This window comes from Dipteris shenzhenensis, chromosome 18, assembly GCF_047967505.1.
Source record: "Dipteris shenzhenensis isolate YYH24624 ecotype China chromosome 18, Dip_SZ_1.0, whole genome shotgun sequence".
Taxonomy (NCBI): domain Eukaryota; kingdom Viridiplantae; phylum Streptophyta; class Polypodiopsida; order Gleicheniales; family Dipteridaceae; genus Dipteris; species Dipteris shenzhenensis.
Window position 1 is genome coordinate 34,286,970 of NC_141613.1, and position 72,089 is coordinate 34,359,058.

The 72,089-nt window shown below is 43.4% G+C and overlaps 1 protein-coding gene across 1 annotated transcript; it reads right to left on the reverse strand.

Moving 5' to 3' along the window:
• Window positions 1-17,502: 17,502 nt before the first annotated feature.
• LOC147891149 (F-box/kelch-repeat protein At1g67480-like) lies at window positions 17,503-41,714 on the reverse strand. Its single transcript, XM_087389891.1, has 4 exons — window positions 41,554-41,714; window positions 41,008-41,515; window positions 39,720-40,761; window positions 17,503-18,347 (listed from the first exon to the last, which is right to left on the reverse strand). Exons 3-4 carry the CDS (start codon window positions 40,277-40,279, stop codon window positions 17,720-17,722), a joined length of 1,188 nt encoding a protein of 395 aa, XP_087246017.1. The 5' UTR covers window positions 40,280-40,761; window positions 41,008-41,515; window positions 41,554-41,714; the 3' UTR covers window positions 17,503-17,719.
• Window positions 41,715-72,089: the final 30,375 nt, after the last annotated feature.

Here is a 72,089-nt window from a genome sequence, read left to right on the forward strand (position 1 = left end):
AAGGACCTCAAGAAGCAAGAATAGATCAGATTAAATGATTCTAAAATATACTTGAAGGACTCAGTGGGCAGGGAAGATAAATAAACCCACTAAGGAAACTTTTAGAATAATCATAAGAAAGAAATTATAGGAGGAGAGAGCAAATGGCTCCTACTCTGTAACTTCAGAAGAGAATGTTGCTTTTATTCAACAACATTTTCAAAATTTACTCTCTAGTACAATCACCTCAAATGAGGACATCCAGAGAGCTAGATAGCCATGTTAAATTATAAGGGAGAAAGCTATCAAATAGTTTGATCTGCCTTATTTGGAGAGACCCTTTACATTAGAAGAGTCAAAGGAAGCAGTGTCAGTTATGGCAGATGGTAAGACACCTAGGGAAGATGGGCTACCTATTGAGTTCTATAAGTCTTTCTGGGAACTAATTGGCCCTTATCTTTACTGCTATGGCAAGAAAGCTTGGTGAAAGGTGCTCTCCCCCTACACATCAATGGAGGCATTATCAAATTGATCCCTAAAGAGGGACCCAAGGATGAGCTTAAGAACTGGAGACCCTAAACAATGCTAAACTACAATTATAAGATTTTTGCAAAATCTCTAACTCTTAGGGTTCAAGGAAAGATGAAAGAGTGGATTCTCTCTGAACAAAAGGGGTTTATTAAAGGACGTCACCTTCTTGAAGCCATCATTAATATCTGGGAAGGGTGTGAGATGCTAAAGAAACTAAACAGGATATATGCTTTCTTAAAGTAGACTTTGACAAGGCTTATGATAGACCATAATGAGATTTCATAATTCAATCTTTACAGGACATGGGTTTGGATCCTTCTTTTGTGTCAAATGTCAAGCTTCCTCACTAATGCCACAGCCAAGGTCAATGTCAATGGAAAGATAAGTGATCCCTTTTTTTCTAAAAGGTTAGCTCTCTTTTGTTTGCTATAGCAGCAAATTCCCTTGGGTGGCTCCTTAGAAGTCAAATCCAAGAGGGAAGACTTAAAGGTATTGAACTTATGAATGGTAAATAGCTAGTCTGTCATCAGTTTGCTGATGACACCACATTGACCCCTAAAAATATTGATCAAGATGTCAGTTGTGTGAGACTTCTTCTTGATAGGATATTTCACTGCCTTCAACTCAGGTTTCCTAGCCATCGATTTGGCAATTTCTTTTGGCTATTCGGAAGATATGCTCCAGCACAAGCCCAATACTCTCTCTTTCTTCAATGGATTAGACTTTGGGCACTATGGTCAATTTGGAAGCAAAGAAATCAAGTCTTCTTAGGAAGCCCACTGCTTCATCCATATGAGTTCTTCAAAGCATCATTGAGACAATCTCTAAATGATGCTTGTTATAGTAAGATGATTTGGACGTCTCTTGTCTTGAGGTGTTTCTCCACTGTTTTTGATTTTTTAGAATAGTTTTTTTTGAGACTATTCACATTGTAAAAATATTTTCTTAATGTAAATATAATGGTTTCTCCAAATGTGTGTGTGTATGCGCGTGCGCGCGTGTGTGTGTGTGCGCACGTGCACACACGTACACATGCGCGCGTGTGTGTGTGCGTGCGCACATGCACAAGGGTTGGAAAGATCCACTTCCCACCATTGGCATTATGGTGGAAGTGGATGATATCTTTGATCCAATTAAGGAGTATGCAAAGCATGCCATTATAATTTTCTTCCCAAGATGGATGCCTACTGCAACAGATGTTGATCCACTCTTCAAGTGCAAGACCAAGATTGCAATGGTCAAAAAGAGTAGGGGGAGCAACCTTGATATGGAGGTGGAGGGTTCCATTGAGATTTGTGTGGCTAAGTGTGAGAGCAAGCGGGAGAAGCCCTCTTCTTGGAGCTCAAGTCTAGAGTTATGACGGAGATTCAAGAGACTCGAGAACTCAAGGATCTTCATTGGTGACAGTGAGGGAGTGTAGTTGTGTACTTTGGCTCCTCTGTGCATCCAACAAGTTTTAGTATCTTAGAACTTGGTGTATTCTTATTGGCAACTCCAAAGCTTGGCTCTTTTCTTGTTGGGATTCTTCTCCTTGTCTCACATAGTGTTGGGTACTCCCATGTATGTTATGTGGTGTTATACTAATATCATTCTTGTGTGTGGTGATGTTGTTCATTGATGTGTGTTCCATCGGATGACATTGATTTTGTGTTCACTTGCCATTGATTGTCTTCTCGCTCTTGACATACTGTTACCGAGATGAATCTTTCCCCCCCGTTTGTGTCTTTCGACACTAGTCACTACTACCAAGAGACTAACAAAGTGGACTACACTGGGATTCAAAGTAGAAGCCCCAAATTTTGAGGAGAGCATACCTGATTTTGAGGTAAGACTATAAATTTTATCATACACTTTGCGTCAGTCCTTAAGTTTTTTTGTGATGTTTCTGCAATCCATTATGTTTACCTGAGTTCAGTTTTTTTGTTGTTTTAACATGCAAGTGCAATTGCGTGAAAAGCCTGCTGTCTTTCAAATGAGGCAGCAACAATATTATTATGCCAAAAAAATGATGGAAAGAGTCCATTCCAACCAACCTCTTTGTATTTTACCATCGCCACCAACAATTGCCAGTACATAAGATGAGGGTACAACGTGACTTACAATTGCACAGCCTTGTGGTGGATGTGGCTTTGCTATTGACAGAAAAGAATTTGTTGTGGTGTGTGTGCTTGTGTGTGGCCATCCTTACCACTAGTTTTGTTTTGCGAATCTGTGTTTGAAAGACACACACTGTAGGGTAGAGGGTTGCATGGAAAAAGTCCCCACAGTAGCAAAATCGATGGTTTTAGGCTCATCAATTGGTATGCCTCACTCATTGTTTTGTTTGGCTTTTATGTATTGCATATTTGCTTTCTGGCCGGTTGCCCACTGCTTTCTATTTATGTAATGCTTTACATGTGCTTTTCGGTGGTTTGGCAATGCTTTGTGTGATTGCTTTACCATTGCGCTTTCTCTTTTAAAACAGCTTTCCTGTAAACAGTCATTGCTTTCATATTGCTTTGGCACTGCTTTGTGACTTCTTTGTGACTGCTTGCTTTTGTGAGTGCTTTTGCAGTGCTTTAGCACTGCTTGTGAGTGGTTTGGTAGTGCTTTGGCACTAGTTTTTGACTGCTTGGTCATTGCTTTGCATTTTTAGACTGCTTTACATGGAATATGCAAAGTACTCTACATGTGCTTTGTGGGTGTCACTACTTTAGCACTGCTTTGTATGTGTGCTTGTCAATGCTTAGCAGTGCTTTGTGACTGCTTTACTAGTGCTTTCTCTTTTAAACTACTTTCCATGAAAATAGTCATTGCTTTCAGTATGCTTTGGCACTACTTTGTGACTGCTTGCTTTTGTGAGTGCCTTTGCATTGCTTTTGCACTGCTTGTGACTGGTTTGGTAGTACTTTGGCACTGTTTTCTGACTGCTTGGTCACTGCTTTACATGGAATATGCAAAGTACTCTACATGTGCTTTGTGGGTCTCACTGCTTTAGCACTGCTTTGTATGTGTGCTTGTCAATGCTTAGCAGTGCTTTGTGATTGCTTTACCACCCACTGCTTTCTCTTTAAAACTGCTTTCCATGTAAACAGTCATTGCTTTCAGTATGCTTTGGTGCTACTTTGTGACTTCTTTGGGAGGGCTTGTTCTTGTGAGTGATTTTGCACTGCTTGTGAGTGGTTTGGTAGTGCTTTCTAACTGCTTGATTTTGTCAGTGCTTTTGTGACTGGTTTGGCATTGCTTAAGCACTGGGTTAGATTTTTGTTTGCTTTCCTTCTACTTTTGGACTTCTTTGCATATGCTTTGCATGGGCTGTGCAAGTGCATCATGTGCTTTGTGACAGTTTTCAGGGAGTGCTTTGTATACTTATTGGTAGTGCTTTGTTTCTGCATTGTCTATGCATGACTACATGATTACTAAATGTGTTCTTCCATTAGTTTGCATGTGTTTTTTCCACCAGGATAAAATCTCCATTTGAAATTTGGCATGTTCTGTGGATGCAATTTTTGTTGATAATTCACAGGTAGGATCATTAGACAAGCCTGGAGTACTTGGATGTGCACAGGCATTTACTGGTGGGCCTGCACCTTTCTTGGGCAGCATAGCCTATGAGAAGACTCCTGGCCTCAGCCCTGGGCCTGAGTCCCATTCTCCTTTTTGGAAAGTTGTTTTTGATAATGAACAGGTGAGGTCATCAGAAAAGGTTGGAAGAGAACCTGTTTGTAGATTTATTGATGATGAGATAATACCTTTGTCAGGCAGCCCAAGGTCTGTGCAGAATCCTAAAAAAGTGGTTGACTTAGAAGATGGAACACACACATAGATGGGTGATGTACTGCACAGGCAGGTTTGGATGATCTCATAAAAGCAGCCACAACTATAAGAGATGTTGCTCCCAACCAAGAGACCAGTCCAGATGGGTTGATTATGGGACAATGGATAAAGGTACTAACAAAGCGCAAGACCACGCAGAACAATGCAACTGAGGCTAGTCCATGTGACTGCACAGATGCTTACTAGTAGGGCAAAAAGGACTAAAACACCAAGTAATGCTAAGAAGTATCCTGAGAAGGATGCAAGTCCTACAGCTAACCTGAAAGCAAGTATGCACTGCCCACAGGCCCGCAAGAGATTGTAATTTTTAGATTTGGAATCTGGGTTTACCCCATGTAATGAAATGCCATCTTAATCAAGTCATTGGTATTGTGATGTCTCTTATTGTAGTCTAAATGTCTTCCAATTATTACACATGCTCTCCATCTGAACAGAGATCATAAACCTTAAAATAATTTGATTATCATGCATTAATCTTATAATGTCCTGCATTTGAGGTTTTTGATTGCTTACCTCATCACTCCCCTTGAAGAACTTAAAAGATGCGTAGGGAATTATATCTTATTAAAATTAAAGTTTAAAAATTGGGAGTTGTAGATATTTGCACCGGTGTGTAAACATGTGTTAACTTAATGAGAGCACGAGAGATGGAGAGAGGTGCCTTGATGAAGCTCGATCATGTTGTGGTTTGTATAGGTGATAAAAAATTAGCATTGGTCATGTACACAAACGGTCCTTTCAAACTCTAGATTAAGATGAGTGCAAAGATAGCATGTGGTTCACATCTAGGTTAGCACATGAGAGCACTAAAAAGATATGCTGCAAAGCTAGGGATCATTCACCGTACCAGCAATATTGCAATACCCCTCATGAACTCAGAGAGTGGGATTTTCTTGTCTCCCCCATGACTTGACTATTACATGATCCTAGAGAGCAAGAATAAAAAATGATGTGCACCTGTGATAGACATGAATCGTGTGTTGATTTATCATCACAACCGTGAGAAGCAACTATTATGGCCCCTATGGCATCATCACCCACGGCAAGTATGAGACTTCCACGGAGGGCCCAATCGTGACTTGACATTTCTGGTGCTAGAGGATGCAAAGACTTTTCTATGTTGGCCTACTCGATGGTTCGACGTATATATACGGAGCTCCCAACACAGACACAACCTGTTGCGGTGCTCTAAGTTGTGTTTTCTTGGCCTAGAGAATGTTATCCTAGGATTTTTGGATCAGGAATATTGTGACAATGAATATTTCACCATTTTTTATGGGAAACCAATCTTTTTCAAGCACTTGTGGTATTTCTGAGAGCAATACCATTTTTATGACGTGTCGAGCACCTTGCTTCTAGATGACAGCTTCTACAAGTGTACTGGAAATCCAAAAGGGACATTTTGTGTACTCCCAAAGTTAGATTCAATCCCTGTGCATTGGCAGCATAATTTTTTGGTTAAGCATGTAGGACCCTGGTTATGGCGATGGTTGAACTCATGGGATCGCCAACAGTTTGCATTTGAATAATACTTTGGTGCTTGGGAAGATATAGATGCCTGCTAGTTGCAGAAAAGTATGTTGTGCAACTTGGATGGGTCATAGCCCCAATTGTGGAGCTTATTGCTTCTGGGGCACGTGACATGTTTATCAGACCAAGGCGGAGGACGTAGTTTACAAGCTGTTATCTGTGAAATTGCTCAAGGACTGCAATACTACTTGTAACCTTGGTCATGTACCTTGTTGCTTCATGAGGTGTAATTTTTGGCTACTGGATCATGTACAATTGTTCAGCTAGATCATGAATATAATACCAAACCATGTAATTATTCTTTGTGACTTGCATCATGCCTTGCCTAGCTCTAGTTCTTTCTGACTGCTTGCAAATATTATCAGTAACTTGGATCATGTGCCCTATGGTTGGATCATGACCATTACAGTGGTTTCCCACATATTTGGTACTGCCAATCATACTTGGCTTGTTTTTTGGGGGGAGACAAATAAACACTCATAGAAAATGGCAGGCAAATAAACAATCATAGAAAACAAAAGCAAGTGTGGGAAATCAATTAATTAGAATGTAGCCTCATACTCTTCAAGTGATAGTAAGCACAAGTTTCTCTCTCCCTCAATGGCAGTGGAAACTTGATTGACCTTACAAGATGGGAATATAATATGACCTCAAGTTTATGATCAAGAAGCTTGTAGCGGTGGTCGTCTTGATGACCATAAAAGAGACCCTTCACAACAAAGGAGCTTGCAGCAATTATGTTGTCCCAAGCATCTTTCATAGCCTTTTGGCTCTTCTCCTTAGCTTTGGTACACTTCAAGATGTAGAATTCAGCACCCTCTTCATTGTCTACCTCTGCATTCACTGCGAAATTGTCCCCCACGCAAAGAGCATCGCTAAGCATTTCATGATGCCCTTTGAAGAGAAGCTCCTCTATGAGTTCCTCATCAGTATCCAAAACACGTGCATCATCAAGAACAATGATGTGATATTCCCAACTGGGCACATGCTTCTTACTGGTGCAATGTCCCCAAGACTCTTGAATACAAGCATTGCAATAGCACAATAACCTTTTCATTGCTATTTGACTAACAACCCCTTGCGCATCTCCTCATATACAACGCATGGATTGTGTCTGTGGCACAGGTTGACAGTCCCACTGTATAGATCTATCAATATCTCCTTCCTTAACCTTCCAAAACACTCATGCTACATTCCTCTCCTTAGATGCATAGCTAGCTTGAGCCCCATGAGACAAGTTGGTCCTCGAAAAATCCACGACTTTTCTTGCATTTTTTAAGGTGGCTCCATTTAGCTTTAGTTGTTCACATGTCAATGCTCTCTTCAGAATAGCCCCAGCCCCATCATGTGCTTGCCCTTTCCATGCCTAGATCCAAAGAAATTCAATGTCATCTTCAAACCCACCAGCTATTCAAATCTAAAAACGAAATAGAAAGATCTTCTAGCCTTGAGGTGAGAGGCGGCTCCATCCGACCAAACCCAATGCCTAGTCAGCTCCAACCCTTGATCTGACAACCACCTATGATGTAGCATAAAACAATGCTAGACAAAGAGGGTGTCGTGCACCTTGTCATCTAAAATGAAAAAATGAAATGTCTTCTTCACCTCAGATCCAATACAGACATATGTCATGTGGTCAAAAATTGTAAACTGGCTAGAGTGCCAGTGCATGGACTCTCATTTTGCTCCTTGAAAGAATAGTTCTCTGCGAAGTCCACTACTAAAATCACATCATCTTAGGGAAACCTCAACAGACACTCTTTGAACTGTTCAGCCTGCTACCTGCAAGTGTAATTGTGCTTGATGAATATTTTGAGGTGAGTCTTCATTAATAGTATAAGTTCATTGCAATACATCCCCTTGCCAACAAGGTCTTTCCTTTGCTTCTTTTTACCCTGCACCATGGTTCCTATCTCCACATTCTGGAAAACCTTCACCATCACCTTTTTGGAAACAAAATTATTCTCATGTAGGCAGCATGACATTTTGCGTGGGCCACATTTTATGCAGTCACTCAAAAGACACCCACGATGGTGGTAGCAAGCTTCAAGAGGTTTGGGGCATAACACAGAATTCCAAAGACTAGTGACACCCATGCTAGCATGTTAAACATCTTTGCAGCCACACTCCCCTTCACTATTTCCACATACCTTACAATCACAGTTGTAGCATGCTCCATGAATCCCAAAACTTTGAGTCCTCAGCTGGTTGACTGCATCCTTCAAAAAACATGTTTGCACATGATGAATGTAGTAGCATGTGTACTTGTCCATCCTTCGAATGAAATAGGGCTTCAAGCACTCAAACGAGTGTTGTTGAATCTTGATCTTTGGAAAATTTTCCTTGAATCGTTGGAAGAACTCAACCTATGCCAGTGCATAAAACAAAGGGAGCACAGTTGGATAGAAATCATGGATCACTCTATGGATAGAGATCATAGCACATATGTAAAGCACTCCATGTCATAGCACTGAAAAGCACATGTAAAGCACTCCTCAAATAGAAAGCAGTGGGCAAGCAGCCACAAATCAAGAAAAGGACAAGCAGTCATAAAGCACAGCCAAAGCAGTAACAAGCACATGTAAAGCACTGCCAAAGCACATGTAAATCTCTGCCAAAGCACATATAAAGCACTCTTCAAATAGAAAGCAGTGGACAAGTTGCCACAAATCATGCAAAGCACATTACAAGTGGAAAGCAGAGGAAAGGCACTCATAAAGCAGTCAAGAAAAGGACAAACAATCATAAAGCACTGCCAAAGCAGTAACAAGCCCATACAAAGCACTGCCAAAGCACATGTAAAGCTCTACCAAAGCACATGTAAAGCACTCTTCAAATTTCAAATAGAAAGCAGTGGAAAAGAAACCACAAATCAATGTTAACAAGCACATGCAAAGCACATGTAAAGCACATGCAAAGCACTGCACATGTAAAGCTCTACCAAAGCACATATAAAGCACTCTTCAAATAGAAAGCAGTGAACAAGCAGCCACAAATCAATGTTCTTTCAAAGCAATCACAAAGCACTTACAGAGAACTTGTAAATTTCATGCAAATCACATTACCATTAGAAAGCAGTGGAAAAGCACTCATAAAGCAGTCAAAGCAGTAACAAGCACATGCAAAGCGCATCAAAAGCACGTGCAAAGCACTGCCAAAGCACAGGTAAAGCTCTACCAAAGCACATGTAAGGCACTCTGCAAATAGAAAGTAGTGGATAAGTTGCCACAAAACATGTAAAGCACATTACAAGTAGAAAGCAGTGGAAAAGCACTCATAAAGCAGTCAAGAAAAGGACAAGTAGTCATAAAGCACTGCCAAGCAATAACAAGCACATGCAAAGCACTACCAAAGCACATGTAAAGCTCTGCCAAAGCACATGCAAAGCACTCTTCAAATAGAAACCAGTGGGTCACAAATCATGCAAAGCACATTACAAGTGGAAAGCAGTGGAAAAGCACTCAGAAAGTAGTCAAGAAAAGGACAAGCAATCATAAATCACCGCCAAAGCAGTAACAAGCACATGCAAAGCATTGCCAAAGCACATGTAAAGCTCTGCCAAAGCACATGCAAAGCACTCTTCAAATAGAAAGCAATGGCCAAGCAGCCACAAATCAATGTTAAGGCACTTTTAAAGCAGTCACAAAGCACTTACAGAGAACTTGTAAATTTCATGCAAAGCACATTACAAGTAGAAAGCAGTGGAAAAGCACTTGTAAAGCACTCAAGAAAAGGACAAGGAGTCATAAAGCACTGCAAAAGCAGTGCCAAAGCACTAACAAACACTCAAAAAATCAAGCTGTTAAAAAACAGCTTTTAAAAAGAAAGCAGTGCTAAAGCAGTCACTGAGCAATTCTTAGCAGAATCTAAGAAGTCAAAAGCACATGCAAATAAAATGCCAAACCACATACAGAGCTTTGCTAAAACACTACCAAACCAATCACAAAAGCAAGCACTGCCAAAGCACATGTAAAGCACTCTTCAAATAGAAAGCACTGGACAAGCAACCACAAATCAAGGTTAAGGCACTTTTAAAGCAGTCACAAAGCACTTACAAAGAACTTGTAAACTTCATGCAAAGAACATTACAAGTAGAAAGCAATGGAAAAGCACTCTTAAAGTAGTTAAGAAAAGGATAAGCAGTCATAAAGCACTGCCAAAGCAGTCACAAAGCATCGCTAAAGCAATCACAAAGCATTGCTAAAGAACTAACAACCAGTCAAAAAATCAAGCTGTGAAAAAATGTTTTTAGAAAGAAAGCTGTGGTAAGAGCATGAATCCAATACCATAGAAGCTTCCAAAGTGAAAATACAGCCCTGAAGCACTTGCAAGAGCACTTCTAAAGTGGCGGACGTTGCTAGGCACATGTGAAAGCACCTCTAACATTGATAAAGCACATGCAAAGCACGCTGTAAAGCACAAGCAAAAACTAGTCACAAACTATTCTCAAAGCAGTTACAAGAGAAGCTATGAGTGACACGGCCATGCAAAAGGACCAAGCAGCATTGACAAAGCAGTCCAACAGAAGATCCACTTGAATGTGTGATTCCTTAACTTGGAGTCTACATGGCTCCAAGTAGTCACATAGTAGTGAGAATGCAACCTCAAATCAATTCATCATGGTGGCAAAAACTAGTCTAGAAGCAGTTCATTATGACAGAAACTAGTCTAGAAGCAATTCATCATGGCAAAAACTAATCTAGAAAATCATGGCAAAAACCAATCTAAAAGCAGTTCATTATGACTCAAATGAGGAATCATGGGGAGGCGAATCCAAACCTGAGATTCGTCAAGAAGATGGATAGGGTGCTTCACATAGGTTTTTCTGCTTATCCTCTTTCTACAAACATCTTTCTTATTGGGGGACACCCGTGTTTCTTGAGTCCAAAAAGCAGACTCAATATCTTGAACCCTCCTGTGTAATGCTACTGCATCGTTGTTGTTGCCTTTGGCAGGAGGATAGCGACAACATTTTCTGTTCTTCGATGGGAAGCGAGATTTTATAGAGTAGAAGTTTCTGCTGTGGACACCCAAAAGCTTGGAAGCCTTTGAAATGCTGGAATCTTGGCATTCTTGCCCATCAAAATTCATCCACATCATCATAGTAGACCTTTTGAAGAAAACTTCATCATGGCTCTCTGGTTGTCTAACATGGCAACAATTGAACTCCTTCGGTGGCACTATGCAAATGCTTGATGTTGGGATGAAACAAGATTTGTGTGAAGATATCCTTTCTGGTTTCTGAGTCCATTCCTCTTGTTTGTCCTTCAAAGAAGGAAACAATCTCCTTTGCTATCTTTCGTCTCTTGTCCGTGTCAGATACAACATTTTCCTGATTTGCCATAGCTCGCTTCACCCTTGCTTTCTTTTCTTTGCAGCCTCGTACTCTCTGACAGCGTCTACCTCTTTTTCTTAACGGGTCAGTTGCGTCAATGTCTCTGTATTGACATCCTCAGGTCCTAGAGACAAATAAACTAGACGCATCTATAAAAAGTAGCATAAAGCATCGCCACCAATGTCATTTAAGAAATAGAAAAGCAAACGTGTTTCTTGGAGAGGCACGTACCATAATTTGACAAAAAATCTGAGTATGAACGTTGATGGTCCTGGAGACGCTGTAAATTCAGTAGGAGTGTTTGCAAATATTTTGTTGGTTTGAAGTGTTGCTACTCTACTCTGGTCTCACGTTGATTTGTTCCTTGCTGGTAGTGGAATTCGCAGACTTCACTCCACTCAAGATCTCACCTCTTCCGGCATCTGTTTAAAGTGCTGCTACTTTGAGGCAGTTTCCGAGAGAGAGAATGCAAAGAAAGAACCAGGAGCGCAAAGAGAGAGAGAGAGAGATTCCAGGTTGCATATTCAAAGCGGGAGGTTTTAGAGAGAGGTTTCAGAAAGAGAAGCGGGACTGGAAGTTACAATGTCTTTGTTAGTTACGCATCATGGATGTGGGACGTGGTTTTTAGTTTCAAATTTGACGAGTCTCACATTCAATTTGAAAGATGCTTTTACAAGCACTGAAAAAGCAGTTTCAGTCCAGCCGATCGTGCTACCACCCCCCCAAGCAAGCAAGAGTCGGCCTCCGCATGGTATTGGAGACAACAACGTTGCCCATAGCATGTGGGCAAAGTATTAAAAAAAAATCCGCCATATTCAAAGGCAAGTGGGGAAGCCTGAGAAAACGAAGTGCGTGCGTATAAGCTAAATAAGTCAATTTTGTTCTGCGCGACACATCACTTGGAGATACTCATATGTCTATACATTGCTTTTTTTCTCGTAACGAACTGCTATACGAAAGTATTATAAGCAGCAGTAATAAACGGCGATCGAATAAGGTTCATCGAATGTTCCTAGTTGCGCAAGCTAAATTAACGAGTATTGCGAGTTTTATACTGTGCTTTTGTCAACCGATGCTCTCGTCCTCGTTCACTCGAGGGCCTACATAGAACCACACCCTGCACTTCAGCGTGCCGCCAGTTTTGCTCTCACCTGATATTTTTTGCACTAGACAGAGACAATACATATGACCGTCAATCGCAAGTGAATCATGGCTTTTCACGGGCAAACAGGGAGTTGATGACTGGGCAGACGGGCACGCGAGAGGAATTGACGGAATACGCACCTTCAGTACACCCTTGAGAAGCGACTGTCTAGAAGGCTCTCTTTAGGGATTTCCGGGAGGTTTTTCCATTACCTGACCTCCTCAGCAAAGTACCATCCCTCTGTGCTCCTTTCATCTTAACAACATCAACTGGAACGGACATCGCATTCATGGGGCGGAGGTTTCGATCGTGCAGGAGGCTGAGCAAGAAACCATAAGAGCTACGCAAGTACATGGGTGGACATGTTAGTTGTCGGTGTGCGCTTCTCCATTTGCTAGGAAAATAATCAGCTGGAGTATCCGTACCTCCTTTTGTGGATACTCAGTTGTCTCCATCTTCACCACAACCATCTGGAGACGTCACCTCCCCGTTGCAACGATCCGTTGTAACTTTCGCTATCTTCTCCAAGGTTGCAGACAACCGTAGGCTCTATTGATTGACGGAGGACTACATAGCTACACCGAAAAGTAAAACAGGAAGGGAAGTCGGTCCATCCCAAGGACTTCAATAGTAGAGACGCAACTGCAGGAATTCAAGACGGTGGAAACGAAAACCCAAAGCCGATGGACTGAAGGACGAGCAGAACGATGTTCGAAGGAGGCAACAGGAGAACAGAACAGGAAATCGAATAAAAGCGAATGTGGACTTCACGCACCAAGCAAGGACAAAGACCTCTCCCAAAATTACCGCTGCTTGTGTCCATGGAATCGGCCGCGGCATCTAATTCAACCATTTTGGCTATGCAAAGCCATCAACGAATAGCTCACAACGTAAATGCCACACAATATGTGCTCCAGCAGCAGCTATGGCCCTTATACCTGAGTGAAGGGGGACTACAATTAGAAGCGGTGCCACAACAAGAGATGGTTTTGGAATCTATCCATATGCGAGTACCTCTCTACCACTAGTCGTGCCACACAGACTACTATTCAGTCGAAACGTGAGTTCTACATTTTATACCACCAATCCAAACATGGCAAATTTGAAGTGCTCAGTATTTCAAGTAAATCGCTAATTTTCATTTTTGGGGACTAAGACCTCCCCTTTGTGAGGGCAAGCCAAAAAAGTAAAAATAAGGCTGGAGTACAAAAGAAGAAAAGCAATGAAATAAAGGACAAAGCCAACCCCAAAGAACCAAGCAAGCAACAAAGCCAGCAGGGAGAGACACCAAGTGGTAGTAGCTACCGAATCAGTCGGTTGCCTTTGCTCAAGCTTGCATTTGGCTAATCTTTTCCATCTAAATTGTTGTAATCTTGCACCTCGACCAAGTCAAGCTAAGGCAGTGAAGGCAAAAATAAAGGCAAAGAGCTGGTTCTCATTTTGCATACTAGATGCCTTTCAAACATTGATATGTCCTCCCCAAAGGCAAGTCAAGAAGAGACGAATTAGCCCCACCGAAGGATGGAGGAGGGAGGATGAAGGGCAAATTTGACAATCTTCCTCGAAGGACGAATGGACAAAGGTCATCAAACCAATAACCAGAATCAAAGCCACAAAGAGGCCAAGCAAGCACAAAGGGTCCCTTGTATGCCAACAATAAGAAAGCTTCGAGGAATGCCTCAAACAAATAGCCATGAAGCATGGAAGCACTGATGAAGCACACCAGTGCATCTTCAAGACCAAAAGAAGGCCGACAACAACAATGCACACAAAAGGCAACTTCACGATTGATGGGAGAGTTGTTGACACTAAAGGACGAATGAGTGGCCAAAAACCCAAGGGACCGAAGGTTAAGCATGAAGCATGGAAGCACCGATGAAGCATACCAAGCCAACGACAAAGATGCGCACGAAAGGCAACTTCAAGACTACAAGTTCATGTGAGCACCGAAGAAGTCCATGAGGACATGGATAATACGAGGGGATTAAATGTTAATACCAAATGATAGCTCAAAGGCCAAAGGACAAATGACAAGACGAAGGACGAATTCGATAGACCGAATCGAAGGACAAATTTGACATACCAAAAATATACAAAAGTGCCAAACAATTATTGTTGCATCCTGTGAGAAAGAGCGTAAATGCTCACACGTGTGTCTGGGAGTTGGAGTTATGCTAGGTCTAGTTGAGGTGGGAAGATGGGAGTTGGAGGTTGAGTGAGTTAAGGTGGGGGGTGGTACCATGCAAAGCATGGGTAGTGGTAGGACAATGTATAAAAAGACCTCTCACTCTTCTCGCTTGGACAGAGTCGATTGATTCATGAAAGATTACGTCTCCATTTCCCTTAGTCTAGGTCGGTCCTTCTATTGTCTCTCCTCTCTTTCCCTCTCATATCGCAATGCCCATCCACAAACAACTTTAAGTAGAATTTGATCCCTAACAATGGTAGGCTATGGACTCCTAATTTACATCATACAAGTAACTTTTGTGAATAGCCTTATCTCGACCAAGCATGAGATTTTGACTTTTTAAAGGAATCCCCTTTCTTTAATAGATTGGGACTTGACAAAATGGCAATGTCCATAGATTTACAGACAACAAATTAGAATATTGTCACAAGAATATTCAAAACATGCAACACATAATCTAAAAAATGATATGCCTAACAACCTCACACATAACGAAGGCAAATAATGATTTCCTTGAGGTGCTTGTGGACAGAGAGGATCAAATAATCTTTAGTGCGTCAAACGTCTTCAAAATGTGAATGTGCATGTGGATGTGGATGTGGATGTGGATGTGGATACCTCTAAGGTGAAGAGTTACCTTGATCAAAAGTACAAACTGTGCAAAGTCCAATGCCAGTTGAATACAATAAACAAAATCCAAAGCGTATAAATTGTGCATTCTTGTAAGTGGATCGCCCAAATTGGCAACGCAGGCCATGTATTGAAACAATGATGTTTATGCTACAAATTTAAAAGATTTCCGTGAGTAAAATGTTGGGATATCTCAAGGTGTATGCCTCAGGCACACCTTATGTTTCTATGTGTGAGTGCTAGAGGCACAGTTAGGTGCCCACAAGCACAGTTAGGTGGTGGAAAAGCCACATAGGATGATTGAGTGAATCTAGGAGCAGATTGAGGAGATGATTGAGGAGCTTTGAGGTCATCAGTGATGTCAGTGACCTTGTATGAGGTGCCTACTTAAGGACCTCTTTCTTCTTCATTCTATAAGCAAGTATTCTGATTTTGTGTCAACTCTACTCTTTCCTTTCAGTGTTCCAACATGGTATCAGAGCCATTTGATCCCCCTTGAGCCCATTTCTGCCACATCATCATCTTCTTCTTCATCTTCTTCTTCTCCATTTTCCTCTTTTTCCCAAAATCTTTGAGAGCTTGGTTCTCCATCTACAAACAGCCATTGCCCAAACCCTCTGAGCTGGAAACTCCTCTAGTATGGGCGAACTTCCACCTGCAAGCAATTGAAGAAAAAACGTCTGTGGTGGCTGCCATTCTCCAAACAGCGAATTTCTTCTGTTGCTCAATACTCCCTGCATACTCCGCCATTGCCTGAGCCCTCTTAGGAGTAGATGGGCGACCTCAAGACGAAGATTTTGAGCCATTTTTCAAGTCATTTGGTTCAGTAACGAGGGAGAAATCGTCAAAACTCAGTTTCAGCCTGTAGCAACTCTCCCGGGCAAAAGTGCGCACCATTTCGTCCAACCTCTGTGCTGGACCTTCTCTGGTATATGAGCTTTCTTTTGCTTCAGAAAGCCCTCTTTTCCTTGCTTTGAAGAGTGAGCTACAAGCCCTCCAAGTTCAGCTTTTCAGTTTTGACAGTTTTGGACAAGTTTTTGAAGATGATGCTACATAAAATGCTACTCTAGCATTTCTGGTTTTTTGAAGCTTTCAATAACTTCAGTACAAGTGTGGATTCAGTTTTGTTTTGACTTGTTTGATTGAAAAATGTTTATTTCATCCACTTCTATGAAGCATGTAAGAAGAAGCATCATTGTTTGAAAACTAGTCACTACTATTTGCTACAACAAGTGGCTATACTTTGGAAGTATTTCAGTTCTTTTTGCCTTGTAAGAGAGAAGACACTACCCAATACTTGGGTTAGAGCCTCTCATGGCTTGCTTATGCCAAATATGTGAAAAGCCAAAACATAAAGCAATGTCTTGTTATGCTGTCTTGTTATGCTACAAAGGATGAAAATGCCAACCTGACTTCCTTATTGAAGATTGCCAAAACAATGGTTGCCAAAAAGGAAGCAAATACAGAGATCTACACTCTCATGGCATTTTTATTTGACTCCAAGTACAAGAAAAAGCAAGGTGTATGCCTCAGGCACACCTTATGTTTCTATGTGTGAGTGCTAGAGGCACAGTTAGGTGCCCACAAGCACAGTTAGGTGGTGGAAAAGCCACATAGGATGATTGAGTGAATCTAGGAGCAGATTGAGGAGATGATTGAGGAGCTTTGAGGTCATCAGTGATGTCAGTGACCTTGTATGAGGTGCCTACTTAAGGACCTCTTTCTTCTTCATTCTATAAGCAAGTATTCTGATTTTGTGTCAACTCTACTCTTTCCTTTCAGTGTTCCAACATAAAATGCTTTCGACATGTGCATTCCACAGCCTCAGCAACAAGCAATCTTATTCATTACAGATACATTCTTGAGACACGGTGATGTACTTGAGACATGGTGCTAAGTTTTGGGCAATTCACTGGCACTTTCCAACTATTCAAAAATAAAAACACACGTGATAAGGGAGAATTTATGCTACTTCAATCTCAGAGAGCCAGCAGCATAAAATCAAGCACAGTGATAATGGTCTTTATCATACATCAATCTAAAAGAATAGCCACAACTGAGATGCAAAGATGACCTCTGTTGCATCCAAATAGTGGAAATGATTAGAACATATCCACACAGTAAAAGTTCAAACTCTAATGCCTGCTTCAAGGGAATGTATATCCACTCTAACGCTCTGGTGAAATTGACTTGGCCCAAGCTTTTATTATAAAATGGGAACAGGTTCCCTAATATGAAATGTCAATACTCAATACTTGTACGAAATACCATCGTGAGCAGACTTAAGTAAACGAAAGCAACCAACCAAACCATATGAAACGGACAGCAACTGTGATTATCAGCAAACCATAAACAAAAACAAGCACCTCTTTTAGAATCTCATTGTCCAAGAATCCTGTAATAAAACACCAAAATGAAAAGTAATCCTTCACAATGTCAACATCCATATGTACTGAATGCTGAGAATGATGAGGCTGTGCTGCGCTGTAGATGAAAAGTATTAAAAACCAAGTCTGGCAGAACCATCTGGTCCAACCTTCAATGGCTGAACAATACGCCACCCTTCTTAAGCTGTTATAGTCGCACAAAACATGCAAGAGCCAAGAGGCCTGATGGCTGAAGTCTGCCACTCAGCACCTTTTGCCCCACTTGGATCATAAACAAGAGTTTTACAAACAGGATCTGCTCTTTTTGGAAAAAGTACTAGTTTTCCATTTAACCTGCCCAAGCAAAATCCCATGTTAAGACTTCCAGTAACAGGAACAGGTATATTTCTCCACCCATTCTCTGCTGGATTGTAAATGGCTAGCTTTCGCTCATTCTTCCACTCAATACAGTACAGTTTCTTATCCAGGACTGCATGAGCTAACACCATGACACGCCCGTTTTTCAACTCATCCCACTGTCCTGTTAAGGGATCATAAACAGCTATGCATCTCGAAGTACCAATAGTGAAGCTTGACCGTCCTCCCATTACATAAACCTTCCCTTCAATACCGCATGCAATGCATCCCCATCTTGCCCGCTTCATGCTTGGTAGATGGCTCCACTCATCCTTCTGCAGATCATAAACTTCTACAGTAGCTAGATTTTTTCCATCTTCCCCATGGCCTCCAACAACATATACATGTCCACCTAAAACTGCACATGCAAATTCATATCTTGCCATGTGCATACTTGCAACTTTGCTCCACCTATGTGATGCAGAAAACTTCACCTCTTAGTCACTGCTGCTAACAGCCCAAAATAAACAGCCTTCCATAAATCAAACTCACGTTAAAACAGAAACAATTTCCATTAGTGTTTCCCTTCAGAAGCTGCCAGGATGACCTAAACACCACCTTATCAGCATTTTATGGGCAAGAGAGGAAGAAGCGGACTAAGGAAGTGAAGAGGTGGAGCAAAGAAAAGCAAGGGGGAAACAAGGGCATGTTTGAGGGTGGAAAGAGATAAAGGAGAGAGCAAGTGAGAAGTGAAGCCTAATAGTAAACAGGGAGGGGAGAAGAGGGGTGCATCCCAAGCTTTTAGCAAAATACAGAGAGGTTTCTGCAAAATGACACCACCACAGACACAGGTCTGTTTTTCACTCAATAAACCAGGAAATGGCTGGGAAACGCACAGGGAATGTTTCCTGCCTCCTTCAAATGTTTAAAAGCATTGTTTCTTTCCAGATTTTTCATACGAGTGTTTTCTGGGGCAAGCTCTGACAAAGTTGTATTTTTGTGTCCCCTACTTTCATAGTGCCAAAGGTAGCTAGCCAAAATTTTCTGTGATGCATGACAATTGTGGTCATCCATCAGAAACCACTGATAAGCTCCATGTTATAGTTGATCTTATTCCACCCAAATCGTGTAGGTAGCTTTAGGTAAATCGACCTTCAAATGTTTAAAAGCATTGTTTCTTTCCAGATTTTTCATACGAGTGTTTTCTGGGGCAAGCTCTGACAAAGTTGTATTTTTGTGTCCCCTACCTTCAAGGTGCCAAAGGTAGCTGGCCAAAATTTTCTGTGATGCATGACAATTGTGGTCATCCATCAGAAACCACTGATAAGCTCCATGTTATAGTTGATCTTATTCCACCCAAATCGTGTAGGTAGCTTTAGGTAAATCGATTTAATTAAAAACAACACAATTTGTTTCCAACGACTTCATGGTCTTGATCAAACCTTATGAACGGAATTAGCCCAAGGATTGATCCAACCCTGGAAAGCATGCCAGCTCTCATCTAGAGTATAGTGGAAAACATCTTAAGTATATCCCATTGATACACCAACTCCCAATACTAGTATGGAATCTCTAATCCAAATAACATTAGATGGTTATAGACAATCAAAATCAAGTCTATGCCCTTAGTCACATGCAAGTCCTTTGGCTTGCCTTTACCAGCCACAAAAGGGTATATTTAATCTATATGGAATATGCAATGGAGGAGACTAAGGTAAGCTAGTGGGGTTAGCATCTAGCCTCTAGGTCATGTTAGCAAGAAGGGGCCAAGAAAGGGATGTGGGGAGACTATGTAAGCTTCACCCCACTCATTTGCAGGGATCATAATTTGGCATCCTCTCTCTCTCTCACCGGCCTTCGGAACTCGATAGGGCATTGAGCAGATAATAACCAGCAAATACTTAATTTCCAGCCATTTAGAAATTCCCACAGCAAAGCAAAACAATTTAGAACATAACACCTGAGAGCTAGATTGCCCTTCTCCTGCACCAGACACTGGATTGGCCCTAAGCTTAGCGCCCCTTTTGATATTTCTTTATCATTTATTCAGAAGGCATCCAAATACAAGAAAAGCCATCAGCCCAAGATCAGCCAACTGAATAATCGGTTCACAGGCACTTCCGTCTGCTATGCATCACCTTCAATCTCAGTAAGGCATTCCAGGCCAGTGCAACATCCCATGGCAGCCTTTCTTCTGATTCTGGCTGATAATTCTAACCTGCCAGCTCTGATACCCTTCAAGGGAGTCCTGGCAGGACAAAGATCAGCAAAACCCTAGCTGTCCCTAGCACATAGAAAGGCTAGCTGCAACAAGGCAATAGGATCTGAAGATTCTGAGGCAGTAGGAGAGCTTCTGTGAAGCAATCGGCTGATCTAAAGGCTTTAAGAACCCTGAAACAACAACAAGCAAAAAGGTGAATCTGTTTGGAGCAGTTCTCAAACACCCTGGTAGGTGAAATTAGCAGGAGCAGCCCTGGACAAGAGGAAAAACAGCAAATCGTCTTCTCTCTGGCACTCCTCTGATCCCTGGCAGTCCAATCCTAGTGGGTGACTGAACCTAGTAGCTGTTTAACACAATTGAAGCCTGCTGGAAGAAATTCGTCCAGTTTTGGAAGCCCTGGCCTCGCTCAGGTAGATGCGAAACAGAGAGATGCCTGTTTGGAAACCCTGAAACAAACCAGGTGATGGCGAAATTGGTAGGCAACTGGACTGAAAGCCTCTAACAGGTGAGAAATAGAAAAACAACCAGCCTGGAAACCTAAAATAGCTCTGGAAAGTGTGAAATAGAGAGATGCCTATCCTGGTGAGCTCCTAGAAAGATGCGAATCAGCAACTGGGCATCTGACAGGGTCCTGGCAGAATGCGAATACACAGAAGGGCTTCTGGAAGATGTGATTTTGCAAGCTGGGACCTGGCATGGCTCCTGGCTAGGAGCGAATCAGCAAGATAGGCTCCTGGAAGGTGTGTGGACAGCTGGAAAGCAGAAAAAATGAGATTCTGTACTGAGGAGGAGCTGAACCAGCCTTTGCTTAGCCCCAAATCCACTTAAGCCAAGAATAACTGCCTTTGCTTGCCCTGCGAGTCACTTGATTTTACCCCTCTCTCTAACCTTCAGATCCTTTGCCTTGGCCCATGGAATTAATTGCATTGAAGTGGCCTTTACAATTTTAATCAGTTTGAGGCCAAATCAGTCACCGTAAATTCCTAAAAATTAGGAATTCATGTCCCCGTGAGTCTCTCTCTCTCCCTCTCTCTCTCTCTCTCTCTCTCTCTCTCAACTACTCTACCCTTTCTTCTCAATTCTAGCTCATCCCTTCGTACATTGTAGTGCTTTCCTTAGCTCTTTCCCTAAAAGCCTGCCTCCTTTATTCTTACAAGCTGAATGAGCAGCAATGTATCAACACACAAAGGTGAACATGCAAGTGCACTCTGCTCTAGCATGTCACATCGACTACCTTTATTTGCATCTGCATGACCTACAGTGTGCTTGTAATGTTTAAATGTAGTGACACTCAAGTAAAGAGTAAAAGGGAGAACCTAGCCCACTTGCAGTATGTTACACTCTTGTAAGTCCCGTTGGGTATTTCAGAGTCTCATCTGTGTGTGAACACATGTGTGTTTGAGATTTTGAGTAGTGTGGATAGGATAAGAATGCCTTGTGTTGGTATCTTATGAAAGTCTGATTATATGGGTCAGGACGATAAAGCTGCTTGCCTACAAAAGCATATACTTGGTGAAGGTTTATCACTAATCCACATTACATTGAGTTGTGCAATCTTTGTGTACTTGATCACCCTCTCCTTCATGCTCTCTTGTGATGCTTACCTCGACTCTCACACAACCATGACTTCTATCATGGTATCAAAGCCACCGCCTTCCAACTCCTAGCCAATGCTCTCACTGTCATGTGCACGGATTAGTATCTGACGTGTACTGGGTACACAAGACTAGCTCAGGTAACTTGGGGAGGCTTAGAGCTAGGCAGGCTTGATTCTCAGGTTGAGTGGCAAGGGTACGAACCATTTATAGGTCTTCGCTATTTTTGGCGCTGGGGCCCAAGTCTATAAAAAGAGCCTAGAGGGTTCAGTTCTCAGTGTGCAGTTGGGAGCAAGTTTCGTTCCCAGGTGCTAGGTCTGTTCCTGGATTGAGTCGCGGACGCGCGCCTACATCTTAGCGTAGCCCAAGGCCCAGTGGCAGATCCCAGGCTTCACAGCGCCACCTGGTGGTATGGGACACCAGGCTGGTTTGGATCTGATTGGGAGTTCGTGCCAATAGCTCAGCTCGTGGCTCGGAGGGGACATCTCCTGATCCGAGATCACATCCCGTAGATGTCATGGTTGGGTGGTGAGCAGCCTGCTCAGTTCTCACGTGGGTTGTGTTTGTTTTGCAGATCAGAGGTTTCAGGAGTGCTGGGATGTGTCAGTTGGTATCAGAGCCAGCTCCTGAGGTAGGAATTTTTGATGCGAGTACTTTGGACGATTTCATCCTCCAGGTATGCCCTAAATTTCGAAATTTGCTGCTGCAAATGCTGGTGGATTCATAGGTTAACAGGGGTGGTCAGGATGTAGGGAAAAGGTAGGAGGAAGAAGGAGAGAGTTTTGAAATTCCTGAAGGGTGCTGAGAGAAAGGGAAACGTAGCTGGGAGAGAGCAGAGGTGCAGGAAGGAGAGGCGATAGAGTAGCTGAGTGGCGGGCGAGCAGATCGCGGCTGATCAGGGCTGCGGTGGAGGCTGTGTTGGTGCGATGGCTGGTACGATTTTCGGCCAGGGCAGGGAGAGGCGCAAGAAGCAGGAACAGGGTGCGGCCACCCTGCGAGAGGTGTTGCTTTTTTCGAAAAAGCACCACCCTCCAAAGCTGGGAGGGTGAGCCTTTTTTGGAAGCAGGGCTTCCTAATTAGGCTGCCCTGTTCCCTATATAGTTGGACAGGGTTCCAGCCCCAGCCATAGCCTTGCGAGGAGCCCTCTTTGCTCTACGAAGTGACTGCGCCATCGGGATTCGGGACAGCCTGCGCCAGGCTGCCGTACAGCCTGCGTCATCGGCCGTACAGCCTGCGTCATTGGCTGTACAGCCTGCGTCACCACCATACTGCCTGCGTCAGCCACCGTACGCTTACGTCAGCGACTGTACGGACTGTGTCAGCGTCCGTACAGATTGCATCAGCAACCGTACCGATCGCGTCAGCAGCCGTACAGCCACGTCAGCCATCTGTACAGCTGCGTCACCTGTACGGTCAGCAGGAGGGTACCATACGGTACGGTTTGCTGCAGGATTTCGTACACTGCAGCCTGCTACGAATTCAGCAAGACTCCGGGGTTTATTGCGCCTTCGGTTCGCCAGTTTTCAGCATCTCCTTCCGTCAGCCTCTCTTGGGACGGTTTTTCTCTACTCCACTCTTCTTCCAGTTTCGATTTCCTCAGTTATTTCTCTCAGTCTATATTCGTTTCAAATCAGATTTCAGATATGTCTGATTCAGCAAATCCCGAGTTCACCATGGGAGAGCAGGATTTGGATTACACTCCTGTGGGAGAGGAAGATCAGGGTCTTTATGATGACCTGATTACGAAAAAGGCCTTCAGTGAATTCACCACTGCTCTGGATGGAAAATTCGAGCAGGTTAATGCGAATCAAACGGGGTTGACACAGCAACTCCAAGGGATTCAGGCGACTCTCACTCTTCTGGCTAGCACCGTGTAGGCACTCACGCATGTGGATGCCATGGCCTCAGTGCTAGGCCCGAACATAACTCCAAATCCTTTTCCGGGAGATCAAAAGTCTCGAACGAAGGAGGTAGTTGACACTTGGTTACACAAGTGGCAGGTACACTTTCAGTTCCACCCGTACCCAAATGAGAAGAAAATCCAGCTTGCAGCCGGTTTCATGTCAGGTAAAGCGTTGCTATGGTGGAAGGAACTCCAGCCTAAGCCAGATACATGGATAGATTTCGAAGGGGTCTTCAGGAAGGAATTCCTGAAGAAGGAGGACGATTATGATATCGTTGGCAAGCTTAAAGCCCTCGATATGTCAAAGCTTAACTTGTCATTTGAAGTTTATCTTCAAAGGTTTCGAGATCTGCAGACCAGGGCCACAAAGATGGATCCAGTGACCTTGTTAGGTTTCTTTGTGGATGGTTTGCCAGATTCGTACAAGTTGCAAATAAAGAACAACAAATGCACAACGTTGCAAGTTATGATGATACCATGGCCGGTGCAAAAGCAACTACAGTTTCCGACACGAGTGGAAAGAACAAACGCAAGTTCTTTCAGCCTACAACTGGTACCGGGGAGACGAAGTCTACGGACAACGCCTCCAAGAAAAACTTGACTCAAGCAAAGAATGGTCGAGCCCATTTCCTTCACACATTGAAGCTTAAGAAAGAAGGACGTTGCTTCTATTGCGAGGAGCGGGGCCACACCAAGAATGAGTGTCCAAAGCGCAAGAATCAAAAGTTGGTGCTTGAACCGAAGCTCCAGGCGGGTACAGGTACCAAAGCCAAGGGAGCGAACCAAGTCTCGATGACAGGTATTTCTGTAAATGTCATTACCTGCCCACTTTCTTGTAATTGCACTTTCAATACTTCGTTGTTTGGTTCCCATGATCTTTTCCGAGTTTATGGAGAAGTTATGGACCAACAGGTTCACATTCTCTTTGATCCGGGCAGCTCTCACAACTTTGTTAATTACAAATTTGTGCAGAAGATGGGGCTGTCCACAGTACCTAGCGATCACACTTATGAGGTGCAGCTTCCAGCTGGGAAGCAGTTTTGGGATCGCAAGGTTGAAGCGCTTCCTATCCGGATTCAAGCTTACACAGGCGCTCTTACATGTTATGTTATGCACCTGGAGCATGTAGACTTGTTGATCGGAATAGAGTGGTTTAAAACCCACAATATTCAGATTGGATGGACGGAGCATACACTTTCTTTTGTAGATAACGACACCCAATTTTGTATTCAGTGTGATAAAATTCCCTCTTCTCAAGGACCTATTGTGTCTGCGATGCAGCTTCGGAATATATTAAACACTTCTCATTATGATGTCTATCAGTGTGTTTTGATTCCGCTTTCTTTATTTGTTGTCTCTGTAATAAACAAAAATTATTTAAGCGTGTTTGAACACCGTGAATTGAGAATGTTGTTAGATAGTTTTACGGATGTATTCCCTGCTCAACTGCCGGAAGGTTTACCTCCAGAACGGGCAGTAGATCATCGCATAGACTTAGTCCCAGGGGCTCAACCTATCAGTGTACCACCTTATAGGATGAGCCAGGTAGAGGAGGATGAGTTAGCTTCACAGCTTCAGGATTACCTCAATATGGGCTATATACACCCAAGTAAATCACCTTGGGGTGCACCTGTCCTCCTAAGAAAGAAGAAAGATTCTACTTGGAGAATGTGTATAGATTATAAACGATTAAATAAAGTGACAATTAAGAATCGATATCCTCTACCTCGTTCCGATGATTTGATAGACCGTTTGGCCGGAGCGAAGTATTTCACTAAGATCGATTTGCGTACAGGTTATCACCAAATCCGTATCTATGCTAAACACATAGATAGAACCGCATTCCGAACTAGATATGGTCATTACGAGTTTCTTGTATTACCTTTTGGTTTGACCAATGCTCCTGCTACTTTTCAACAGATGATGAACGATTTGTTCAGGGATTTTCTGGGCAAATTTGTTGTAGTGTTCTTAGATGACATCTTGGTATATAGTCGAACGCTTGAGGATCACATAGGACACCTCCGGATTGTTTTAGTTATTCTGAGACAGCATAAGCTCTATGCCAAGATGAGTAAATGTGACTTCTTTATGAAGGAGATCATTTACTTAGGACACAAGATTTCTTCTGAAGGTATTAGCATTGATCTGGATCGTACTCAGAAGGTTTTAGAATGGCCTATCCCTCAGACTGTGAAACAACTTCGTTCTTTCCTAGGATTTAACTGATAGTCATTTCAGTTCTTATTGGCAGAGAGTCCAGGATGGGAGCTCCATGGTTGACCAGGACTCAGGGATTGTGCCACCTACAGTACAGGCGGCGGGAGGTCAGTGGATGATTAGGAACGGCTTGCTGTTCCGGAATGAAAAGATTTGTGTGCCAGATGTTCTGGACCTTAAATCCAAGATACTCTGGGAGTGTCATGATGCTCCTAGTGCTGGACATCCGGGTATATATAGGACTCTGTCTCTTGTGAAGCATATCTTTTATTGGCCTAAGATGCGTACATTTATTGAGAACTATGTAGTAAGGTTGCCGGGTTTGTTAGGTTACTAAGACAGAACGTCTTAGAAGCGCGGGCTTATTACAGCCATTACAGATTCCAGGTAATAAATGGGAAAGTATTTCCATGGATTTTATTACTGGTTTGCCTCGAACGCGCAAGGGTCTTGACTCCATTTGGGTCATAGTCGACCGTTTGACAAAAATGGCTAGATTCTTACCTACTAGAACAACTATTTCAGCTATTCAGCTGGCTCACGAGTTTGTGGACCACTTGTTTAAGCTGTATGGTTTGCCATCTGACATAGTCAGTGACAGGGACTCAAAGTTTACAAGTAACTTTTGGACACTTGTTTTAGAAAGTTAGAAACTACTCTAAGTATGAGTTCCTCGGATCATGCACAATCCGATGGCAATACAGAGAAGGTTAACCAGTTGGTTGAAGACATGCTTCGGGCATATGTATCTAAGAGACAGTCTTCATGGGAAGATTATCTACCTATGATAGAATTTGCTTACACAGTGCAAAGCATTCTAGTACTGGTTACAATCCTTTTATGCTTATGTACGGGTTTCAACCTAAGTCACCAGTTATGGTTCGATTTAAAGGAAATCAAAATGATGCTGCTAAGAACTTCTTGCTAGACATGCAGGAAATGTTGCAGTTTGCCAAGGAGTCTATTAGAAGTGCCCAAGACCGGGACAGATTTTATGTTAATAGACATCGTTCACCTAGAGAGTTCTCTGAAGGAACAATGGTATATTTACGAATTCCTAAGGAATCCAAGAGCCTAAGTACTGGTTTGATTCTGAAATTATCCCCCAGATACTGTGGCCCATTCAAGGTCATTAAAAGAATTGGACCAGTTGCATATCGACTAGAATTGCCTCCTGATGTTAAAGTCCATCCAGTCTTTCATGTCAGTAGACTGAAAGAAGTTTTGGGTGCGGATGATCAACTTGTTTCTCCTCACGAGATAATAGAAGTTACTGATTTGACTTTTATTCCACACGAACCTGAGTGTATTCTTGAATTTCGTGACAGACAGATTCGCAATCGATCTATCACGGAATACAAGATCAAGTGGAAGGATCATGTTGAGGAGGATGCAACATGGGAGACATTACAAAACCTCCAAAGAACATTTTCGGGTTTTTTAGCGAACTCAGGAGTGAGTTCTTAGAGGAGGGGGAGTATGTCATATGCACGGATTAGTATCTGACGTGTACTGGGTACACAAGACTAGCTTAGGTAACCTGGGGAGGCCTAGAGCTAGGCAGGCTTGATTCTCGGGTTGAGTGGCAAGGGTACGAACCATTTATAGGTCTTCGCTATTTTTGGCGCTGGGGCCCAAGTCTATAAAAGGGGCCCAGGGGGTTCAGTTCTCAGTGTGCAGTTGGGAGCAAGTTTCGTTCCCAAGTGCTAGGTCTGTTCCTGGATTGAGTCGCGGACGCGCGCCTGCATCTTAGCGTAGCCCAAGGCCCAGTGGCAGATCCCAGGCTTCACAGCGCCACCTGGTGGTATGGGACACCAGGCTGGTTTGGCTCTGATTGGGAGTTCGTGCTAGTAGCTCAGCTCGTGGCTCGGAGGGGACAGCTCCTGATTCGGGATCACATCCCGTAGATGTCATGGTTGGGTGGTGAGCAGCCTGCTCAGTTCTCACGTGGGTTGTGTTTGTTTTGCAGATCAAAGGTTTCAGGAGTGCTGGGATGTGTCACTCACCCTCGTCATGGCCTTGACCTTGGCACCACTCTCCTCATCACTAGCTTTCTCTTCGGCGTGTCATGCCCCTGTCTGTCGTCCATAGCTATCTCATCACTTTTTCTTCTATCTCAGTACCTTGTTCTCTTAGTAGTGCCACTAGAGTAGATTTTCCATGAACAACATCAATAGGAGGCAAGAGCTTGTCTGTGTGGTCCCAAACTCGAGTTTCCCAAACGTCGTAGCTGAATGTAACAAATTCATGAAAAGGTAGCAGTCTTATCATAAATCGAATTCTTTAGTCTCTAAAGCTTCCTCAAAATTTACATATCTCCAAACATTTGGAAGTAGCTCAGTACAAAACAGAAAGTGAAATCACAACGGTTTCCTCCTCTCTACCTCTTCTAACCCCAACCAATCTACGTTGCCCACCAAATGGGCACGATATCCATCTCAAGACCAACTGTGCCTTTCATGTGGACAACTGTTGAAGCTATGCGAGACAACAAGGTTGGCATTTCTAACACCTTTATAATAATCTCCAAGTCTTTAACCAACTGAATCATCCCAAAGAGGGACTGCTACTTAGTACCTGCATAGTACTATCTTGTATGCAACTAGTCCAAAGCTCTACTTGAGGAGGATGGGAAGGTCTGAAGCAGATCCTTGTGACAATTGCTTTCACGGGGATGTAAATTTGATGTTCAGCTAACCCCATGGCTACTTCCGTGGTTATTTTGGCCGCGAGGGATTGGCCTAGAGGAAGTGTCTACTTCCTAGAATTCCCCACTGGCCGTGGAGACTGGCCTAGAGGAAGCATCGACTTCCTAGAAGTCCCTAGTTCAATTTCTAGAGCACCCACTAGGCCCAAGTGCCGGGGTCTAAAAGTTGGGCCCAAGGAAAACCAATGTTCCATTAGTTGGAGAGGGTTGGATTGGTAAACCAATGTTCCATTGGTTTGGAAGGGTTAGACTTTAATTAGGAGCCACGTGGCAATTCCTCATGCAAGTCTATCTTTCCTTTACTCTTCTCCCAAGCAAAAGAAATGTACGGAATTGACGTTTACTCCTTGCTTCATTCTCACACATCCTGATGTCTTTTTGTCTTTTTGCCTTCACCTTTGTCTCTAAGGTCCATTGCTAAGGCTTCCGTATGGCTGTACAGAAGCATTTATTGCTAAGGTGCGGACTTGTACGGCTGTTGCACTCTATCCAAGGCAGACTATACGAAATTCTCCTTGATGTACAGACTATGGCTGCTGCTGTTCGGGTTGTTTTGGAGCTGGCACGCACTTCAAGACAAGTTTTCAAAGCTGCTCAGGACTATTCTAGGGTTCCCTCCTTTGCAGAACAGCTTCTCTCTACTGTTTTCTGGCTTCTACACTCGTTAGCCTTGCTCTTCCTTCTCTATTCAGCTCTCAGAATCTGCATCCTCACTTTCTCTCCCTTTTCCCCTTGATTGGAAGCCATTCTACACCCCTAGGGGCTTGGACAGAGGATAGGTGCAAGACAAAACTCGCCCCTCTGCCATGGACAGCGGGTATGGATATTCTGACTTCCTTTTGGAGTTCATTTGTCCTTTTGGAAGTTTATTATTGCTCTTAGTTGTTGTGGAAGCCATTATTGCTCTTAGTTGTTGTGGAAGCCCCCCTCTTGGCCATTCAAGCTGTGAATTGACACCCAGTTTCAGAGGGTGTAACCAGATTGGAGCCAAAGGGCAGTGTGTGGAATTCTTCCTATATTAAGGTCATTTGCTCTATGTAAGAACTATATTGATGCTTTGTCGCCCTGAGAGGCCGGCTAGTGGATTGTGGAATTGCCAGACACTTAGAGGGACAGTTTGGATGCACTTCAAGCCTTGAGGCTGTTTGATCATCTGTTTTGGACTTGTGGAATGCATTGCCACTCTTGGTTGGACACAATTGTGAGAAAATGCCTTAGCCTTGCCTGACAACTGGGTGGTAGTGGGTGCACTGGAATTGGATGCATTTTGAAGCCGTGTTGGCTTGTGCAATGGACTACTAGTGTAGCAGAGTGCAAGGGTGAGCCCTTGGTGTAAGAACACTATTTTCCATTGCCTAAGAATAAATACCGAAAGAGGCACCAAGGTATTTGGGACCATTGTGGTGTCTCGTGTTTGGTTCCATCGAGCAGGGGCACTCTAGCCTCCATCCAGTTTTCTTTTTCAAAGTTGTTTCTAAGTGGTTTTGTGCTTATTGAAGTGGCTGAAAGATTTGCAATGAGGCTGTGAATGACGTGAATGCTAAGTTAGTTACAGTTTACTATTTGCATCCTTGGGGCTGCTCCAACATTTGCATACATCATATTCTATCCCATGGGCTGTAGATTAGGCTGAAACCCAACTATTCGACTAGCAAGCATACCCAAAAATTGGGCTTGTGGGCTGACCATGGCTTGAAACACTGAACCACCACCAAAATGACCTGGTTGCACCGGGTGTGCCATAACTCCTTGTTGTCCGAAACCATGGACTGAAAATTATTACCTTGAGTTGGCCCCGGAATAACATTAGGCTGCTGCAAACCATAGAAGTTTTGAAAGGGCTGATCTGAAAGCTGACATAGCTGGTTGCACTGGGTGTGCCAGAACTCCTTGTTGTCCGAAACCATGGACTGAAAATTATTACCTTGAGTTGGCCCGGAATAACATTAGGCAGCTGCTCAAAGCTGACATGCAGTCTCTTGTTAGCTTCAACATCTTTATCCCCATCATCGGGCTTCCTTTTCTTCAGCTGCATATCAGAATTCAGCATTTTCTGGAAGCAAGGATCCTGTGTGAACTGCATGAAAGCACTCGTGAAACTCTGCATCTGTGCCCGGAAAAAACCCACATCCTCCTCATCAGTCCGATCATCTTGATGGTGAGCAACAATGTGGGACTCCCCTCTTGCACCCTGATCATCTCATGAGTCTAAGACATCCGCTCTTCCTCTTCCTCTTCCTCTTCCTCTTCAGTAAGACTCAAAGATCTCTCCATGTGAGACATAGTTACTGAATAGTATGCTGTCTTCTTCCCCTAGTCTGATGGACTTGCACCAAGCCAACCACAGGCTCCCCTCTTGAAGAAGTTAGGTGGATCCCGGCAATGGAACCATTGAAACCAGCTTTAACAATGTAAAGGGTGGTAGGATTCACTTAATTACAGCATACACAGCAAATTGGCAAATAATTATGCACCACAGATTAAATCACAAGGAAGCTAGAGCGCTTCTACTCAAATACAAGGACACCGATTGGCCCCAAACGTTGGCGCCCCTTGCGGTATTTATTTAACATTCATTTGAAGCCAAGCGGCTGATTACAAAGGTCTCTGGGAAGCTGCACCACAGGCAAACCAACGCCCGCAGACTCCCCATCCAGCCCACCTTGTAATTCCCTACTCAACTCCAAATGGTGAATTGGCATCCAATTACTAGACAACCCTAAGTCCTCAGGCAACCAAAGCATGCAACAGAAACCCCAAAAGCATCCACTGTCCGTGCCACCCCTGCATACACAGCAAATCGGCAAATAATTATGCACCACAGATTAAATCACAAGGAAGCTAGAGCGCTTCTACTTAAATACAAGGACACCAATTGGCCCCAAACATTGGCGCCCCTTGCGGTATTTATTTAACATTCATTTGAAGCCAAGCGGCTGATTACAAAGATCTCTGGGAAGCTGCACCACAGGCAAACCAACGCCCGCAGACTCCCCATCCAGCCCACCCTGTAATTCCCTACTCAACTCCAAATGGTGAATTGGCATCCAATTACTAGACAACCCTATGTCCTCAAGCAACCAAAGCATGCAACGGAAACCCCAAAAGCATCCACTGTCCGTGCCACACCTGCAATTGCACAACCAGACACGACTAAACAACTACAAGACAAGCCCTCAACAGCCAAACTCTGGTGCAATCAATCAACAAAGCATTTCCAAACAGGTTGCCTCAACCTATAGTCTCTCTGGCCACTGCCCAACAGCATAAATCAACCTTTCTTTGGGAGGAAAGAAACCCAAATGCAATAACTAGCCGGCAACCAATCTGGGAACGGCAAAAGCAGGCAAAAAGCAAGCCTTCTTCTACTCAATATCCACACAAGATAGGTCACCAAGACTCGAAAACCTGATTCTTCTTTGGCACAGTCCCAAAAGCAACTTAGAAGAGAACACCCACACCTAGAAAGTTACCAAATTCAGCAGCAACACCCAAAAGCTCCCCAAAATCAAATCACAAGTTCCCTGAGCCTGGACAGCCTAGAAAGCAAATCGCAATCTCCAATAGGACCCTAGACAGGTTGCAATCACCTGGAACAAGTCGCAGCCACCTGGAACAGCCTGGAAGACCTAGAGATTAAATCGGAATCTGAAGAAGACACCCTGGTAGAAATCACAATCTGCGACAGGCTCTTGGATCAGGTGCGATTTCTTCTAGCAGGCTCTGAATGCACTGGAACTGGCCCTGGCTGATGCCGATTTTCCCTAGCAAGCTCTGGATGCTCCTAGCAGATGGCGATTTGGCTTTGGTAGCACCTGGCAGGCTCTGGCAGCTTGCAACTAATGATCTGGCTCCTCTGGAACTAATTTTGGCCTTCTATCCCCAAACACAGGGCTCTCTGCTCTTTTTGGAATCCTGTGCTCAAATTAGCAATTTTTAATTGCATCACTCTTTTGACTCCCCTAGTTGCACACTTTGGCCCTAGGAATTAATTGCCTAGTAACTGGGCGCACATTCACAATTCCCACGGGCCGACTAGGGAATTTTAATTAATCGAGTCCTGTCCCATGGCCGGACCCTCGTGCCCCAGAGACTCAAGGCAGTCACGCACAAATTACGGGAGTCGCAAATCAAAAGTCCCATAATTTCACGTCCTCGTGACAGACCCCCCTCATGAAAGAGGGCAAACATCCTCGATTGCTTGCAAACCAAACAAAAAGAAATAATAGCAATGAAAAAATCAAAAGCAAGTGAAATAACCAAAGCTGAAATAGAAAAATAACCAAATCTGAAAGATAGCCAACAATGCTGCCAACAGATCACCCAAGTCTGAAATGGAAGCTACCCAACAACCAACAAAACCTGAAAGGACAACGTACCAATGCCGCCAACAGGTCAACCAACAATGAATATGTATATGTAGAGCCATGGTAAGAAATAGAAAATACATTGCACATAAGATGCATCATAACCAAGTGGCTAGCAGACCAATCATAGAGGCCCTCACGGCGAAGATACTGTCACCAACCAGTACCTCGGGTGAAACAAAATGCAACATCAAGTGTCCTCTAGATACATGAGCGGGGCTATACAAAAGAAATGGAAGTGCTAACTCCCTCCCTGTGCATCAGGTAATGCTAACTGGAAAGCCTCAAGGTAAAGCTGTAACACTTGAGGAGTATCTGCTAACTCGTCCTCGTCCAACCACTTCACATGCAATGATGAACAATTACAAAATTTCACCAAGTAGCGTCGTGCACCTTTACCTCTTACCTTCCTTTCCCTATGTGCTAGAATCTACTCACTTACAAGGATCTCATCCATGTCTTCCACCTTTGGTTGCATCTCCCAAGGCAGATTTATAGATACATCACCTTGAAAAGGCTTAAGGAAACTTGCATGAAAAGCATTGTGAATCCTCCAATGATCAGGCAACTGTAAGCGAAATGCTATATCATTAATCGGCTCAATTACCTTGAAAGGCCCATAGTACCTCATACTCAGCACAGGGAATAGCCGAGTACCACTCCGTGCACTTTTCAGCATTGCTTTCTGAAAACGCAGCAAGACATAATCACCTTCCTTGATGACAACATCACGCCTGTGCTTGTCTCCTACCTTTTTCTACTTCTCTTGTGACTTCTACAATGCTTGTTTCACCCTCTCATAAGCTATGTCCAAGCTCTCCACATACTTATCAGCCTCAAAAATTTTATCTTTCGTCTGCAAGATGGGTGGGATCTTACGTCGGCCTTCCACTATCTCAAATGGAGCTTTACCTGTGGAAGAATGTACCGTGTTATTGTATGCATACTCCACCAATGGTAAAAACTTCTCCCACTGTGATTGGTGCTCCAAAACATAGCATTTCAGCAAATCTAGAGCTGTGGAATTAGCCTCCTCCAATTACCCATCTGTCTGTAGATGAAAAGCAGAAGAAAATAGAAGAGTAGTGCCCATATTCTCAAAAAGTCCCTGCCAAAACAAGTTGGTCATGCGCGGGTCTCTATCACTACCATGATACTCAAAGATATTCTGCATAAATAACTTCGTCTCTGCCCCAATCTTCTTCTGTACAGGAATGAAGCGCGCCTGCTTGCTGAAGCGATCAATGATCGTCCATAATCCATCATTACCTGTAGGTGTCCTCAGCAAATCAAAAATGAAATCCATGGCTGTGCTCTCCCATGGTCCATCGGGTATGGGCAAAGGACATAACAGTATAGGAGTCTTCCTGCATTCATACTTCACCTTCTAACAGGTTATGCATATGTGAACATACATACTCCTCAACATCGCGACACAATGTAGGCCAATAAAAGAAATGCGCTACCGCCTTGACTGTGGCATCAATACCACAATGTCCTACATATGGTGGATCATGACATTCACTCATAACCTTTTGTCTTAGCTACTCAGTTACACATAGCCTGCCATGCATCATGCATCACCATGCATCAGAAAGTAGCGCAAAGACTGATAATCTGTTTAAACTGTACAATCAGCTCCCAATAGATAATGTTTCCAAGTGGATAAAGCATGAAGTACAACCAACATCTCCTTCTCATAAATCTGTAAATGTAACTCAGCTAGCTGTAAAATGCGACTCTCATAAGTCATACTGTGTGAGGACAGCTCCAATACCATTTTTACCGCATGCACATGAAAAGACTTCCTCAAGTCAAGCAAAATCAGCACCAGATCTATTGTAAGCTTGCACTTCAGCTCCTCAAAAGAGTCATTCTCCACATGTGTCTGATGGAAAGGTCTTTCCTTCTTGGAAAGTGCATGCATAGGGGCTGCAATTTCTGCAAAGTGACAGATAAAATGACGGTTGTAGGAACACAAACCCAAGAAACTCCAAACCTCATGCAAATTCTTTGGCTGTGGCCAACTCCGTATTGCTTCCACTTTAGCCGGATCCATACAGTCCCATCCTTGGAAACAATATGCCCCAAAAAATGAATCTCAACCATGAAAAACTCACTCTTTTTGGGGTTTATGAACAGCCTTTCCTTCCTAAGCTCAGCGAACACAATCGCGATAATAATTCGTTTCATGTGTTTTTGCTGAAACCACATGTAAGACAGCATGTACACATTCTTTCAGAATGGCCACTTATGGATGAGGAGGGTCATATCCTTTGTCCCCGAGCGCATTGTGGGTTTCACAACAAGATTAATTGAGTATTGCGGGCCAATCCCTCCAACAGCTCTTCAATCTCGAGAAGCGAACATATTTTTTGTTTCGAAGAGTGACGTCTTTCCCCACCAAAGATGGAAGGGACTATTGGAGGATGACAAATCATGGCAGCCAGAGGGCATTGTCCAGGAGGATTTTACCAGGCTGATAAGGATCACTTTGCTGTCTCAGCACCCTTGTGTGACAGCCGGAACATGTAAATTTGAGGGCTGTAATTCTATGGGAAAGGATGCTGTAATGAAGGGGGAGGAAAGAGGATAATTTAATAGTACTCTAGTGGAAATTAGAGGAAAATGTGGAGGGACTATACGTCCACACCCACTACTCAAGTACTGACCTTTTGAGGTGACAACTAATCCTATCCTACGACGTGCCCTCTCTCTCTCTCTCTCTCTCTCTCTCTCTCTCTCACACACACAATCTGAACACTCATTACTGACCTTTTTGATGTGACATCTAATCCTATCCATCTCTCTCTCTCTCTCTCTCTCTCTCTCTCTCTCTCATGAACGCTAAAGTTGTGCAGAAATTGGGGTTAACAACATAGCTGAGAGTGATAATGTCTACGAGGACAAGGCAGCCGAGAAGCACATTTGGGATCGACAAGGAACGCAGATTCCCATTACCATTCAAGATGAGCTTAGAGTGGATGTAATTTTGGAGAAAGAATGGCAGCATAAGTTAAATGTCCAAACTAATTGGCAGAGTCATACATAAACTATTGTCAAAGGGGGTGTCAAAAAAGGAAGTTGGAGGATCTGTGTAGACTGTAAAAAGTTGAATAAGGCTTTCCTAGAGCTGATGATTTAATTGATAGGCTGCAGGGAGCTACTTTACGAAGATTGAACATCGTACTAGTTATCACCGAAAACGCATAGCTGAGGAAGATGTCTATAAGACGAGATTTCAAAATAGATATGGTCATTATGAGTGTGTGTCTAGTACTCCCTTTTACCTCCCCTCTCGTCAAACTGTTAGGCGATGATCAGAAAAAAAGCGCATGGGTCCAAGGCTCCACACAAAAAAAAAGGCGCTAATTTTCCTCTATGCATAAACTGCTCGACGGTACTATGTGTTGGATGGTTCTACCTCACGCTTTCTCCATAGAATCCCAAGCGTAGACAGTGAAGAAAAACGACGATCTTGCCAGATTGATCATACGGTGAAGAGCTCGTAAAATCGCGCCTCCCTCCTTTCGGAATACGTCAGATCTAAATTTGCTGCAGGATGCCAAGAATAGGCGGCACAGGAAGTTCTCCGTCACGCGATCGTCACCACCAACGAAAGAGGTGAGGCCTTGCTCTGATACCACTGAAACCATCATGAAATTCTTGAACACCAATTTCCATACAAGGATCCATAACCAAACACAGCTTCCATGAACGCACGCAAAAGAGAGAGAATAAGAACTGAAATTCAAACCACCAAGAGGGGCCACCACGCCCGGCACTAGGGACCAGGAACAAGAAGTGGACCCTCCCGAAGGCTTTATTACTTTTAGCAAAAGAACTGGATACAAGCTCATGAATGAGCAACTGGGCACGTAGGCCACCATTAAATAACTGTGGGGCAATCCCCGAAAAACAAGCTTTCACCTGAAAAGCCAGGCTTTTCCCCCAAAAAGGATTTTCCTGTGCTTTTCCTAAAAATATAGGGACCCGCTTTCTGTTAAAGCTGGTTGCCCTGCTTTCTCCTGCTTTTTGCTCCTTAGAAAGTGGGAACCACTCTCTTGTCCTGCACACAGAACAAACAACCTTTGGCCAAAATAACCCATTAATGGTTAGCTTATGCATGCAAACTAGTGCCCCTTGACCAATTCTGGTCCCTTGTGAGCGTCCCCACATGGCACAAAAATAAATTACCTTTGTTGACTGTAGTCAACCCTCTTTGACCGAAGCCAAAGTAATTCTTTTATTGACCGGAGTCAGTTCTTGTCCTGGTTGGCAAAGACCAACCCTCGTTTGATCAAAGTCAAGCCTTTTTGCACTTGTTGACAAAGTCAACCTCCTTTGACCAAAAGTGAAAGTCAACTGTTGCTTTGACCAAAGTCAAACTTTTAGACCAAAGCCTAAAACTGAAAAATAAAATTTTATTACTTGGAAAATCACAGAAAATACAACTTTGTGACATTGGATCTGGCCTGTAATAGGCTTGTTTGGAGCAGCACCAAATGTCGGAGAATACCCACGAGAAAGGCGACTGAAAGGCGAGCCACGTGGCATTGCTTGTGGGCAGGTATATGGCCTGCAACAGAGCTTGCAAGCGGCCCAGCAGAGATGGCAGGTGGACAGCAGAGGAGAAGGCCTGACTAGACAGGCTGGTTGGGCTGGATACAGCCAGCCAACCAGGCCTGGTTGAAGGGCCAAACCAAGGCTGGAACCTGCATGAAGCAATGGGGCAGTCAGCCCCAGTTTTGGAGCCCTTAAAGGGCTGGTTTAGCAGCAGACTGGTCGGCCTGTTTGGGTCGGCCAGAATGATGCTGCTGGTTGGTTTTTTGCAGCCCTTGAAGGGCCTATAAAAGGAGGGCCTCCAGCCCTCATTCATCATCACTTGGAGCAGCCTTTGAGGAGCAGAAAGGAGCAGCACCAGCAGCAGCAGTTGGGCCTCATCCTGGAGGTGAACCTGGCTGGAGACCTGCAGACTTAGCTCTCTCAGAGGGCTGCCCACCTAGGCTCGTTTGCAGACAGCAAGGTGGAAGAGATCTGTGCTTACGCTCGAGGTCGAGCACGCGGACTCGAGTCTAGAGATAGCCGGCACATAGGAGAAGGACCTTGTGGTAAGATCAGAGGACCACACCATTGGTGGGACTCCGGATCTATCTCTTTCGTATTGTGTCCATAGCTTTGGACAGAAATATACTATTTTGGTGGTTTCTCTATATGGCTGGTTCATTGTCTATTGATGAGTCTGCACATCTATCTGATGCACACTAAGTTAAGAAGTTTGTGATTCCACACCCCACACCACACTGTGTGAGCTCCTAGGCCCTCTGTTGCTCGATTTCTAACAAGTTTGTTGTATTGACAGACCACGAGTCTATAAAATACATTTGTGATAGGCTTGAGTTGAGAGAAAGGAAGGCAGTGGGCATAGCGGGCTGACCTAATGTAAGATTTTGAAATGGAGATTAAATATCGGAAGGGTAGCTTGAACATGATTGCCGATGCTTTGAGTCCCACTGGTGAGATAAACTCTTTGAGTTTTACCAAGATTGGAGCTGCCCTTTATGATTCCCTAAAGGGGCTATGTAAGACGGACAGTCATTTTGGTCAATATTGGCAGCAAGTCCAGACGGAGTGCTCCACATAAATAGACTCAGACTCAGGGATTATATAATCTATTCAGGTGGTGGGTGGTCAGCTCTACATTTGGAATGGTTTGCTATTCTGAAATGGAAAGGCTTGCATTACCGAGGCTAGGAGGACATCTTACATAAATGTCATGACGCTTCAACCCCAAGTCATCCGAGAATTCGGAGAGCCTATGAGTTCATAAAATGGACGTTTCATTGGCCTAAGATGAAGGCCGAGATTACTGACTGTGGTAAAATGCCAACACTGCCAAGTGAATAAGACAAAATGCCTGAAGGATGGAGGGTGTTGCATCCTCTACGTATCCTTGGAAGTAGTAGGAGAGTATTTCCATGGACTTCGTTATGGGATCGCCATGAAATGATGGCAAGATTTTACTAAACAAAAACAACTGTGAAGGCTACATCTTTCTGCCAGGCCCATCACAGACTGTAGTACTTGAGCAACAAGGAAGCCAGTATCTACTTGCACATTTGATTTTCAACAATTCCCAGTTCATCACGCTTCATTCCCTTAGTCTGTCCTTTCTCTCTATGGATTCCAACTAGGAACTAGAAATTCAAGGGCTTGTAATCATCAAATGTAACAAATTCAAGAAATGTCCAGCTCACATGACGTATAAACATTCCATTTAGGATTTAAAATCCCATTAACAAATACATAATTTTAAACCTTACATTGACTGTTTTTGCTGTGTGTTAACAATGTTTGCAGTGTGGCTGGCTTTTGCCTGAGAACACCTGACCTGTTTAAAAACAATCTCTGGAAATCCATGTAAACAAGGCAGACCCAACTTGCTAGCTGGGCTAATAAGCCCACATGAAATAGCATATGAAGGTGCCTGGCAATATGGCTAGAAATCCTAACTCTTTCCACACAAGACCATCTTTTACTTCTTTCAGTCAAGTGTTAATCTTGCAATGTTGCATGTACTTAAAACAAATGTTGTACAAACGTGTTCTTGTAATGAGTTTCTCCAATACAGACTTAGAAAACAATAAGCTTATGTTGCCAATGCAGAACAATATTGAATACCATGCCTCCACAATAACATAATAGTTGACGAACAATGGGCACCAGACACAATGTATTCTTCCCTTTCATTTGTTCATCTTTTCTCTGGATGGCAAGTTTTAAGCTAAAGCATTAAAAGATGGAGACCCAAGACTAGGAAGGAAGCGAACCTGTTCAACGCTGAGTCATACTTCAGCACCTCTGCAACAACTTTCGACCCATTGCTTTCTTCATATGAGCCACCAATCACCAAAAGCTTTCCATCAACTACTGCAAAACCGAAACCTATTTTGGCAGGCCCAGGCATAGGCGGAAGGCTCTTCCACTTAGTGCAATCTGGACTGAGTACCTGCCAGCGCAGAGCCAGAGACCCTGGAGCTTCAACTAATGCATATAGCCATTCTTCCAGGGTACCAGCACGCTTCCTCACAAAGTAAAACTCTTTACTTTGTAGCAGAGCTTTCCATGCCCTTGACACACAGCTCATTGCCGGAAAATCCAATCTGGGAACAAGTGCAAGGCATAACTTTGCAATGTCATTTGGAAGACCAGGTATCAGCAGACCTTCCTGAGCTTCAAAGAAGTCTTGCGTAAAAGACTCGTTGCCACCCATGGTATGGCCGAGGGTGAGGGTTTTTTCAGACATATACTGGTCACCAAGAAAATTCTTCAGGATCCCAACGTCCTCCTCTTTTGACTCGCTGCAAAGTGTGCGTGACCCTGGATCCATCTGTGGTCGCTGGGACACAATTCAGCTGACTACAAAAAGGTCTTACCAGATGCCTTACCAGAGAGATTAAGACGATTCTCTGCAGCAATCACTGCCCAGAATTTCTAAAGGCCATGAATTGGCAGTTTACTTCCACTGTCATAGACCTTCATCCACCGATTTCTTGGGGCAAGTCAGGACGTTTTTCACGCATTCGATTCATGTATTGGCATTCAATCCATATCACAACCTACAGGACACGCCTTCGTACAACTGACGCTGAGAAAATTTCCGTTCCATCGCGAAGGTATCTAATAAAAACTGTTCATGGTAGTCAGGACTGAAATGAAACTGTTGCTTGGCAAGTGCTTTCGTAAGTGTCCAGCATAAAAATGGGGACATCTCCTTCTTGCTCGACAATGAAGAAAAAGGAACTGTGTGAGACAGCTTGCAAACTAGGAATTCCACAGAAGGGGCTGCGAAAAGAAACATTTCCTGAATTCCTGCAGTTGAGAGCCACGAGAGAATTAGTACGTTCACAGCGTCTGCCATTTCTTACCGCAAAATTTTGGTATATATGTAATCGAACCAAAGAGATTTCACATCATTGTTTAGCAGACATTCGCCCGAGCAGAATCTGCAAATGACGTTCCTAAGGAAGAAGTTCCGTACCACAATCGGAACACAGAAAGCCAGATAGCAACTCATCTACGTAAACCAAAAGCCTAGGCGAAGTTCGATTTACGCACCGCGCAAGCGACTCGCGTTGAAGAGTGTCGACACGGCAGAGGGGGAAGCCCAAGAAAAAAAGCTACAGGTCTTATGGATGCCTGCAAACGAGGAGAGGTCCGAGCAGGAAAAGAACACGATCCATGAGGATGGATGCGAGAAACAACCAAAGGCGAACCGGAAATTGGGTTGAGGAGGTGAGGGCGAAGAAGCTGAAGAGGGAGAGAAGATGGAAAGCCGGAAATCTGGCCGAGGGAGGGGCAAGAGCGAAATGGGCAATTAGACAAAATGCAGAAAATGAGCTTCTGAGCAGCTGCAAGGCCTCAGTTATACTCTCTTCTCTCAATCTCTCTGTGTATGAATCTCAAGCTTTCTGTTGCTTTGCGGATGCTTTGCAAGTGTGCTCTCCTCTCAATCTTTGTTTTACCTCAACCATAAGCCTTCTCTTGCTCTGCAGATGCTTTGCAAGTTTGCTCTCCTCTCTGTGTGAATCTCAAGCTTTTCTCTAGCTTTTGCAAGTTTGCTCTCCTCTTAAAAATTTTGGGTTACCTCAATCTTAAGCCTACACTTGCTGTGTGCAGTGGCTATGCAAGTTTTGGCTCTCCTCTCAATCTCTCTGTCGTTGTGTAACTCAAATCTGAAAGGGGTGTCTTGAACTGTTAACTGGGGTGGCAGACAGACAAGGGGAATGGGGCAAATGAATGAGAGCGAGATGGAGAAGCTTGTGGAGGGCAAATCAAGGAAGGGGGTTGAGGTGGGTCTGTCTGAGTTGGGCTGACGACGATGAGGACAGCTCCCCTGCAACGCCACCTTGGCTTCACCTGCAGCTTCTCGGATCCCAAGGTCTCTTTGCAATTTGCATCACCACCTTCTGTCTGTGGGATCCCCACTTCTTAACGTCTCAATTCCAATTTGCAATTGGCTCTCTCATTCCCAATTCTCTATGCCCCTCTCACACAAGCTCACAGCCACCTGCAAATGAAAATCCTTGTCAATCGCCTTCATCTGTGTCCACATCCTCATGTAGAAATTGTACATGTGCAGTTTTCTCACTCACAATTTGCCCAACAGCTCACCCAACTAGAAGATAATTTCAAGGAAGCTTTCTTGATGACTTTTCCAGCTGGATATCTTTATGATCTCATTGTTCAAGAGTTGGATTCACTCAACATGGGCCAAACCGAGACAGTAGCTGAGTTGGTCACTAGGGTCTAAGTTCTGGTGATCAAAGGGTTGAGGAAGCCGCGGCAGCCCAGTTGTAGGGTGCCAGCCTACCAGGGCGGTGGCCCTCGTTCGATTCCCTATGGGGATAGATGAGGCAGGGCGGCTGCCTCTCGAAGGCCTCAAACCCGTTTTTATTTTATTTTATGGTGAGTTGGGTGGGTGAGTTTTTATTTTTATTTTATTTTATTAAAAAAAAACTAGAAGATAATTTGGGAAGAGAGACATAATTTTCAATCATGGAAAAAGACAGCCTCCAGGCTCCAACCCATTAAAATTACAAATTATTGACATCCAATAAAAAACCAGGCCATTAAACTTTTGGACTTTTTAGCTAGGAGGGCATTCCCATGTACCTCAGCCTGACCTCCCAATTTTCACATCATGAGGTAGCACTAACATCGAGAAATCGAGAGGAGATAAGGAGTCCACGATTTTCGACTTATCGCAGCCAGGGAAAACTCAAAATCAACCCTTGAATACAGGTAGAGTCGGCATAAAATTTGCAAAGAGCTTCATCAGTGTTCTTCTCACATAGATGCCGCATTTGAAGGATGGACAATTTCCAACGTCTATTGAATCATTGCAAGAATGTCCTCTAGGGTAAAGGTAAAGGGGCCAAAATTTTTTTAACCCAACACTAAAATTGTATTCGAAAAAAGAAAATTGCAAGAAAAGGGGATCACCCTCCTATGAAAGGTAGGCAAGGCAAAGTATATCACGAGATTAGAGTCCATAAGAACTAATCCTTACTATAGCTCAGTAAAATTGGTGGAACCATACATTCTTCCTACCAAGGGGGCCAATCTTGAGCACCCATAACTTTTGAATAGTGTAAGGGGTTGCCCCTATCGATTTTTTAATTTTTTCAAAATGTAAAGGCATCTCATGAAGAACCACAGAGGAAGAATGTAAATTTTTCAACAAAAAAAGAGAAAAAAAATAGCTTCTTGGTAAACCTATGTGGACCAATACCCAAGGCATTGGTGGGCTAATAATATGCCACATGTTGACTAGCTCAACTTTTTATAAGACCTTTATACATAAGGATATTTTAAAAACCTTGTTTATGCCACTTTATTGGGTCTTCCCACGGAGAGAAAGGGGGAAAGGCACCGCCTTTTTATTGGCTCCTTTGGTCTAATTGACACTCACAAGGAAAGCATCTATTTAGAATTTTAGACTTTTTAGTACTTCCGTCATTAAGTAGTTAGAATTTCAAGTTTATTGCTTTGACTGCCATGGCACCAACCCAATAGATTTTTTTGGGGGGATGATCTAAGGTTCTATCTATTCAATGTATGACACAAGCTGCACTCCCCATTGCCACATTGCCACATTCAAGAACTCTAGTGTGTTAAGCACCATAGCCAATGCCACACACCCCTTGTCATGCAACGCCCACATTAGCCAATCATTCATAGCCAAATGTAATTCTACTCCACACACATAAAGTTGGTCCTCATAGACCATATAAATCATGTGGCATTGGCAATGTAATCTCTAAGTCCAACAATTACATCGAAAACCTTGGATTCGCATTCTTTAGAATGCTTGCAATGTATAGGGAGAGACTATAAAGAAATCATGTGGCATTGGCATTGCAATCTCTAAGTCCAATCGTTACATCAAAAACCTTGGATTGGCAATCTTCAAAATGCGTACGTTGCCTAGAGGGAGACTATATACAGATCATGTGGCATTGGCCGTGCAGTCTCTAAGTCCAACCATTACATCAAAAACCTTGGATTCACGGCAATGCCTAGATAGAGACTATATAAAAATCATGTGGCATTGGCAAAGCATCTCTAAGTCCAACAATTACATCAAAAACAACATTGCATAGAGAGAGACTATAAATAAATCATGTGACATTGGCAATGCAATCCCTAAGTCCAACCATTACATCAAAAACCTTGGATTGGCATTCTTTAGAATGCTTGCAATGCCTAGAGAGAGGCTATATAAAAATCATGTGGATTGCCAGTGCAATCTCTAATTCCAACTAAGATGTTCCTCCTTTGATACAAAAATTGAAATTGTATTTGCATTAGTCCGCCCCCCCACGCGAAAGTAAGCCATATGCCCCGCACAATGTGAAAATTAAGGCCAGTGAAAGAAAAATTAGTGCAAGATCTCTGTCCCCCCTCGTTGTCTCTTCTTGTCCTTCTTCCTGATATGATGTAAGCTGTCTTTAGAATGTTTTACATTGCCTAGAGAGAGATTGCATAGAAATCATGTTGCATTGGCAGTGCAATCTCTTAGTCGAACAATTACATCAAAACCCTTGGATTTGCATTTTTCGAGCCATGGAGGGTCTAAAATGTTGCCCTAAGAATTAGGGCAAAGTCGACACACATGCAAAAAGAAGCGCTATCTCATAAGTTTTAAGGCCACATGATGCATTGTGGCTCAAGGTTTGAGAAAAGCTCAGACTTGTATGGAATGATAAACATTGTGTCATGTCACATACAACCTAGTGCAGTGAGTTGGGGTCATGCAAGAATGCAATTAGAAGGTTTGCTAACCCAATCGCTTTGCTGGTTGTCAACCTCATAAATTTTTATGGCCAATTTTTATGTTCATGGTATCGACGCAATATGAATCACCAAAAGCAATATATTATATTAGTATGTTCACTTAATTTGTTCACGAACCTTCATCTAAAAATAATAGTTGAGAGCTATTTATGAAGCACTCTTCACTAGACTCAATAGGAAGAAGTGTGGTTTTAAATTGGTACCCAAACAAAACTCCTTTGAAGACATTAAATTATAGCTTAAACTCAAGTATCCACACATACATGTAAGAGAGCACTTCCACGTGTTTTGAAAGTTGTCTAGCATGGAAATCCTTTACTACAACTTGATGATTCCATGAAAATGTGCATGATTCAATGAAAATGTGCACTTTTCAATACTAACATCAAGCTTTTTGACGATGTTGGAGTTTCATATATATATATATATATATATAGCAAAATAGTGTATTATCCTAGATTTGCCATAAAACATGGCGAGAACGTTGAGAGGTTCATTGGGGACTTCCGTTCCTATTTTGCAGCCTATAAAACTTCAGCAAACCTTGTGGGCAATGCGGGAATCCCCTCTAAGATTGGTGGTGAGAGGATTGAAATTGATTTAAGATTGGTGCAATCTCGCTACATTTAGTGCTGCTCCTGAATTCGGGGCTTCAATTTGGCCGGTGCCGTGCATTTGCTAAGAATCTCGCTAATTTTGGCTGTTGAAGAGATGGGCGCCCACTAAATACGGCAACTTTCAAGCACTATTTGTCGCCAAATTTGCCTGTACACTGATCTACTGGTTTTTTACTAGATTCTTCAAATGATTTCATATTAGTCGTCGAATTTGACTGTACAGTGATCGACTGATTTCTTAATAGATTCTTCAAATGCGATCAAAATATTATTATTCATAACCGGAGAAGCTCCGTCTTGCAGGCAAGAAAATTATATGATAACTCATCGTGAGCCTACAACATTTGTCAAATCACCCAAAAGATTTTATCGTCGCAGGCGACAAATCGGCAGCAGGACGGAGACGGAATTGTCCAGCAAATTGAGTGACGAATCAAAGATTCTTTCCGCCATCCATGATCCCTTGATTGCAGGCTTTCTCCGTAAATCCGCGTGGTAAGGATCATGCCTTGAACATAGTTTTCTGGCCTGCAGATTATTGAAATCCAAGAAGAAAACATGGCCACACTCATCAGCAGACGGAATCCGCTTTGAAATAACGCGTTGACCTATCGTCGCCACGTTGAGAAGTCGTCGCATGTCGTGGCGGAGCATGAAGTCTTAGGATCGAGCCATGGTTTGGCGAACGATGGTTGAAGTCGATGTCGAAATCCCCCAATGCGTGGGTGGAATGAGCAATGTTGTCGTTTTGGCGAATGGCGACTTGTACAAGTTGATGATTGCGATTTGGCTAGCATCCGGTTGTTTGTTGGAATATGGTTAGCAAACATTTACAGGAGCTGGCATTATGAACTTGGTGGTGGGTTGGTGTGTGTTTCTTGCAGGCATAGTATTGCTCCACTCAAGATAAGCTCATGGTGTCCGGGAATGACCATGTGTTCACTGCTTGCAAGGTTCTAGGTCTTGTTTCCTCCCTTGCGATGCCGCTGTGGCCGAAAGGCCAGCGACATGTTAATCTCAACCTTGAGATTTCTTCTTGCACCATCGGGTCAACTTTAATATGCTTTTGTTCTAATCTTGATCAAAGGAAAAGGTTGGAAGGATCATGCACACGTGAGAGAGTTGTATAGACTAGCCCATGCGCTCGTATGTTTGAAGGATCGAATGCAAGTGATTCCACTGTCAACCCTTGCGATCGATGTACCGTCCCCGCAACAATTGCAGGCTGTACGGCGAATTGTTTGTGTGAGATGGTGTTCAAGTACTTCTTCCCAATTTGGAACTCGCGAATGACTTGAAGTATGGATGTCCAATTTGTGGGTGAGCCTTTCTTGTAGACGCATTTGTTTTCCGAGTGTGTCCACATTCTAGTGTTTTGGTCATTGAACGGGATCCAAAGCACGTATGGTTTACATTCCATGTCACTGTCTGTGAAGATCCCATCTGCCCCATTGACAACCTGTCGACAATGTTTAAGCTTTGTGAGCAAATCTCTACGAGCATACCTACTTTTAGGCGGAGCTCATAGTGTAGCCTACAATTGTCTTCTTAGAGACTGTGGGAGTTTTTATGGACTTGCTACACGTTCTGTGTCGTATATATTTCACTTTTAGAATGTGCACTGGTGTGGCTATTGTCCTGAAAATGTACTTGTTGTGGGCATCTTTAGAAGCATTTGTGTAGAAAAGGTGGGGGATATTGTGCTTGTGCGGTGGTTCTCTAAGGCATTGTTTGTTCAGGACTTCGAGGTATGCATCAGACTGTGAGCCGACTCTGATCTTGTTGAGGAGGTCAAGAAAAGATGCATTATTTTGCCGCATGGGTTCACGCAGCTCGGAGTATGGTAGTTTTGACTTCCAATATGATCCTAGCATGGCAAAACCAGCATACCTTTGAAGGAATATCCACAAGTCCTTGCTGGGGCTTGCTTTGGCACAGTTCTCGCATAGTAGAACATCTACTTCGCCGAATGGCTAGTCGTGGTTGTGTTTTATTTCCTACATGTGTGAGTCAGCCACAATGAGGGTCTGAAGCCCCAACCAGAGAGATTTTGTCTATGACTACTAGTTGCACCTCCTTGTATCTTTCGGATGGAGTCTATAGTTTCTCTGCAGATAGTGATGTATAACTTGCTAAAAGAAGCGGGAGGTGTACTATAGAGTGTAAAGTCATACCACCAAGGTCTAATGGCATGCACTACTACACACGCATCCTATTGCGACGTTTACGTACCGACGATTAGCGCCCGCTTAGCGTTAATCGTCGGTATAAAAATCGGGTGTCGTAAATCGTCGCTATATAGCGACTTTTAATAAGCGTCGCTATATAGCGACGTTAGTACAAGTCGCTATATAGCGACTTTTAAAGGTCGCTATATAGCGACCTTAGTAAAAGTCGCTATATAGCGACTTTTACTAAGGTCGCTATATAGCGACACTGAGACTATATTATAGCGACGTTTTACAGAGAGGTTTTTTTTTTTTTTTTAGCCTTAAAATTTATTTTCTTCCAATGACAAAATTTTTTAAATTTTCATACATGTTTCAGCTCATAGAGAAATAAAAAATGAGAGCATGTACATCAAGCCTTTGAAGCTCATATATTCATGTCCAAGTTGGAGATGAGAAAAATCAAATTAAATAAGAGCATTTACATCAACTGTTTCATCTTGAGCCAAGTCTAAGGCGCCAAGCAAGTCTATCTCCAACTCTATACCGAGTTGATCTCCTATATCATCATCGTACTCTAGCATCGTACGTTCACCTAAAAGTATTTGATCATCTTCTTCAATTAAGCTTAAGTGTGGTGATTGATCTTGACGATTGTTGTCTTCCTCGTCAATATCGTGATCTCCATCCTCCTCCCGTGCGATGTCATTATGCGCATCTTCCTCTTGCCTCATATGGTGATCTATATCTTCTTCGCTAGATTCATTAATTGGATCCGGATTTGGTAGTGGCATCTCCATATCCACATCTCCATCTTCAAAAATCTGCTTACTTCGTGGTGCAACTTGGATCACGTACCACCATCTTGGATCAGAATGATCCGGATGAAAAACCACCTATATTGAAGATGAAAAATCACGTGCCAAATGTCGTCAATTATATATATATCAATGGACTTAAAAAACGAAAGCTTCGACTAATTAAATCATTAGTATGCACCTGCTCACAGTGCTCGGGAAGAACAAAAGTATCACTTTCATCGGTCCAATGTTTGGTGGAGTCTATTGCAAAGAGACCGCTACCATCTTTTCTCACAGTTGCATGGGGACCGTTGTAAGTAGTTCTAAACCATTTTACATCAAGAATGAAAATAGTAAATCGTCTGAAATCAATTTCATAGATGTCGCGTATGGTTCCACAATAATCCAACTGTGAGGAGAGAAGATTGGTATCCGAAGCACTTGCTCGGCTATCTTGTGTGAAGTTAGCCATGACTCCACAATCATACGTGACTCTCTTTGAATCGATGCGTTCTATGCAAAAATATCGTCCATATGACCATAATGCACTGTACTTTTTGTACTGTAAAAGAGCATCATTAAAACAATGAAGATGCACCTATTTTATAGCATATATTGCCACAAATAATTACTTAATTACATCAAGAGATAAGAAACTTACATGCACCATACATCCAGATGATAACTCCCGCTCGCGCTCGTTTATTGTCTCTCCATCACGTTCGGCTTTACGTATAGCTAGTTGTAGCCAATCAAGTGACATGTGAGTAGGGAGAAGAGCCAGATCTCGTGGATATGGTTGTGATCGCCTGTACATTACTCTGAATCTCATCCTTGCATTTATTCTTTCTGCTTTGGCCACTTCATATCTCTCAATCCACTTCTGCATCTCAGGGCTATTGAGGATACAAAACTTATTGAATTTCTCCATTTGCTCTTCGCTCATCTTTCTTTCAATCCCTTTTCCTTGGGGGACCTCGCCAATGATGCGATCATCATCCTTGTTGTGCCAAGCTTGCGGCATATCAGGATCCGTGGATGCAAGAAACTCTGTGATATATACTAATGACTCTTGCACAAGCCATCCCTCTGCCATGCTTGCTTCTGGTCTTGCTCTTTGTCTTACAAACCCCTTTAAAGTTTTCATAAACCGCTCGAGAAAAAACATCCATCGATTATGAACGGTTTATCCGCAAGTTTCCGCAAGTGCTCCTTCTCTTTTTCCGCATAAGCTCCTTCTCTTTTTCCGCATGAGCATAAGCATGAGCTTATGCTTATGCTTATGCATAAGCATAAGCATAAGCTCATGCTTATGCTCATTCTTCCGCATGAGCTTATGCGTAAGTTTCCGCATGAGCTTATGCGGAAATAGAGAATGAGAGAAGCATACGCTTCTCTCATTCTCTTTTTCCGCATAAGCTCCTTCTCTCATTCCGCATAAGCTCCTTCTCTATTTCCGCATGAGCATAAGCATGAGCTCATGCTTATGCTCATTCATCCGCAAGAGCTTATGCGTAAGTTTCCGCAAGAGCTTATCCGCAAGTTTCCGCAAGTGCTCCTTCTCTTTTTCCGCATAAGCTCCCTCTCTTTTTCCGCATGAGCATAAGCATGAGCTTATGCATTCTCTATTTCCGCATAAGCTCTTGCGGAAACTTACGCATAAGCTCATGCGGAAGAATGAGCATAAGCATGAGCTTATGCTTATGCTTATGCATAAGCATAAGCATAAGCTCATGCTTATGCTCATTCTTCCGCATGAGCTTATGCGTAAGTTTCCGCAAGAGCTTATGCGGAAATAGAGAATGAGAGAAGCATACGCTTCTCTCATTCTCTTTTTCCGCATAAGCTCCTTCTCTCATTCCGCATAAGCTCCTTCTCTATTTCCGCATGAGCATAAGCATGAGCTTATGCTTATGCTTATGCTTATGCTTATGCTTATGCATAAGCATAAGCATAAGCTCATGCTTATGCTCATGCTTCCGCAAGAGCTTATGCGTAAGTTTCCGCAAGAGCTTATCCGCAAGTTTCCGCAAGTGCTCCTTCTCTTTTTCCGCATAAGCTCCCTCTCTTTTTCCGCATGAGCATAAGCATGAGCTTATGCTTATGCTTATGCATAAGCATAAGCATAAGCTCATGCTTATGCTCATTCTTCCGCATGAGCTTATGCGTAAGTTTCCGCAAGAGCTTATGCGGAAATAGAGAATGAGAGAAGCATATGCTTCTCTCATTCTCTTTTTCCGCATAAGCTCCTTCTCTCATTCCGCATAAGCTCCTTCTCTATTTCCGCATGAGCATAAGCATGAGCTTATGCTTATGCTTATGCATAAGCATAAGCATAAGCTCATGCTTATGCTCATGCGGAAATAGAGAAGGAGCTTATGCGGAATGAGAGAAGGAGCTTGTCATGAGCTTATGCGCAAGTTTCCGCAAGAGCTTATGCGCAAGTTTCCGCAAGTGCTCCTTCTCTTTTTCCGCATAAGCTCCTTCTCTTTTTGCGCATAAGCTCCTTCTCTCATTCCGCATAAGCTCCTTCGCAAGTTTCCGCATGAGCATAAGCATGAGCTTATGCATGAGCTTATGCTTATGCTTATGCATAAGCATAAGCATAAGCTCATGCTTATGCTCATTCATGCTTATGCTTATGCTTATGCTTATGCTCATGCTTATGCTCCTTCTCTATTTCCGCATGAGCATAAGCATGAGTTTCCGCAAGTTTCCGCAAGTTTCCGCAAGCATAAGCATAAGCATAAGCATAAGCTATCCGCAAGTTTCCGCAAGAGCTTATCCGCAAGTTTCCGCAAGTGCTCCTTCTCTCTTTCCGCATAAGCTCCTTCTCTTTTTCCGCATGAGCATAAGCATGAGCTTATGCTTATGCTTATGCATGAGCATAAGCATAAGCTCATGCTTATGCTCATTCATGTCCATGAGCTTATGCGTAAGTTTCCGCAAGAGCTTATGCGGAAATAGAGAATGAGAGAAGCATATGCTTCTCTCATTCTCTTTTTCCGCATAAGCTCCTTCTCTTATTCCGCATGCAAGTTTCCGCATGAGCTCCTTCTCTTATTCCGCATAAGCTCCTTCTCTTTTTCCGCATAAGCTCCTTCTCTATTTCCGCATGAGCATAAGCATGAGCTTATGCTTATTCATGAGCATGAGCTTATGCGGAAGTTTCCGCAGGAGCTTATGCGGAAATAGAGAATGAGAGAAGCATATGCGGATCTCATTCTCTTTTTCCGCATAAGCTCTTTCTCTTTTTCCGCATAAGCTCTTTCTCTTTCTCTTTTGCGTGAGCATATGCGGAAATAGAGAATGAGAGAAGCTTATGCTTCTCTCCTCCTCTATTTTCGCATATGCGGAAACATGAGCATAAGCTCATGCTCACCCATGAGCATAAGCATAAGCTCATGCGGAAAAAGAGAAGGAGCTTATGCGGAAATAGAGAATGAGAGATGCTTCTCTCCTTCTCTTTTTCTGCATAAGCTCCTTCTCTTTTTCCGCATGAGCATAAGCATGCGGAAATCATCCTTCTCATGCTTATGCTCATGCATGTGCATGAGCTTATGCTTAAGTTTCCGCATAAGCTCATGCACATGCGTGAGCTTATGCGGAAATAGAGAATGAGAGAAGCATAAGCTCATTCTCTATTTCTGCATAAGCTCATTCTCTATTTCCCACTCTATTTCCCCCTTCTCCTTTACATCTTCTTTCCCTCTTATCTTTCCCTCTTCTTTCCCTCTTTCCTTTCCCTCTTCTTTCCTTTCCCTCTTCTTTCTTCTTGCCTATGCCTATGCCTATGAGAATGCTCATGTTTGTTTATTTGTTTTCTGTTTTCGTGTTTGTGTCTATGTTAGACATGGGATCACGTCGCTCATCGGACGAGTACGGACAGCCTCGCAGGAGGAGAGCTCACGATCTATATGCTCCAGAGGACTTTGATTCCTCTCAGGCGACTACCCCGAGGACTACCCCTGGTCCGACTCCTCTCGGTCCTAGCACTGTGACTACCCCTGGTCCGACCCCTCTTCCACGTAGCACTGCGACTACCCCTCAGGGGACTCCTTTGCTAGCCGCGCATGGCTTTGTTGGGACTCCCGACGAGTTTGTAGCGCAGATGAGCGATGAGGAGGCAGCGAGATTCTTCTCTCTGCTCTCTCAGAGGACCTCCGCAATTCCTTCCCCTACACCGACGGGTGGACGTACAGCCCAGCCATCCCCTCGCGCCCCTTCGACCGCGGGATCATCACCTGCGCATGCCTCCCGCAAGGGAAGGAAGAGTAGGATGGGCGGCTCATGTTGTGCTGACTCAGGAGATGTAGACGAGTCAGCACACTCACGCTCCTTTAGGTCTCCACTTGGTCCGGAGACACAGTATCAGTCAGGTCCCTTTCCCTCTCCTACTCGCACAGCTACTCCTCGATCCGGAAGCGGTCGCGCAGCTTCCACTCCTTCAGACTCTGCTACCGTCAGTCCCCCTTACTCATCAGGGGATCTCTCCTATCAAATCACATCTGCCGGAGAGATAATAGAAGACAAAAAGGGCAAAGCAGTGATGGCCGCCATGAGGCGGTTGATGAGTCATCACTTCAAGAGCGGCATAAATATCGATTGGCGGTATCAAGATGGCCAAAAGAAGCAGGCGGTGATCGATGAGTTAAAACTCAGATTTCCTAATCCGCCAAATGTGGAGTTTAATAACAGTTATATGCTCGAGCGCATGGGTTTGGTCCTAAAGCATCGCAGATCAACCATGCGTACTTCCATTACAAAGGGGTTGTCTAAACCCAGCTGGGCAGACAAAGCTGATTGGAAGTACTTCAAGAAGCAACATAGGGACCATCCTGAAATGTTCGAGGGTCAGAGGAGGGCTGCGAAGAGACGGCTGGATGTCGTAGGTACTTCGCACTTTGGTGCAGGTGGACGGTATGCGTTCGAGGCAACCGTGGTAAGTTTACTTCTTTCCATTTAATGTATTGTTCTATTTGTTTTACTTACATATTACATGCACTTTAGCTAACTCTAACTCTCGTAAATTGGATCCACAGCAAGCTGCGATGGGTCATCTTCCTACGGATGCAGAGACGCGGCGCGCATTTCGGATAGGAACCAAGCCGTGGTTCATTGAGCAAGAGGCAATGGGAGCGACAGTCGACGATTGGGCTGAGGTGGCTGCTCGCACGGTATAAGTTTACTCCCGCTTGTAATCTCACTTTTTAATTTAAGTTCCAATCTAATTTTCGATTTATATGGTTCACTCTCAGGGTCAAAGCTCAAGCGTCCCATCATCAGAGACGAGCGATCAACAGGGGCAAGGATCGGACGCAGGTGCCGATGACGAAGGAGAAGACGGAGGTGTCGGGGACGAGGGAGAAGATGCAGGTGCCGAGGACCAGGGAACAGCCCAACAAGACGATTCGGATTCGGATTCGGATTAGTAGTGGTAGTAGCATTTTTCATATCCGCTCGTTAGAGCCATTTTGTATCGCCCTTTCACAGGGTAATTTTGTTTCAAACACAGTTGTATATGTATATGCATTTCTTCCTCATCGTTCACAAGAACAATTTTGTATCACCCTGCAAGCAAGGGAAATTTTGTTATAAAAAACTTTCTTTTGTAATTACAAAAAAAAAAAAAAGGTTAGTGGGGCTAAACAGGGCTTCCTTTTGGCCCTGTTTAGCCCCACTAACCATTTTTTTTACCTTCTGTTAATCGTCGCTATATAGCGACGTTTACCAGTGTCGCTATATAGCGACGATTAACACAGTCGCTATATAGCGACGTTTACATCATCGCTATATAGCGACGTTTATATCGTCGCTATATAGCGACGTTTACATCGTCGCTATATAGCGACGATTAACAGCGTCGCTATATAGCGACGGTTTATAGCGACGCTCCTTTTCCGACGATTTTAACGACTTTTATAGCGACCTTTGCGCCCGTGAAAAAAAAAATTTTTAATGTAAAAAGCGTCGGTATTTCCGTCGGAAAATGGCCTATGCCTTGTAGTGATGCGCTGTTCTTCTAGTGTAAGCTAGTAGCATCACCCTAGGCAAGTCAACGTCAGAAGTTTCCTTGTGTGTGTAGAAGCATAGCAACGCTTGCACCATAACCATAAGCAAAAGCGTTTTGATCAAAGAGTTTGTAGGCCTTGATTCCATGGGGATGTCCATAGTGGATTAGTATGTACTCTTTGGCCTTGGCATCAAGCTTCTTCCGATGCTTGTCAAGTACATGGGCATAAGTTGGGGACCCAAAAACTCTCAAATGATGAACAGTGGGTTTGAAACCGGTCCAGAGTTCATGGGGTGTGACGTTGGGTTGGCGACTTGGAGCGGCAATGTTCTGCAGGTAAGTTGCAGTGGCGATTGCTTCACCCCAAAATGTGTGAGGCAACTAGGCATCCGTCATCATGGTTCTTCTAGACTCCATGACAGTACATATTTTCTTTTCAGCCACTCCATTTTGCTCAGAAGTATCAGGGATAGTGCGTTGGTGAATTATACCATGATCCAAATAGTATTGATCAAATTGTCGAGAAAAATACTCCCCACCACCATCTCTGTATAGTGTATGCAATTTTGCTCTAGTTTATACCTCGGCCATGATGTGGTAGCACTGGAAATGCATGAAGGTTTCACTCTTGTGGTGAAGCAGATATATGACACAGTATGAACTATTGTCATCCACAAAGAGTAGGAAGTAGGCTGTGCCACCAAGAGAATGGGGTTCTACATCGGGCCACAAACATCAGAATGAACAACAAGGAGCAATCCTGGCGACCAAGTCCCATGGAGACCAAAGAATGTCATTTTGTGGAGTTTGCCCATGACAGAAGGTTCACAAAAGGGATTTGCAGGATTGTGTAGCCGTGGAAGTCCATTCACAATATTTTGACGACTCATTTAAAGGAGATAAGAATAGTTCAAGTGACCAAATCTACGATGCCAAAGAGTGATAGCAGTATCGAGTGTGGTGGCCACGAAGGCTTGAAGAACCGGCTTGCCCTCACCAAATGGATTAAGACCATTATCCCGTGGATATTGAAATTGTTGTAGAGGATTTGGGTGAAGTGAGCATACTATGCTATAGTCAGTTGAGAATTCAATGCTAGTGTTGAGAAGTGAGAGCCGAGAAAGATAGCAAATTCTTATGCAGTGATGAAACCAAGTAGACGTCATGCAGACAAACTTCTTGATCATTTGGAAGGTGTACAAGAAGAGTACCATAACCAAATGCATCAAGGTGACTGTTGCAACCGAAATAGACTGGAATGAGTTGATAAAAAACTTTGAAATCCATAAACCACGAGTGGTGAGATGTCATGTGCCTTGATGCGCTGGTATCCAAGAACTAGGTCGAGCAATGTTGTGGCAGTCCATGCAAAGGATTGTCAGTTGTGCAAAATAACGACAGAGGTGGCTCAGTGGATGCAGCATTTGCTTGAGTACTCAAGTTGTGTGGCTGCCCTAATCCTTGGTTGGTCTTGGGATAATTTACGGATTGCCTCCAGAAGGGTCTACCACCATTGTTGGTCGGAGAAGGACTTGGAAGGAGTGGAGGAGTGGAGGAACTGCCAGATGGCAGAGACGGGCAGAAGAAATTCTTGTTCTTCTTATAGGATTTGTTGAACTTTGGATTACTGTAGAGCGCAGTGGGATTGGTTGTTTGTGCGTTATTTGAATGTTTGCGAATGGTGTCCTCCTGCAGAATCTTGCCGATTAAGGAAGGTAGATTGAGTGCTATGACACTGGATTGGGTCGTGACAAAAGCTCGCCATGAAGGAGGAAGAGCGGAAAGCAACATGGTCGCTTGTTGTGTGTCAGGGATGGCCAATGCGACCCCAACCAATTCATCCAGAAGTGCTTGCCATGAGTTAAGAAAATCAGGAATGGATTGATTTTCTGATAAGGAGAGATTCATCAACTATTTGTGAACATTCAACTCGGTAGACAAGTCTATATGATCTATAAGTCACCTTTAGCTTGTCCCAGACAGCCTTGGATGTCATGAGTGAATGCACAAATTGGATTTGAGAGTCTCTGCAGTGAAGGATGATGTCCGACTTGGCTTTGTTGTCAGGAAGACCTATGCCAGAATCAATGGAGGAACCATTGACTACAGCCTAGAGATCAGATCGTTTGAAGAGAATCTCCATCTTTATTGACCAGAGGCGGTAATTTGCATTGTTGAGCCTTTCAATGTCATAGTATCGCTTCACTGTGTGGAACTAGTTGATGCCATGCTTTAATAGGGGATAGGGAGGGTGTGTACCCTGCAAAGGTTGAAACAAAATGGTTGGGAGAATGCGAGGCGATCACTCGTCTAATACCATGTGAATTTGAGAAGAGAGAGAGATGCTACGCATGCAAAGAGATGGAAAGGTAGAGAGAGCTCTGAGAGACAAGAAAATGAAGACAATCGTGTTATTCAAGTAATGGAGTATCCTCATAGGATGTGAACGATTGCAAGGGGTTACAACTGATTGCATGAGCCTAACAAGTGGTGAATGCAATCTTATTGAATTGAAATTACCCATGATGAGTTTAGGAGTTAGATCTGCTAACATTTCCTTGTGCTCGCCTCTCCAGAGAGGAAAAGGTGAAATTGTTTTTAAGGGTTTGTAATGTTCTTAAGCATGATGTCTTCGAGGATCTTGCACTGCTCGCAATTGAGCTTCTGAAGCATGCCAAAGTACTGGTTGTTTGGCATGATAGCATGGCGGGGCTATTGTTTTCCATGTGTTTCCTTGTTGTCACAGTGCATGTTCATTTCTATGATCAGGTCGAAGTTTTCACTTCCCATGTTGGAGACGGTGTTGCTACTATAGGTTGTGCCAATAGTAGCAATGACGGACCTAGCATTAGGGGAGAATTGGGATCTCAAAGGGGCCTCATAAGGAATGGATTAGGGAATGCTGAGTGGGCTAATGCAAGGGGCTTGGAGGGTCCCAAGGAGGCCTAACCAGTCCAACCTAGGTGGATTAAACCCATAATTGAGCCCACCTCTCCTCCCATCAATGCGGGGAGGGGGCCACTTTTTTAAATTTGAATTTTCAAAATTCGAATCTCCCCCCCTCTCCCTCCCCCTTCCTCCTCTCTCTCCACCTCCCTGGCTCCTCCTCCCCCGCTCCTCCTCCCTTCCTCCCTCCCTCCCTCCCTCCCTCTCCCTCTCCCTCTCCCTCTCCCTCCCTCCTTCTCTCCCCTCCCCCTTCTTGCTCCTCCTCCCTCCTCCCTCTCCCCTTCTCCTGCTCCTTTTGGTCCTCCTCCTCCCTCCTTCCTTCCCCTCCTTCTGTAGCCACCCTACTCCCTCTCTCCTCCTCTAGCCGCCCTGCTCCCCCTCCCTCCCTCCTTCCTCTCCCCTCCTCCTCCCTCCTGTAGTACCTCTCCCCTCCTCCTCCCTCTTGTAGCATCTCCTCCCTTCTGCACTAGCCGCCCTACTCTCCTCCTCCTCTTCCTCTTGCCCTGACCTTCTCCTCCTCCTCCCTCTTCCTTGCTACTCCCACCATCTCACTCTTCCCTCTTTTCTAGCTTCTCCTTTGCCTACTCTCCCCTACATTTCATCCAGCAACACTGATACATTTTTTTGATTACTCATGGCACCATTTGAGGACATATCCAACAAGTGTACCATGTGAACTTACAACTGGAGGATGAATATGCAAGCACACACCATTTGGGATTTAGGGGAACTCCTAAAAATGTGCTCCTAAAAATGGACATGCTTGTATTGCACCCACTCTCAGAAGATGCAAAGGGAAGCCTACAATGGGAAAATGGCATCCTTTCTTGCAACAAAAGTGCAGCCCCTGATCGTCACCTAAGTGGAACCCCATTTTGCTGATTCCATTGGAGCGGATACACGTGTGTACTTTGCATGCTAAACTACTCATACTTGACAAGTTACTCTATCTCCATCTAGTTTATGCTTGGAATTTGAGGCCCCAACAAGTCTCTGCACAATGCATTGCAAAAGTTGAAGAACTACTCTCACTGATGGGCCTTCGTGGAGGCAATGTGAAGCTTAAGCAGGGTAAGAAACAATCATCAGGAAAGACACAAAATTCTCCTACTAAGGGTGGAGGAAAGGCAAGGAGGTTCTTGTCCAACCATAATGCTAATAAAGAAAAACATACATTAGTTGAGAGCACCCTAGGGTGGGACTACTGGAAAGCTTTGTGCGTGTGCACTACAAATCAAGATTCACATATGCAAATTGCTACTTTGAGAGCAAAATTATGGACAAATCTTGATGCATTTATAAAGTTTCTTAGATAGGGTCAACTGGATGAGCTTTATTACGAGATATCTAGACAAAATTGGGAGAATTCATATCATTGAAATGGTAGAAGCATGGGGGGAGTCGCATATTACACATTGCATGGCAATCCTCCTTGGGTTGAATTTTTGTGCATTGGTTGAAAGCTCGATGGAGACAGAGGATGATGGTGATAGTGACAGAGGTGAAGCTTTCGAGGGTGATGTTCTGACTGGCCACCCTCATTCCGCATCTCCCATCAACCCACTCGATATCTCCTTTGACGTCCCTCACCACCATCTGCATGCATTGCTTGACCGTGCTATACCTCCACCAAAATGGAAGGTGCTATACCTCCACCAAAATATTAAGCTTATCCCAAGGTGCTATGCGCCCCTCTTATGCGCATGCAGCTCAAAAGCCATGGGGGAGCTTCTTTAGCTTCCCCCAAGATTGCGTTTTGCTCCTAGCCCTTTCGGTTCAGATGGGCCCGTGGCCTCAAGAGAGATACTCAAGTCGGCACAACTCCTTCTCCCTAGCACAGAGACGAGACTCAAGGAATCTACAAAAATCATTCGCAGCCGTTCTGCAAGGAAGACTTTGTGTAACTCTTCAGGATGCCTTTGTTCATCAAGTGTTAGACCTTGGATATGATCATAAGATGCCACTTCCTTATGTTACATTCGATTATCTATTTGTACACATGCACAAGAAGTTTGCATACTTAACTTCTTCATTGTTATGTCAAGAGGTATATGGACTTCTTCAATTCACAGGGTTGAATGGCCCTTTGGTCAAGTTCAAATGTACTACATGCGTAGACTCTCATGTGAGCCATGATCTAGCATGACCTTTTTGCTACACATGTGCTAGCCCACAAAATATCTTGTGCATTCCTTCCCTCAAAGTCCACATTGTGCTTCATGATGGTACAGAAGTTGATATGAAACTCTGTGGTGCTCGAGGAGACATTGGGGTTACATCATCTATTCTTGGAGTACCACAACCGTAGCCTAGTAGCTATGTAGAATTGCCACCGCAAACAGCTCTGGATTTGTCACAGCCTTTGAGCTAGATGCATTGATATATTGCCTCCATAACTGACTGACGCCACACAAGATTGTACATTCATTGGGGTGGGAATAAAACCTCTTGCGTTGCATGTTTTCATAGGTTCTCTTTTGACATTTTTCTACAGCCCAAGGCATAGGATGTTGTATATATTGCAACAATGAAATAAAGATCCTTGCATCAATTACTATGTTCATTTCTGTTGCACTGTGCTACCATTGTTCTGCTCAAAGAATACCACATTGCACCTATCACACATCCATGAAAGAGACCTTGCATTTACTTCAAAATTGGGTTGCACCACACTTGCACAAAAACAACTCCCCTTATCCGTGGTAGCATGTGCACAATACAAAAAAAATAAGGGCCCCTTCAAAGCGCACCTCCACACAATTGCATTGCTATTACATGCTTGCCTCGTTCTAAGCTATAGTCCCAATAATTACAAATGGACACACACATTGACCTTACCACACATAATGTCATATGGGATGAAGATTTCATGGATAGTAACCCAAACACAACCGATGTAGTTAATTGTATTACAAACCTAGACAAAACACATACATACAACTCGTTGCTTGACATCTTGTACAGAAACATCTACACGACAACTTTGAGGAGCTTTATGCCTTGGCATAAGCTCCAAGCACCATGTGAGAACCATGCAGCTGAGACCTTAACCAAGGATGAGGTTGCAGGTCGTCTTAAAATGTCCTCGACATTGAGGGATTTAGTCCACGATGGCATGGAGCTCTTTGCCAAGGCATTTAACACATCATTCACTGTATTGATGCCACACTAATATAGAAAATGAAATTTGATGTGAGCAAGAGTAATGAGACCCATACAATACTACTAAATGATTGGTCCTACCCTACATTTATCACCCTAGTGCATCTGCTTCAAACAAACCAGGGCTACACCACTTTGATCAAGAGGGACAATGAGCTATAGCTGGCCAAACTTCTCCATGTGTGCCTTGACTCGTCTACTAACAAGCTCGCTTTGGTTTACAAAATGAGCGACACAACAATGGATGTTACTCCATTCAAAGGATTCGAAGAAAAGTTTATAGGATGAAGGCAAGGTCCTTTGAGGATGCAACCCATGCATCAGTTGCACCATCAAGGAATGCCAATGAATCAGGATGTCACCCTGCTCCTAAAAACCAGCCACCACGAAATGAAGTAGTTGACCATGTCTAGCATTTGAGAGAGCCAAGAAAACATAATACAAGAAGAAGATTGCGGACATCCCTAGATTCCCTTGTTCATGTTGTTGCACTCTGACGTTTAATCGTAAGCTGAAGAAGCTACCTACCATTTATAAGTCCCTGCTAGAACAACATGACAATGGCACCACATATATTGTTCAAACGGCTTATACCAATTAAGGAAACATAAAACACCAAAGTTCCATTGTGGTAACGTGAGACTTCTTCTTAAAATGGCATACGTGTCTTCACTAAACAAGGTGGAAGAGCGACTGCTGGTCGTAGTAAGGCTACCCTTTGTGTAGATCCGAGAGTTAATATATGAAGGCCAATATGGTTTACATGACAGTGTGGTGAATGTATTTGCAGACACGATAGAGTGCAACAAGTTCTTCCACGATTCCTATCCAAGAATGCAATAGTGCTAGTAGCGATCAAGTGAAGGCTTCACTACATGCATACTACATGAGCGGACTTGTTCAGCCAAATAGCAACTTAAACAAAGCAACATCCATTTAAACACACTTTGGATGGAGCACATTTCTAGGCTATAGCAAGCGAGGCTGTCCTCATGACAGAAGACCACCCACATTTGGAAAATGGCATTCATGCAAATACTCTTGTGCACAGCATATACACAAGCCAACAAGTTGTGGACTTCAAAGATAGACCAATCATTGTTGCTCCGTTTGACAACTTCCCCCCACTGAGCATATTTAGGGACAAACATTGCAAGGAAATGGCCTTCCCAACACTATTTTATGGTCACCCACATGCATATAACATTCCAGAGCATACTAGCTACCAAGAAATAGAGAAATAGGAATTAATAGACCAAGACAAGTGTTTTGCAACTTGCATAGATAATCTTTTCTTCAAGACAATGAAGATTCTCGTTTGGCAAGTCCTATCATCCACATGGGTTTGAATGTGCAAGGAGAAACTCAGGGGCACAACATTACAAGCAAAAGAAGGAGTTGCTTACATGAACATCGAGAAGCTCCCCCAAATTAAAATAGGCTACCATGACTTTACGTGCTTGCATACATCTGCAGACTATAAGCAGTGCCTCAAGAAGAACCTATTTGAGATGTTGAGGCAAATTGGGTCTCCCACTTTCTATGTCATGTTCTTGGAGGTGGCGCACCTATGGCATCCCTTGCTTTAATGCCTTACTTCACTATGACAAGAATGCTTTCGTGACTTGCAGTACCTCACATAGAATGAACTCCAAAATATGATCCGCTTAGATCCCATAACAACAGATCGTTACTACGTTCACAATTTCCAAGCCTTGAAATCATTACTGAAGAAAGACCACTCCATACTGGGCCCTCTCGTGGACTTCTTCTTTGTGACAGAGCTCTAGAACAGAGGGAGCCATCATGACCATGGGTTATTGTGGTGTGAAGGCGCACTAGTTTTTGGCCTTACTAACAATGATATATCACGGCCTACGTTGATTGATACATCATGATAGACCTCACTCATCTTGACATTTCGGAGAAGGGGATTCAAATCCATAAGCATAGGAAAACACGCAAGAAGCAATGCAAAGCTTGCAGATTTGGCTTCCCATAGACCCCCATGATCAAAACCAATACTTATTTCCGCTATTGGATGGTATGGACTTGAGGTCCAGCTAAAGAAAACCTCAAGAAGATTTCAAAGTTCTTGGTGCAAGAATGTGCATTAATGCTTGATTCACATATTTCTTCCAATAGAGAGGTATGACACACAATGAATATGTTGCACCACATCGCTCAACTAGAAATCTTCTTTAGGAGACAAGTGAAGCACTTATACACTAACAACTTCAATCTAACTATGTCAAAACAATGGGGGGCCAACACATATATTCAGTTCATCATGAACCCTCATGCAATAGAATCTTACTGTACATATTACATGACAAAAATAGATAAAGAGACTACTAAAGCCATCAATCATGCTCTCACTATGAGTTTGAATAGAGAGTCCCCACCGAACGAGCACATACGCAAAGTAAAAAATGTGATACAAAACACACAACACATCATTGCACAACAAGCTACTTACCTTTGTTATCTCTACCTCTGACAAGCACAAGTAGGGATTTCTATTACATCAAAACAAGCCTTGCAAACGAGCGCACCCTAGTTGAGGCATTGGACCAGAGCAACACCGACATTTTCTTCAATGACATCATAACAAATTACATGTGACGTGACATGTGTTGCGAGCGTGTATGACACATGTTTCGCTAGCAAGAACACGATGCCCGCCGAACAAAAACGTGCAAGAAAATGGGGTAGAATTATACGCTTCAACAATTACAACAAAGCAAAGGATCTCGAGAGCCATTACATGAAGCTCTACTTGTTGTACTTGCCACAGAGCACTCTCTATTTGATGACTTTCCCAAATGGCATGACATCCTTTCACATATGAAGGTCATTGAAGGAAACCATGCTCTCTTTAACAACATGTCCACTTGCATGGCCTTACCTACATTAGGGGATAATTGGGGTCTCCAAAGCCCCCCCAATTAGTGTTTGCTAATTTCAAGGGGTTAGGCAGGGATTTGAGGTGTACCAATGGGAGTGCTCCTTTTTGTGGGGCAATGCCATGTTGAGGTGGAGGGTGGGTAGACATGTAAAATAGCCCCTATTGGCTATTCCTCTTACACCAAGGACCACTCAAACCATCCCCCCCCCTCAACCCATGCTTGACCCTCCTCCCATGTGCACCTCCCCCAGATAATCTCCAAATGCATTCAAGATCTGTGGACTCTTTTGGGTGAATTCCGCCCCCTCTCAACTTGTTGCATGCCTACCCCCTCCTCTTCTCTGGTGTAGCTCCATTCTCCTTCCATTTTTGAAACGTGGGAAGTCATTTGGTAGCTGCTCTAGCCCCTCCTGCTTTGGTCCACTATCTTTCTCCCTCTCCAGCACCTTGTACAGCAGTTGCTCATCCCCCTCTTCTCTAGTCCAACTTTTTCTCTGTCCATTCCTAGCTATATCACCTCCTACAGTAGCAGTTACTCATCGGGCCTCTGCTCTTTCTCCCTCCATTCCTAGCTACAACACCTCCTACACTAGCTCATCATCCCCCTTTGCTCTTTCTCCCTCCATTCCTATCTACAGCACCTCCCTCTATACCCGTCCCTCCCTCTCCCTCTCTCTCTCTCTCTCTCTCTCTCTCTCTCTCTCTCCTTTTCTCTCTATTGGAGTTGCTCTCTCCCTCAAGTTGCAATTTTAGGTCCATTCTTGCTACTATGACCTCTCTACAAGCATGGTGAGGAGACCATACATGTCCTTTGTGTCCCAGAGGAGAAAAAATGCATTGGGTGAATGGGTGCCTTGCACCTATAGCTTGAATGATTGGATAGTCATGAGAGGATCTGCCAAGGGTCCACATAAGCTTCCCAAGAGCAAGAGAGGTGATCTTTTGCATGAGTGGAAGGGCACCATCATGAATTTCAATCTTGGGAAGAAAGTGTGACTCACAAAAGTGCAACACATCTACATGGGCAAGGACATGTGTCTGGCTCCGTCAAGCAATCAATTAACAATACCATCACATTGTAAGTCTGCACTTGTATAAGTTTTCTAAGTGTAATGAGTTAGTTTGAAATTGTACCTTGAAATAGCACTTGTGCATAACAGATGTATTTCATTTGGGCTTTGAAGAGTGGGAACCAGTCCAGTGCTTCTTAGGTAGCTTTATTGTCATTCATGAGGGTCAAGGAGGGCAAATGCATGCTGGAGAGAAGTCCTCTACTTTGAAACAGAGAAATATTTATTGGTATAATGCCAAGTACATTACTCTATGCACGACATTAGGCTATGGCCATCTTCAATGCATTGCACCAACATTACAACTTGAAGCCATGGATTGCAGCATGGTCAACATAAGAACAGTACAATCATACAAGGATAAGATTGCAAAGGCTATGGGCATGGCCATGAAGTTTATATATGGCTCTAAATGGGTAAGGTTGTCTTGGTTTATGCATTTGCACATTATGCTTCTTGTTATCAAAATATCTAGATGCATAGAACAAAAACCATGTGGTCATGCAAGCGCCTATGTGAGAATGCCCTTGAGGAATTTCTTGGGGTGAATTGGGGAAGCAGGTCAAGTGAACAAAAGGATGATCTACTTCAACGCCATGCATGTAAGGACAATGTGGTTGTCTTGTACCACATCTCCCACCAAATGTTATATTTAGCTTTCCAATATAGATGTTGGAAGAAAATAGGTGGCAATTGGCTCCCTCTTGACTCTAATGATGATGGTAATATAGGGGTAAGTTTATGTATTGATTCTCAGTTAGGAGATGTCAAGAATGTGACCATCACCTCACAATGAACTCTTAGGGATGTGTGGGAGCACCTATTGGTCATGGAGGATGGCATGTCTGAGTCCTCTCATTTTACCTAAAATGGTGAAAAGGTAGGTAAGCATGCAAAGAAGCGCATGCATAGTGCCACTTTTATCCCTCCTGCAATATTGAAGGCGGTAAACAATGTGGTGTGGAACAATTCTGGATTTTGACACTTTCCAATTCTTAGTGATGAAATTTATTTTGATGTTTTAAATGCTTTGGTTTCATGTCAAACTTTTCTCCAAAAAATAAAATTTATTTAATTATTTATATTTATAACATTTGGGTATATATAGGTTTAACAATTACTTTAGTTTCAATACCATAGCTATAGCTCTCTAGCTACCAAACTACCATAGATTGTGCTAGGTCTACCTTTCAGGATTTTATCTCCTATACTACATTAGTTGATAGGGAGGAGGAGTTATTTTTAGTCTTTGATAGGAGCATAGATGTCCTAGGCACTGACTTAGGAGCTCGAGATGGTTTTGAAGACCTCATCAAAGTATATGCAAGACCACATTGTGAGTTTTTCATATCAACTTGATGAGCCTACAAAAAGATGGATCCAATTGATTACTTGAAGTACTTGTTCAATCAAGGACCCATGTTTGTGAAGTGTTTAGACTACTTTTGAGCCCAGCTCACACCCCAAGGGTTTAGAGAGTTGGACACCGATGACCTCCTAGCACATGGAGTCATCAAAAACATAGGAAATAGGTTCCTATCCTAGGAAATGGCCTTTGTTTTCCTTCTCTAGGAAGGACAAATGAAAGTGGAGGACTTGACCTCAAGCCCTCACCCTGCTCTTGCCCCTACCGATCCTCTTATGTCTGTAGATGAGCCCAACATCTACAATGAAGAGCCCATTGATAAAGAAGTTGAGGACCGCGAAGTTGTATTGGCCCTGGAAGTGCTCCAAAGACCTCCCAAATCCCCTCCCACTTTTGGAATTCTGCCTACCTCGGGCACCACCTTTGTTGACCCCGCAATAGAGATATGGTTTCTTGCTCCCCTTTTTGTCCATGGAGAACAATACCTCTTTCTCCATGACATCAAGGTTATGTTTGGTCTCCGGGAGGAGGAAACCCTTGGTGTTCTGTGTGGATATGAGGTGGACATTACTATCTAAGAACCCAAGGTTTTGGGAGCATATGATTCAACAAAAGAGGTTCTTGCTTTCACACTAGCCACAATCAAAGATGCGGACATATCGATCTACTCCAGGTTCCTTATACTGTTGCTATTTTATAGCTACACAGAGCCCCCTTGCTATTGGCCCCTTTTCACTGCTGCCACTTATACACAATTCCCCTCAATTGTTGTTGGTCCCTCTCTACATTCTCATGTGGTTGGCCTCTTCAACCAGTCCCCCTCCACTTTAACTCAGTTACCTTTTTCTTTCCTTGGCTCCTACACTCAAGTTACCTTTGCTAACTTCTCCACTCAATTACCTTCTGCCTTCCCTTTCATAATAAGGGACTTGCTGTGGTGTTACCTACTCAAGTACAGGATTTGGATGAGATGTCTACTGACCCTTCTTAGGGTGTCGCTAGTCACTCTTCTCCTGATACTATTGCTATTGTTACTACAGATTTAGTATACACCAGCGACTCTAAGGAGGAAGCTTTTAGTTTCTCCTTCCATTTCTGAGAAGCTCCTCTCAATCTTTTTTGAGGAAATTACTCTCTTTGTTTTTGTCTCTCTTGTTGTAAGAGAGGAAGTGCATACATGCATAGCACTTCTATTTTGGTTGATCTCTGAAGATGTACAAAAATGCTTTAAATTAATATAATCACTTTTTTTTGCCAAAAAATAATAAAAAATTTTGTGCATTAACCTTGAGTTAGTTTTTGTTTCTAATACGATGTTTCTCTTTATTACAGCATATTCTTTATGCACATGCACCGTGGTTTCTAGAGCAATGGGGGGCTCTATCCATTTGGAATACTCAAGTCATGGATAAATCACATTGCAAAGGTAGCCTACTTCAAGAATACAAGGCATGGGGCTGGTATCATGCAAAGAAATGCACTACGCAAATGATTGACTGGTTTTTTAGATGTCTAGAGGCTAGAACTCTCAAGCGCAACAAGGTAGAGGTCTCAAGTCTCGCAAAAGCAGTTCAACATATCAAGAAGACAAGGAGATGTGCTGCTTGGAAGTCCTCCACAAGGAGTCAAGGGGTGTGCTTTGGTTGCAACATAGAGTCAGACATGGGAGGCACTAGTTGCTAAGAGAACCCCAAATGTAAAATGTTTGATGAATAAAGTTAACACTATTTCGAGTCAATTGCAAATTCCAAAATTCACAAATTTGTTTGGAAATTGTAGAGTTTCATATGCATGTGTGACATGGCAGGGCGAAGGGTTGGGTGGGTGTGAGAGGGGGGGGTGAAGAGCTAGCATTAGCGAATGGGCAACGAAAGGGGGGGGGCACTCGAAAAACCCTAATTTAAAAGGGCCTATAAATAAAAACCCTAAAGTGCTTTAAAAAGACTATATAAAGCATAGCAAAACCTTAATATCCCACATTTCTATGGCACGAGTTAAAAATTTGCTAAACCCACTGGACGCCATTTAGGTGCTACTTTCTCTCCTCCTCACACCTCCATGGATTTTAAACACACTCCGAGCCCTAGTGGCCAATAGGGCAATGATCACTAGGGATCTGAAGGCAGTTCTCATCAGCAGGAGTCCCAGCAATGCGAATCCCCACCATCTGACTCTCATAGGGGATCCCAACACAAAGTGGGATCTCAACACGATCAAGGACCCTAGCACAGTTAGAGATCGTCTTAGTCCTTCCACACAACTAACTGTGGAAGTAGAGAGTCTCCCAAGAGGTTCAAAATAGTCCCAACAATCGTGATCGACTGCAAACCTATCTCAGGCCCCTCCCTCCTCTGTGGGGTCTTGGCATGGAGCATCTAGACCAACAAGGGGAGCAAGAAGGGCAAAGCAAGGAGATGGAGAAACTAAAGGGGCCACAATAGGAGAAAGTATTTAGTGGGCTCGCAGATATTATGAACCTGGCCCCAATCCTCCAACCAAGCAAACTGCACGGAAGAGCATCATCAACCCTATGTGCCTTGAGATTGTCACATATGAGGAGCCTTTGGTATGAGCTGAGCAAGAGCCTCAGCCTAACTCATAGCCTTAACCAAAGGGAAAGAAGTGAAGGACCCCGAGAGGGCACCTCCACAGACCCACCAGACATAGGAAGAGGAGTTTGAAGAGGAGGTTGCAGGGAAGGAGAGGTGGAAGAAGATCAAAGCAGACAAGCGGCCATGGAGCCATGTCCAGAGGCCGGTGCGGGGTCCCCCAATGAAGGCACTTCAAGAGATCCGTAACTTCTAGACCACTATGGACAATCTCATTCCCCACACGTCCTTCCAATGTGTCGTATGTGAAATAGCACAGCAATACAAGGATGATGTGCATTTCACTTCAGGCACTATGGGAGCAATAGATCTTTTTGAAGATGCAAACTTATGTGCGATCCACACCAAAAGAGTAACAGTGATGGATAAGGACCTTGCACTTGCCAAGCGCATCCGCTCCGATCCCTCCCTCAGGCCATAGATGTTTTTGCATAGGTTCGCTTGGTGTAATATGAATCATTTTATAAATTTTTGCCCTTTGAGGCCAATTAATGAAATATATTTTTATGTTCTATTACTATTCCCATGTTATTATACATTTTATGTCATGATTTCCATCACTTTATGCAAGTTCAGTGTGAATTTGAGTGGTCAAATGAAGTTTTTCCGACGTCAAAAGTGCTCAATATTGTGTGGGAAGCCTAGAAATGTTAAAACCTTCCATGGTGCATATGGAGCCAATTTGATTCTATGCTAGGGTGAGATTCTTGCTAGATTGCTAAAAAAAAGACCATTGTAGTCCAAAGAGTTATCTTTCAGCGTGCTTTGAACAGAATAATGAATGAAAATATTAATACCAACAACAATTAAAGTTACATATTACAATGACAACATAAAAGAAATTTTGTAAAAGAATGCAAAATGGGACACTATAGAAAAAGTATATCTATATTCATATAGAATAAAATTCTATATAATAAGGCTTCACAGCCTATCTTTCTTCTCTGTTGCTTCTAAACATTAGAATATCGGGCTTTGAATTCCCAAATAGACTCCTAGCTCTAAACCTAGTTGATAGAGCATCAAGGCTCTTGTGGTTACTGGCTAGGGACATGGCTATTGCCGTCAATGCCATACCTTGAAATTTGATTTCAAAAGCATTGAGGGAAGCCATGCGGTTCACCAAAATGACCTTGTTAGCATTCCGATTGATGTCAGCATGACCAATCACCCGTGACAAGGTCGTGCACTTCAGGAGGTCCTGAGTTCCTCATGGTGAAAATGTTGAGAGTTGTGGTGCCATGAGCACATGTAGAGCAAAGGTATGAGTAAAGGGAAAGCTGCCACATGGCATGGAGAAGATATCCCACATGTGAGCAAGCAAATGGATGTAAGTACCCTCACCTATAAAAGGGAGGTTCATTTGAAGTAAATCAATCAAGCACTTTGCACTATCTCAAGATTCTCTTTATGAGTCCAAGCTAATCTATCTTAGAACCTAATTGACTTGAGATACATGTCATGAGCACTCTCTTCATCATCTTTGCACTTAGGTTGCATCCTCCTTAGATAAGTGTTGTATTAGAATGTTGTCTTAGTGACTAGGAGAGTACGATCCTCACTTTGTCATGGTATCAGAGCTTAGGTCTAGTTCTCCTAGATTAGTTTTAGATTGAGGTTGAGTGTTCTCTTTTAGTGTTCATTCTTTCATTCTCCCGTTGAAAGAATTCCGTCCATGAGAGTTGAAGATTTTTGTTCAATTCTTTTGTGAGAGTTCCATTGTGAAAAAGAGAGAGCTCTTGTAAGTCCACTCTTTATGCTAAGAGAGAGTCTACTCCGTGAGAAATAGAGTGAGAGACATAGGTCTCTACTATGCCAACAGCCGACTCTCCAATGAGCAAAAAGCAACAACTCTGCAACAAAGTCTTGGCTCACAAGCAAACTCCATCAACAGCATACCAACGAAACCTCCAAAGCCTCACGAGCTTCAACGGCCTCTACAAACTATGGCTACAACGATAGCCGACTACACATCTCCAACGAGCTTCCACCAGTGACCGTATTCACAGCACTGCTGCAGCACTCCAGCACCAGAAGCTCACAGGACGAGACCTCTCCTACCCACAGCAGCAGCGACTACAGCTAAGGAGGCGGCCTAGTTTTTACCCACAGTCAGCGCATGCACTATAGTCGTCTTCAACAAACAGCGCATCTTCCACAGCGTGCCTCTCCTCGCAATGCACACAGGCTGTAAATCCCGCCTCATGATCGAGCATCACCAGTTTCCTCATACGGTCTCCAGCAAGAGCGGCTTTGGACAGCAGCGATCCAACCGAAGGCCAGCAGACGAGCAGCTCTCAGTTCTTGACCATTCGACGTAAGCTTCTCCATCCACAGCATTCGGGCTTCCGTGAGCACCATGCAACGACCACTGAAGCCGATGAAGACACTCCAAGCCTGAGAGGCCTTGCAACTTTCGGCGCCTCGAATTGTCGACCAATCTTGCTCCTGAGCTCCTCCGTTGCCATCGTCGCAGAAGGCTCCACGCTCTTCTTTCTTCCTTCTCCAAGGTCTCACCACAAAATGACACGTGGCAAGATAGAAACTAACCATGGTTGAGTGTCTATAACCTTGGTTGAGTACATCTGGTTATGTTAACTCACTAGTCAAGTTTTTTCAAGCTGGGTTAAGTCAATGGTTTAGTCAACACAGTGCCACCTAAGCACAGAGCCCCTGCTAAGCACAGTATGGAATTCTGCATGTGAATCCCTATGCCACATTAGCAAAGGCCCCCCCCCTCTTCTTCACAGAATCTTTGACAAGCCATAACTTCCAATCCAGGAAGAATTTGCACACATCCAAAAAGGAAAAGTGATCGTCTTTTCAAACTCTACGTGTCTATCAAGTCAGAATCATTGTATGCAATTAGACACTGCCAGATTTGAAAGTATCTTCAACTGGTAAGACCTTTGCAATGGCAATCCGCACACCAACTGTTGAGAAGTTCACAGGGGAAGGATTTCACACATGGTCTACACAAATGAGATATCTCCTGATGCACCAAAAGCTTTGGAAGATTGTAAAAGAAGACATACCCACTGCACAAAATGATGCTTGGAAGGAAAAAGATGAAGCAGCACTATCACTCATTGGATTGCACTTGGGTCCAAACATAATTCATCATATAGACTCTAAGGATCATGCCAAGGATGCATGGGATGAGTTGAACACAGTGTTTGGTGCAAAAGCCAAAAACCAAGAAATCCATCTTAAGATTGAATTTTATGGTATGCACATGGGCTTCAATGAATCCATGGCACAATTTGTCAACAAAATCAAAAGCATTATGACTCAACTAGAGGGCATAAATGCAAAAGTAGGAGAGAAAGATGCACTTGCAATTCTCCTTAAAAGCATGCCTGCAGAGTATAGTGCATTGACAACCACTTTGAAAAATTTGCCAGATCCAAAGTTTGAAGAATATGTATCCTCTCTTCTCGAAAAAGAAAGAGAGTTGAAGGCATCAACATCAACATCGACATCAACACTCAATAGCTATAATGAAGAACAAGCACTATTCAGTAAAACATCAGTGAAATGCTACCATTGCAGAAGGATGGATCACTATCAAAGTGACTGCAGATTGAAGAACAAACCAAAGTGTCACCATTGCAAGAAGCTGGGACACAAGGAAGAAGATTGTAGATTGAAGAACCAACAAGTCAACTACGTGGAGTCGTCA

Excerpts from the sequence above, each read along its gene's own strand:
- LOC147891149 (XM_087389891.1), bottom strand. The coding sequence starts at position 40,279 with ATGGATCCAGGGTCACGCACACTTTGCAGCGAGTCAAAAGAGGAGGAC. Across the intron at positions 18,348-39,719 it reads TATGACTCAGCGTTGAACAG|GTGGAGCAAAGTTGCAAGTA; the intron begins GTTCGCTTCCTT and ends TGCATCACATAG.